The sequence below is a fragment of the Dipodomys merriami genome, unplaced genomic scaffold (assembly GCF_024711535.1).
Source record: "Dipodomys merriami isolate MVZ:Mamm:240054 unplaced genomic scaffold, mDipMer1.0.p SCAF_547, whole genome shotgun sequence".
NCBI lineage: Eukaryota > Metazoa > Chordata > Mammalia > Rodentia > Heteromyidae > Dipodomys > Dipodomys merriami.
The window spans coordinates 389-72477 of NW_027206121.1; the positions used below are offsets into that span (position 1 = coordinate 389).

General features: G+C 37.2%; 1 protein-coding gene across 1 annotated transcript; it reads right to left on the bottom strand.

The window, feature by feature from the left end:
• Positions 1–22054: 22054 nt before the first annotated feature.
• Positions 22055–52622, bottom strand: LOC138811675 (zinc finger protein 33B-like). The gene is made up of 3 exons (XM_069999376.1): positions 52455–52622; positions 51135–51231; positions 22055–23160 (listed from the first exon to the last, which is right to left on the bottom strand). Exons 1-3 carry the CDS (start codon positions 52620–52622, stop codon positions 22055–22057), a joined length of 1371 nt encoding a protein of 456 aa, XP_069855477.1.
• Positions 52623–72089: the final 19467 nt, after the last annotated feature.

Sequence of the window (72089 nt, forward strand, 5' to 3'; positions counted from 1 at the left end):
TTCTAGTACAGGGTGATATATAAAGACTAGCTTTAGTTTTCTACAAGTAGTTAACCAATTTTGCCAGCACCATTTACTGAAGAGGCTGTCTTTCTTCCAATATATATTTTTTACCTCCCGTATCGAAGATTAGATGGCTATAGGTCTGTAGGTTCATTTCTGGGTTTTCAAGCCTATTCCATTGTCCTGAGGTCTGTTCTTGTGCCAGTACCAAGCTCTTTTGATTATTATGGCATAAAATTTGGTATTGATATTTCTCCAGCACTGTTCTTTCTGTTGAGGATCGTTTTCGCTATTCGAGGTCTTTTATTGTTCCATATGAATTTTTGGATTGCCTCTTCTATTTCCTTGAAGAATGAGTTTGGAATATTGATAGGTATTGCATTGAATTTGTAGATAGCCTTGGGGAGTGTTGCCATTTTTATGATGTTGATCTTTCCAATCCAGGAGCATGGGAGTTTTTGCCACTTTCTATGTTCTGTTTTGATTTCCTTTTTCAGGTTGTTAAAGTTGTCATTATATAGGTCCTTCACTTCTTTGGTTAAGTTAATTCCTAGGTAGTTTATTTTTTGTGGGGCTATTATGAATGGAGTAGCTTTCCTAATTTCATCCACACTTTCTCATTGTTGGCATATAGAAAAGCCATTGATATTTTTAAATTTTAATTTTAATTTTTTGTGAACATACTGTGCAGAGGGGTTACAATTACATGGGCAAGATAATGAATACATATCTTATCTAGCATTGCAGCCTCCTCCTTTGTTTACCCTTCACATCCCTTCCCAGCCTACCCCCCTCCCCGCCACCCAATCCTCCCCCTCCCCCCGCACCAAATTTGTAAAGTTTATTTTCGACAAGACAAGTTGTACTTCTCATTGTTGCAACAGGTCCACCTGTATCCTTAAACGACTTGTTTTTCCCCATCTCCTCCACAAATTATACCGACATCAAATATAGTGAAAGCAGGGCTTATACTGTGGGGGAGAGACATACAAAGCAACAAAGAAATAATCTTATAAATGTGTTAGAAACAAATGCATGAAAGAAAAAAACATTAACATACATATCTAAGTGTTCATTTTCCTGACATCACATTATCTGACCTTTTCCGCTTTACTCATACATATACTAGATATTGCAAATAAGGGAAACCATGGGACATATGTTTCTTTGGGATTGGCTTACTTCGCTTAATAGAATTTTTTCCAAGCCTTTCCATTTCCTAACAAATGGGGCAATGTCATTCTTTCTGATGGAGGCATAGAATTCCATTGTGCATATATACCACATTTTCTTGATCCATTCATCTACTGAGGGGCATCTGGGTTGGTTTCATATCTTAGCTATGGTAAATAATGCTGCAATAAACTTAGTTGTGCTGGTAGCTTTAGTGTGGTCTTGTTTGTAAACATTGGGTAAATGCCCAAAAGTGGGATTGCTGGGTCATAGGGGAGCTCTATGTGAAGACTTTTGAGGAACCTCCATATTGCTTTCCAAAGTGGTTGAACAAGTTTACACTCCCACCAACAATGAAGTAAGGTTCCCTGCTGTCCACATCCCCTCCAGCATCTGTTGTTGTTAGAGTTCTTGATTTTTGCCATTCTAACTGTTGTGAGGTGGTATCTCAATGTTGTTCTGATTTGCATTTCTTTTATGGCTAGGGAGGTTGAGCATTTCTTCATGTGTCTATTGGCCATCCTTCTTTCTTCTTCAGAGAAGTTTCTCTTTAAGTCTTTAGCCCACTTATTTAATCGGCAGTTGTTTCTTTGAGCATTTGTTGTTGAGGGATTTAATTTTTTGAGTTCCAAGTATATTTTAGATATGAGATCCTTGTCTGTTATATGGCTAGTGAAGATCTTCTCCCAATCTGTGGGCTTTCTATTGAGCTTGCTAGCTATGTCCTTTGCCATGAAGAAGCTCTGCAACTTCATGCAATCCCATTTGTCCAACTTTTCTTTGATTTGTTGTGCTTCTGGGTCTCTGTTAAGAAAATTTCGGCCTATGCCAAGGAGACCTAGGGTTTCTCCTATTACATTCTGTAATGTTTTCAGAGTGTCTGCTTTGACTCCGAGGTCTTTGATCCATTTGGAGTTGATTCTGGTGCAGGGTGATATATAAGGTTCTAGCTTTAGTTTTCTACAAGTAGTTAACCAATTTTGCCAGCACCATTTACTGAAGAGGCTGTCTTTCTTCCAATATATATTTTTTACCTCCCGTATCAAAGATTAGATGGCTATAGGTCTGTAGGTTCATTTCTGGGTTTTCAAGTCTATTCCACTGGTCCTGAGGTTTGTTCTTATGCCAGTACCAAGCTCTTTTGATTACTGTGAAAACCATTGATTTTTGAGGGTTAATTTTATACCTTGTTACTTTGCCAAAGTTTTCATCACCTTCAGTAATTTGGGAGCAGAGTCCATGTGATTCTTTAAATACGAGATTATGTCCTCTGCAAATAGGTAGAGTTTTACTTCTTCTTTCCCTATTTGGATCCCCTTTTTGTTTGCATCTTGTCTTATTCCTGTAGCTAGGCATTCTCATACTAGATTGAAGAGCAGTGGAGAGAGTGGGCATCCTTGTCTCATTACCGAGTTTAGAGGAAATGGCTTTAGTTTTTCACCATTGAGTATAATAATGGCTGCAGGTTTGTCATATACAGCCTTTATAGTATTGAGGAAGGTTCCATGGATTCCTAGTTTTTCCAAAACCTTCATCATAAAGGGGTGTTGGATCTTGTCAAATGCTTTTTCTGCATCTATTGAGATAACCATGTGGTTCTTATCCTTGCTCTTATTGATGTGATGAATTATGTTAATTGATTTGTGTATATTGACCCAGCTTTGCATCACTGAAATGAATCCTGTTACATCGTGGTGTATGATTTTTTGGATGAATTGTTGAAGTCGATTGGCCAAAATTTTGAGAAGTTTTGCATTAATGTTCATCAAAGATATGGGTCTATAATTCTCTTTCTTTGATGAGTCCCTGCCTGGTTTTGGGATGAGGGTTATTATAGCTTCATAGAATGAATTTGGTAGTGAACTTTCTCTTTCAGTTCCATTAAGGGTTGAAGGACTATTAGTGTGAGTTCTGCTTTGAAGGCCTTGTAGGATTCCGCTGTAAAACCATCTGGTCCTGGGCTTTTCTTAGATGGGAGGTCTCTTATTGCTGTTTCTATTTCAATGCTTGGTATGGGCCTGTTAAGATGGTTTAACTCATCTTGGTTTACTTTCGGCGTGTCCATATTTGCTAGGAAAACATCCATTTCTGCCAAGTTCTCAAACTTATTAGCATAAAGGTTTGAGAAGTATTTCCTCATAATTTTCTGAATCTTTTTTGTTTCTGTGGTGATATTTCCATTCTCATCTCTGAATTTATTTATTTGGGTGTATTCTCTTCTTTTTCTGATAAGATTTGTTAAAGTTCTGTCTATTTTGTGTTTTGTTTTGAAGAACCTATTCTTTGCTTTGTTGATTCTTTCTATAGTTTTTTGGATTTAATTCATTTAATTCTGATTTAATTTTAATTATTTCTTTCTGCCTACTGGATTGGGGTTTATCTTGCTGCTCTTTTTCAAAGTGGCTCAGCTGTCTCATTAAATTGTTGGTTTCAGATCTGTCCAATTTGTTGATGTAGGAACTCAGAGCTATAAACTTGCCTCTGAGTACTACCTCTGCTGTTTCCCAGAGGAGCTGGTAGTTTGTTGCTCATTTTTGTTGAATATCGTGAACAATTGAATTTCATTTCTAATCTCTTCCATGACCCACTGGTGGTTCAAAAGTGTGTTGTTCAGCCTCCATGTGTTACAGGACTTTCTTTGGTTGCTTTTGGTGTTGAGTTCTAATTTTATTTCCTTGTGGTCTGAGAGAATGCAAGGTATAACATCAATGTTTCTGAATTTGGACATATTTGCTTTGTGACCAAACATGTGGTCTATTTTAAAAAATGTTCCATGTGCGGATGAAAAAAACATGTATTCAGATGCTGCTGGGTGAAGTATTTGGTAGATGTCTGTTAAATCTAGTTGATCTATGCAGGTGTTTAGGTCTGCGGTTTCTCTGTTGAGTTTTTGCCGAGTTGATCTATCTAGTGGCGAAAGTGGTGTGCTAAAGTCCCTGACAATTAATGTCTTTGGAGATATATGATATTTGAGAGAAAATAGTGTTTCTTGGATAAATTTGTGTGCTCTGTTTGGTGAATAGAGATTTAGAATTGTAATATCCTCCTGAAGGAGAGATCCCTTAATTAGTATGTAGCGACCATCTTTATCTCTTCTCATGAATTTTAATTTGAAGTCTATTTTATCTGATATTAGTATTGCAACGCCTGCCTGTTTATGGAGCTGTTTGCTTGGTAGATTTTGTTCCACCCTTTCACATTCAAAATGTGTTTGTTTTTATGGGCAAGTTGTGACTCTTGAAGGCAACATATAGAAGGATCCTACTTTTTAATCCATCTAGACAGTCTATGTCCCTTAATTAGACAGTTAAGCCTGTTAATGTTAAGAGATAAGACTGAGAGGTATTTGGGGGTTCCTGCCATTTTATCCACCTTCTTGAGGCTGCCTCAACTGGGGTCTTCCTATGGTTCTTGGATTCTCAATTTGGGTGCGTTTTCTTGGCCTTTATTGTGGTCTTGTTGGTTTTCTAAGTGTATGACATTGTGAAGTATCTTTTGTAGGGCTGGTTTGGTGGAGATATATTGTTTCAATTTTTCTTTGCTATGGAAGGTTTTCATTTGACCTTCGGTTATGAAGGAGAGTTTAGCTGTGTACAGTATTCTTGGTTGATAGTTGTTTGTCTTTAGGGAGTGTCATACATCATTCCTGGCTCTTGCTTTATTGTCTTTGCTGAGAAATCTGAGGTGATTCTAATTGGTTTCCCTTTATATGTGATTGATCGTTTCTCCTTGACAGCTTTAAGGATGTTTTCCTTGGTCTGAATTGATCCTGTGGGGATTATAATGTGACAGTAGGATGTCCTGTTCTGGTCTGGTCTTTTTGGAGTTCTAAAAGCTTCTTGTATCTGAATAAGCCTATCTTTTTGCATGTTTGGGAAGTTCTCTGCTAGGATCCTGTTAAACAAATTTCCTAGACCATTAACTTCTGTTTCTCTGTGCTCCTCTACACCCATTATCCTCAGATTAGGCCTTCTGATGGTGTCTTCCAGGTGTTGGATAGATGTATCATATTTCTTGGAGTTGTCTTGGATGGTTGTATGTTCTTTCTCTATAATATCCAGGCTGTCTTCAATCCCCGAGATTTGATCTTCCTCATGGTCTAACCTACTATCAAGACTTTCTACTTTGTTTTTATTTCTTTTCCTTCTAGTTGGTCAGCTTTGATGGCTTCAAATTCTTTGTTGGAGCTTTGTTTTAGATCTTGTATGAACTTCTTTACTTCCTTAATTTGGTGTTCAATGTTTATTCTCAAATCACTTACTTGATTGGACTCCCATTCCTTCTGTTGGTCTCCACTGAGCATTTTCTTTGCGATCTCCCTGATTTCTTTCAGCTCTCAGTTTATGTATTCCATGAATGCCTCCATTGATCTTTGTCTGTTCTCATCCCAATCTCTCAGTTCCTGTATTTCTCTTTGATTAGCATCCTCACATTCACGCATTTCCTGTATTTTTCTTTGAGTGTTCTCAGCCTGTTCACGCCATTCCTGACTTTTTCTTTGTCTGTTCAGCCAGCTCACGCAATCCCTGTCTATCTCTCTGACTGATCTCAACCTACTCACACAATTCCTTTATTTCTCTTTGAGTGTGCTCAATCTGCTCATGAAATTCCTGCATCAATCTTTGAGTAGCTTCCTCATGCTCATGAGACTCCTGTATTGATCTTTGGTTTGCCTCCTCCCTCTCCCTATCATGTTCACACTGAGACCTTTGCAGGTTTTCACTCTTTTCATTTACCTTGTTTACCTGTATTGTTTGTAGAGATTTTTGGGAACTCTCCTCTGGATTATTCATTATCTGTTCTGTCTTCTGATTGTCATAAGTGGGAGTTGAGATCCCCAGGCTTGCCATTTTTCTTGTGTTTTTCTGGCTTATTCTGCCCATTTGGGATGAGAATAACACCAGTTTTGCAGAACACTATTTTAAGGTAAGCATCAACCAAAGTCGGTAGTTGCACAGTCAAAACTCTGCAGATACAGTCTGGTTCAAGAGATAAAATCTATTGAACATCAAACAACTATGTCTTAATGGCCTAAGAACAGCAAAGGAGAATTTGGCAACCAGAAATTATTAGGTTTAGGGAAAATGTGGGGAAAAATAGGATTAGATGGATGTGGGAAGGTGAAGGAGAATGGAATTAACCATGTCCTAATCCCAAAGAGGGAAATGGATTGGACAAAATGATAGCAGAAAGAGAAAAAAAGAAAAAAGAAAAAAAGAGACAAGAAAAAATGGAAAACAAAAATTAAAATTAAAAAGTGAAACCCTTAAAAACTGCAAGTTTGAAAGTGTTGTATTCAGAGAAGAATGGGTATGGAATGAGAAGAGAGGAGGGATAGAAAGGAGACATGAAAAACAAGAAAAATAAAAATGTTTTAAAATATTATATGAATATAAAGAGGTAATACTGCTATTAAGGAATTTAAGTCTAAGAGGTTTTGAATTGAGTAATAAATTTCTGGATTAGGTGTGTACAAAATGGAGGATAAGATCTAGTAATCAACGATGGGTATATTTGAGGGTGAGCAGAACAGCAATGAAGTCACACAGAAAAGAATGAAAAAGAAGAAGTGAAAAGAATGAGAAAAGAAAGAAAGAAAAGAAAAAAGGATCAAAAGTTCAGTAGATATAAACACACACACACACACACACACACACACACACACACCTAAAATAAAAATAATACGAGGAAGAAAAGAAAAAATAATAGAAAAAAATTAAAAATTAAAAAAATAGAAATAAGGTACCTAAAAAGAAAGTTCTTTGATTTATTTTGGGGGGGGGGGGATGGGAGGATTCTGTATCTCCCTTGTGTCTGAAACCAGTGTTTTGGTGGAGTCTCTGGTCTGCTTGTGGTGTTTGGTTTTCCTGTGGCTTGATTGGTTAATTAAGTCAGTTTGTTTGGGCAAGCAGAAAAATGCTCTGTTTTACCCAGGATTTTGTGATCCTCTCCCAGGCTAGTTCAGTGGGAGAGGGATCTGTTTTGAGTATTACAAAAGAGGGAGATGGCTGTTTTCTCTAGTTTGGAGATGATGAGATGAGGCTGGGTTCTGAGTAGAGTTGAGACCTTTCAGCAAACAGTAGCTTTTCCCTGAGGGGCTAGCTTCTGAGACACTAACAGAGCTCAGCCAAGAGCCTTTCTGAGGGTTTATGTTTACTGAATTTCAATTGATTGACTAGGCTGCTGTAGGGAGGGGCAGACTCTGGCTCTGTTTACCCAGTGAAGAAAGCCACTCCGGGGGCAGATTTTCCTCTGCCTGGGGTGCTTGACTTCTTCCTGGCTGGAATTGAGCCTGGCAGTTCTGGGCAGGTTCCTGTGACCTGCTAAATGACTGTCTGGTTTTCTCCCATGGCCGGAGTAGGAGCTGGCAGCTCACCTGGGCCTTTGTCAGTATCAACGATGGAGATCTCCAGTAGTGGGGTGGGGGATGGGTGCCTCCCCTCCTCTGCTCCCTGAGAAGGAGTGAGGATGTCAGGCTTCTACTCACACAGCTGCAGTCTTGGTTCCTGGGTCGTCTCTGGTCTGCAATCTGCAGGGTGAAGATATCTGCTCCTTGTCAGTTCTTGCTGGTGATGAGTAGAATATGCTCTCCTGCTGCAGCTGGTGCCTTTGTCCCAGACTCTCTCTGTTGCAAGTATGGCAGCTATGGTCTCCACCGCCGCTGCCACCACTGCTGCTGCCACTAACGCTACCAGCAAGTGCTCAGATCTGACTCTTTGCCTGGATTTTCCCTCTCTAGCCATACTCTCTGTACTGTGATGGCACACTTGGTGTAACTCTCTGGCCTAGGACTGTTCATTGGAACACTAAAACTGCTTTCTGTGGGAGAGGTTGTCTGTCCTCCAGCTTCTCCTCCACCATCTTCCTCCTCCAGATACTCCCTGTTATTTGTTTTTATCTTTTTTAAATAAGAATTCATCATTGAGGTGATGTATGGAGGGGTCACAGTTACACATGTCAGGTATTGAGTACATATCTTTTGAACAGTGATGCTTTCTGTTTTTTGTTCATTTTAGTTTTGCAGATTGGTTTCACTATGGTATTTCATAATGTATATATTTACTTTAAACAGATGATCCAACTCAGATGTCCTCTCTTCCCTTATCTATACCTTTCCCCACTTCTATTTCTCAACACCTTTCCATTAGTTTTTTTAATGCACTCTTTATACATATACACAATAGACATCATTATTATTCAATATTTGTCTTTCCCATTCCCTGTACTACTTCCCCTTGGTATCTCCATACAGACATACTATTAAAAAGTTGGTTTAAGAATAATATTAAACATATTGCATATGTAGGTATGCATTTGAATTTTTTGTGAAAATACTGTACAAAGGGGTTACAATTACATGAGCATGGTAATGAGTCCATTTCTTATCAAGCATTGTTGCTTCTTCCTTTATTTCCCGTTCCTATCCCTTCCCAATCCACCCACTCTCCCCTAACCCCCTCTCCCACAGCACCGAAGTTGTAAAGTTCATTTTTCGTCATAATGGCTTATACCTCTCATTGTTTCAGTGGGTCCACCGGTATCCCTATTTAAACAAACTCATTCACAAACTCCTCCAAAAACTACAAAAACAAACTCCTCCACAAACGACACCAACATCAAATACAGTGAAAACAAGAGTTATACTGTGAGGGAGGGACACACAAAGCAATAAAAACTTATAAATATGTTAGAAACAATAGCAATAAAGCAAAACCCTTTGAATCCTTATTGGAGTTCATTTTGCCTAACATCAATTATCTGACTGTTTCTGCTTGTCTCAGACATGCTAGTTATTGCAAATAAGGGAAACAATGGGATCTATGTTTCTTTGGGCCTGCCTTACTTCACTTAATATAAATTTTTCCAAGTCTTTCCATTTCCTAACAAATGGGACAATGTCATTCTTTCTGATGGAGGCATAGATTCCATTGTTTATATATATATATATATATATATATATATATATATATATATATATATATATATATATATATATATATATATACCACATTTTCTTGACCCATTCATCTTCTGAGGGGCATCTGGATTGGTTCCATATCTTAGTTATGGTAAATAATGCTGCAATAAACATAGTTTTGCTGGTACCATTAGTATAGTATTCTTTGTGATCATTTAGGTGAATGCCCCAAAGTGGGATTGCCGAATCATAGGGGAGTCCTATATGAAGTCTTTTGAGGAGCCTCCATACTACTTTTCAAAGTGTTTGAACAAGTTCCCACTCTCACCAACAATGCAGTCGGGTTCCCTTCAGTCCACATCCCCACCAGCATCTGCTCTTATTAGAGTTCTTCATTATAGCCATTGTAATTGGGGTGAGGTGATATCTCAATGTTGTTTTGGTTTGCATTTCTTTTATGGCTAGGGAAGTTGAGCATTTCTTCATGTGTCTATTGGCCATGACCAATAAGCATGTGAATATTTTTAAGATTCAATTACTTAGAAGAGCAAAAACACATAACTGTTGCACATATAAACCTAATTTATTTGAATTAAGAAGTTGATAGCCATTTGTAGACTTTTGACAATAAATGAAAAGTGTCTTTCTTATTTATAGCTGAATAAGGGTACACTAGGTATGTATGCCACGTTTTCTTTTTTTTTGTTTAATTTTCCTTAAGCAGTTGAATAAAAGAGTTGCTATTTAACAAATCAGTTAATGAATACAATGTAGTCAATATTCTCATAATCTTTCCTTTATGACCCTTCTCTTACTCTTCTTCACCTTGCAAGTTATACATTGGATTCCTGACTGTATTCACCGCCCTTTATTTCTCTTCATTTCTCCACCAATTTCCCCAGAACCCTACTTAACCCCTCTCAAGTATCCACTTCTTGGTGTTTTGAAAATATAATTTCCAATCTCCTGTGAATGTAGTCTCTAGTTTTTTCATTTCATCCTCCTGCCAACCAGGATGAGAATGACCACAAAACCATAATACCAACAAGGAAGTTGAGTTGTGATTCTTTCCATTCAAGTGACCAAGACAAGCAGAGATAGCCTAATCAGGAAATGTGCAACTCCTCAAGTTGTGTCAGAGGTAATTTCTCCAGGAGATATACCTTACATTCAGTAATAAAAATCTGCTCATTCATGGAACAAGCATACATGGATTGCCTGGAATTTTGTGAAATATTCTAGAGTTCTCAACCATTTCCACTTTTTAAAAATCTTCACATTCATCTCTGCTAATTGTATAGATTGCAGACATGTTGACTGTTTTTGTAACTCACTAACACTAGGCTCAGACATATTTCAAAACCCTTGGGCTCTGGTTTCTTCTATTTGATGGGAGACACACCGCATGCCTCTGTAACCTGGATATTGATACTAGTTCTGAAATCATATTATTGTTAGCAGAAGGAAAAAGATACAAGATATAAATTACCAGAATATGTTAGGTCTAAGCCCCATTTTCATTATTTACTCATCTATTGTTTCTAGACTCCTTCCAGATTGGCTATTAGGAGTAGTGCAGCAATACAAATAGTTACCTCTATTCTATCATTACATAAATTTTTTCACATGCATGGATAGTATTGCTGGATCCTCTGGGACTTCTATTTTTTTGATGTATGAGGGACTTCAATACCAGTTTTTTTCCCTAGTGGTTACACTAAATTATACTCACACAAACAGGAACCTTATGGTTCCTTTTCCTGCCATCCTCACTAGCAGTTGTTCTTGTTTACTTGCTGATTGTCACTCTGACTGGAATGAGATGAAATGTCAATGCCCTTTCGATTTCCATTTTCTTATGGCCAGGCATGCTGAGCATTGCTTCATCTACAGATGCTCTCATTTGTACTTCTTTTGGAGCTCAGTTCACTCTTGTCTCTTCCGTTCTTTAGCTGGTTCATTAATTGGATGATTGGTTCTTTGAGAGTTTAGCCATTTGAGCTCTCTTTGTATCTAGGTTATTAGTCTATTTTCAGATATACAACAGGCAAAGGTGTTGTCCCATCCTGCAGTCTGTTAGACCATATTTTAATCCTACATTTAGTGGAATCTGTATAATAACATTCAAATAATTAAAGTCCTTATACTGTTACTGAACACATAAATGCTGGAGAATTTTCATGATACAAAAATCTGTACAAACTTTCCGTTGCAGATATCTTTTTTTTATTTACTTGGCTTTAATGGTAGGTTCTTTCCTCTTTTTTTTTTTTTTTTAAACCAGTTTTGTGCTTGGTGAATTTCCTTGCTCATAACTAGCTCTCCAAGTCTTAACCCATGCCTCCTACTCATATTTTTGCTGGATAATTAGAACTAAAGTGGTGTAGGCTTTTCTATCTCAGCTTTCTCTATTCCTTGATCCTCACATGTCAGTTTCATGAGTATCTAGACTTAGAGGCAAAAGGCACTGTTAGCTATCTGTTTCTTTCTTTCATGTTTGTTGCAGTACAAAATAAGTTTAATTTTCAAATGCTACTTCTATTTGGACCAATATGTACTGAGAGAGAAAGAAGAAGATACTAAGCACAATCCTGGTTCACCGTGGCTGTGAACATTCTTTTCACGTACCTAGCAGTATATTATTTGTGTATATATGTAAGTGTGTATGCTTATATATGTGGATATATATATCTATATAAACATAAATATATACACACATCCATACACAAACTCAGAAACACACACATATAAAGAGAGAGACAAAATATTGATAGACAGTAGCTATAGATAGATAGATAGATAGATAGATAGATAGATAGATAGATAGATAGATAGATAGATAGATAGATAGATAGATAATAGATAGATAGATGAAGAATTTCGAGGCAAAGCCTTAGTGTGTACCCTGAGTTGCTGTCAAACTAGGGAAATTCTTGTCTTCACCTCGTAAGTTATAATTTATAAGCCTTCTCAAACAAACTTGGCTTATTAAAGTTATTTAAAATGAGTTATCTGTTGTCCTCAAATCAAATGAAGTGGAATATTTAGCAAAAGATTTAAAGTGAGAAATATCTACATAGCCCCATCACAAAAATTTCATTTTTTGCATCTAAGAGCATTTATTAAAAGTGTACCTTTTGCACAACTATACACACTTACTACATCTGGTATACATGTGCATACATCACAGTTAAATATCTAATATGAGGGATTGAACTCATTCCCTGGGTGCTATTCCTGAGCTTCTTTTCCCATGTTTACTGCTCTATGACTTGAGCCACATCACAAATTCCATTTCCCACATTTTAATGATTAATTGTTGATAAGTTCACCTGGAATATTTTGTCCTGGCTGCCTTTAAAGCTCAATGCTCAGATATCAGGTTACAGGCATGAACCACCTGTGATCAACAGCTTTAGATATTTTTATTTACATGTATTGTTTTTTCTGGTACTTAGTAAGCATTTTTTTATGTTGATGCTGGTCCTGAGGCTTGAACTAAAGGCCTATGTGCTAGTCTGAGCTTTTTTGCTCAAGATGAGCACTCTAGCACTTGAGCCTCATTTCCTCCTCAGGCGTTTTCATGATGAATTAAAAAATTTATCTCAATGACCTCCCTATCTCAGGCTCACTTCTAACCATCAAACTCAGAACTCAGCTTCCAGAATAGATAGGAGGACAGGTTTGAACCATAGGTGTCTGGCCAAATACTATGTCCTGAGGCCTCCTTGAATACTTCACAATGACCAGCATTTTTTTCCATTTTGTGGGTTACATATTTGGAGTTTATAAGGGGGGAAGAAGAAGAGTAAGAGAACCAGGAGTCCTTGCTGAGGGTTCTGATATGTCAGAGAAACTATTCACATCAAGGTGAACTGTGTTTTTAGTTTTTGAATGAACTATATTCCTGTCTTTTTACTCCCCTTCTTTGTAGAGATCTTCATTTCTTCGTTTTTCAATCCCAAATAATTTAATAATCTTACTGATATCCTGTTTTTGGAAATGGATCTCACCACTTTTGTGTTTATGTTTAAGGCCCTGATATGGGCCTTGTGATCTGTTCCCTCATGGCTTCTTCTGAGATGAGCTTAGTCAGAAGGGCCAAAACTTGTGCAAAAGATCTGATAAGTTTACAGGTGTTATGACGGAGCCTGGGTGAATTCAATTAACTGGATGAGTTTGTATTGATTTGTACATAGCATTGATTTTTATATTTCAAATTATGTAAATGTAATCTTACAGTTAACCCCAAAGCAATATATGTGTGTGTTTATATACATATATGTGTGTGTCTATATATCTGTCTGTCTTTGAAATAACTGCAAACTTTTTATTTTAAAACTATATCAAACTCAAGAATAGTAATTGGTATGGCTGATAATTCAAATAAAGAAAGTAGATTTTTTGCCTCAGATCATCACTATTTATTGTGCATTTATAGTGTACTAGACACAATATAACATACAAAAAATATTGTCCCTGCTCTGGAAGAACTTACATTTTGTAAGAATAAAAACAGCTTTTTAAAATGGTCTTTTTCTTTGGTATTTCCTGTAAAGAACTTAGGAAATATTCTATAAGGTGAGATTTAGGTATAACAGCCTCATCATTAATGAAAGAAGAAAGATTTAAAGGCAAAAATGACAGACAGCCCATTCAGGATAGAATTTATAGGAGATACAAAATCGCATCAACTAAGGAGACCTGTGCCACAGTAGAGGATGTTAGAAATAGTTTGTGGGAGGCAAGCAAAGGAAGCAAGTGTAGAATGTGAGTAGAGCCAGAAAGTTCATGTGGCCTTTTCCCAAGTACATGGCCACCAAAGAGGAATGGTTGGTGACAAGACAGAAGGCTACAAAAAGGAAGGTAATCCTATGCACCTGACAAACAGAATTACCAAAATTGAAGGCAAACTGTATCAAGAAATTCTCAAAAACCAAAACTGACTTGGAAGCACAGAATTTACAGTTAATGCTATGCACTGTCATAATGGTCCAAGAACTTTGTGGGTTCTTAATTTAGAAAATGCCAGATACTTAAATTTTAACTTGAATATATCACTTTTCCAATCAGTTTTCCCCGCCCTAAAGGAAAAAAAAATGTTTTTTAGTTGGGGGAAGAGTTGGAATATGGGAAGTTGCCAGTAGTTAGATTTTTCTTTTAATGTTTTTCTGTTATGTTTATGTTATGTTTTGTAGTTATGATAAACTTTGCACTTTAACTTGGTAAAAGTCCAATGTCTCCCAAAAGGGACTAAGGAACAAATTTTTAATAATGTACAATTTCTTTAGAGGAGATTCAAAACCAAAAGATTGTTTATATGAAAAGTTGTAGAGAAAGTAGTTGAAAAAAGTCCATTCAAAAAAATTTTATTCCACTTACATGAACTTAATACATATGTTCTTAACAATTATGCTTGGATTGTTCATAAAAATTTCAAAAAATATTGAACAAAGCTAGCCATCATCTCAAGTTATTTCCCTGTTCACTACTTTTTTTTTTAACAGTACGTGTATTTGAGGCACGTATCAGAAAAGAAAAAAATTATAAAAGCAAAAAAATTCGAAAAACCAATTTAATACATATAGGGTTTTTGTTTAATGCTCTGCTGGATATACATGAATAACGAATACCAAGGAGTTCATTTTTACTACACCTTTATTTCTACATTTGTTTTTAGGTTGGTTAAAACATTTATATACAAATAAAATGTGTAACAAAAATAATGAGAGCAAACAGCAGTTCACTTTACAAATGGAATGTGAGACATTTTTGCCCTTACCTGGAATTAATTGGGTCACAACTTTGTCTCAAAGAGCAGATCTGGTGCTGAAATCAAAGGTGTGAACACTGAGATAGACTCTTCCACAGAAATACATGATTCCAACATATAATATCCATGGAATATCTGTGAAGTGAGGCTAAGACTCTGTCCGTGGATCTCCCAGCTCACAGGCTCCTGCGGCTCTGCAGACATGGGGTTTCCTCCAATAAAATTTTATTGTTTTTACATGTCACCTATATCCTTAATTTACATTGAAATTTTCATAATCAGTGAAAGTATATTTTGATTGCTGCTCATTTTTTGTCATTTTAAAATGATTGTATAATTAGACATTCTAGTACCATGAGATTGTGGGATTCACTTTTTGAAAAAATACTGTCTATGGAAGTGTGTATGGTATCAGGAGCTCAATGTCAACATTCTATGATGACCTTGTACCATGATGATGAGATGATGAATGAAGTTTTGCCTTCTACTCAAACTGTCACTCAGCGCCAAGAGGTTCATATTTGTGAACAGTTGGGATATGCTCAGCTGCAGGTCCAAAGTCCTGAGAATGGGAAATCTGAGCTTTGGTATGAAAATATGTTCATACAGATTTTTTTGAATGCTGCTTTTATACATGAGACTGCTCATTGTTACTTAATCTATATTCCTCATCTTTTAAAAAATTCTGCAATGTTTCACTTATTTTTAAATGTGCAACAAAATTCCATTAAATTACTAAGTTTTTATTTAAGGTTCTGCGATGAAACCATTTTTAAAACATTTTTATAGGGCTGGGAAGGTAGCTCAATGGTAGAGTGCTTGCCTCACATACATGAGGCCCTGGGTTTGATTCCTCAATGCTACATAAATACAAAAATCCAGAAGTGGTGCTGTGGCTCAGGTGTTAATGCACTAACCTTGAGATGAACAGCTGAGGGACAGAGCAGGCCCAGAGTTCATGCCCCACAATTGACAAAAATATATACATATATTTTTTTCTATATAAAATATCATAGTTATTCCAATGTAGTTTTTGTAAACATCTTGGAAGAATAAATATAACAGGGGGCACACTTCACTGCCTTTATTAGACAAGGGGACTCATGATACAATATAGAACAATGTCAGAATCTGATGTGTGGCATGAGTAGAGTGTCAAGCTTGAACATAAAAGCCAAGAATTAAAGCACCATGAGTTTAAAGTTAACTACCAACATAAACAAAAGGAAAGGTAAATATAGTGATAGAATTTCATGAAACCGAAATTATGCATCATCTTTTTATTTATGTAGATGTCCAAATAGAGAATATTAGCCATGGAAATCCAGAAATTATAGATGGGTTTTCAGAGTACAGTGAGAGAGAAAGAGCATACTGATAATTTTTTCCCTTTGATTTGGAGGATCCTGGGGAAGTGGTCATAAGGAGTGGTGTCATCAAGACAATGAAGTGGACAAAGTGTGATGAAGGAAAAATATCTTGTGTGGTTCTCAGTGAGTTAGGGACTGTGGCAGGGACTGGGTTTCTATAAGGTGAAATGATCCTTCACATTCATCCCAGGGGACCACACATATGAAGGCAGGCACTGGATAAAGATTATTATAAGGTTTATTAAAGAAGCCATATTGTCCTGGGAGATGGAGCACATGGCATCTGTCCCTATCCAGGTAGAAGGTGGTTCTGTGGCAGGAAGTGAGGTAGGTGCTTAGATAGGTCTGGGGAGAGAGGGAAGGGACAGCTGTATGGTGGGAACTTCAGGGTTGGGAGGAACTCAGGTCTGGGTGGAGCTGAGGACCATAGGAAGGCATAATGCTTACATTCCCCAATTTGTTGTTTAATAAAAATAGGGGTACCAGACCAAGGGATATGGGTGGAGGTCGTTTCTTCTAGAGTGTCTTCCTCCTGTAAATGGGTAAAGTAGTAAGGGGTTCCTGCTTTATTGCTCGGCCAAATGATGTCTCGGATTGCTGTTATCCTGTTATCCTGTTAAAAGAGACTTTTGGAAAGATCAGGCAAACATTGACAAGGTAACAAGTTAACAAGGTAACAAGTTAAACGTTAACACAAATGGCATAGGAGAACACATATTGGCCATGGGCTGGAAAAGTTCCATTTGGAACATAAGCCCAGTTGTGGCCCATTACAGAGGAGGAGTAATACTCGGGGCAGAAATGCAGAAAGAGGGTGTCTAAGGTCTTTTGGGCAACCAGGTACCAGAGAACATAATGGACTGCTTGGAAGTACCAGTTAGAGGCTACTATAAATACAAATAGCAGGGAACAAAGTAAGACTGGAACTTCTGTCCACGAACAAGTTAGACAGGTATGGACATTAGGTGGGCAAGCAACTATTTCTCTTGATCTCCCTGCTCTGATTAATTTTGAAAGGGCAAGCATAAAGTAACTCCATTTAGGAAGTAATCTCCTCTTACTCCTCTCCATAGTTTTCCATTGTCTGGACTAAATTTGTCTTTGGGGGTCTCAATGTCTGTTGCTGGGATAGGTTGTCCTAGTTGACATTGACTGGGTTTGAACTCAAGGTCTGGGCACTTTTCCTGAGCACTTCTGCTCAAGGCTAATGCTCTACTACCTAAGAGTTCCTTGGAGGTGAGAGTCTCTTGAGCCATGTCTCCAGCCTGGCTCTTGGCTGATTAGCTGGGAAATGGAGTTTTAGACAGATCCTTTGTGCCCAGGATGGCTTTGAACTGTGGCAAAAAGAATCTTTGTCATAAAAGCCATTTATATTTCCAATTCAAGAAACAAGGAGATCAATGAGATAGAAGTTACCTATAACTTGTTAATAATTGACTAACAATTGCTTTACAGAATTTTGTAGTAAAACCCAGTAGATATTTTAAAGTACAACTGATTGACATTCTAAGTACTGCCCCTTGCCTCTGGGCAGCCTGTTTAAAGTCATACAACATTTAACCTTTAACAAATGTCAGACCCTTTCTTAGGCTATAGCAGTATATCTTGTTTAACAGTTTGGTTTGTAAATGCATTTTTCTGGTTAACTGAGAAGCCTGATCTGTAGTGGTTCTAAAAATGCCTGCCCTTGTAGGCCTTTAGACAAATCTCACTAGGGACCTAATCTCAGGTCACAACCACTTTTCCTTAACGGATAAGTTAATGTGGCTGGGCCAGCTCAAAAGTCATTGCCATTTAAGACTTTGAGCAGATACAGAGCGTTTGGGATTTCAATTATCCCTCACATTTTACAACTTTAGCTTTTATAACCCAGTACCATAGATGACTGGCAAGTCCCTGCCAAGTCAGAGAGACATGGGTATTAGTCATGCCTACAAATTATCTTCCCATGACTTCTGGACTCTGATCAAGCTTTGAAGGGCCAAGCAGAAGTGACTCCAGGATCGGGTACCATCTCTGCCATCCAAAAAGCAGTGGCTTACTGCCTCTGCATGTTCCAACATTCCTGGGGTTCCAGGAATGCCTTTCTCCATGGTGGGATAAATACTTTTTTAGTAGTTTCCTTCATTGCATGCTGGACTTGAACTCAGGGTTTGAGTATTGTCCCTCAACTCTCCAGATCAAGACAGCCCTCTGCCACTTGGAACTCCAAACCAACTATGCTTTTGAGCACTCTGCTGGCACATTAGAGATGACAATCTCACAGGACCTTTGTCTGCCCAACCTGTCTTCACACTACTTTTCAGCTTAATGAGTCTTTACTTATAGCCACATTTACTCCAAGTAAAAGCAACAACGATGGGCACTGGAAGGAGATTTAAAAGCATGGTTTTACCTTGAAATTATTCAGGGCCAACATTCCATCTAACAAACTTGTCATCTGTCCTTAATTGTGGGCCTTTAGGAAACTGTTATAAAGACCCTATAATGGCAAAGTAGGTTAAACAATCATTTTGGTAATCCTAATTTTTATTTTCCACGTTGAAATCAACCTTTAGGACAATTTTTCCTTTTAAACTTTCCTTTTTCTGGAAGGCCTGCCACTCCTAGAAACTTTACAAATTTCTGACATTGGAGAGGCCATTTTTAAATCTTTTTGAAAAGTCATTTTACTTTGCATTTAAATTCCTCATTGAAACACTGGGCAATACCCTTTACCTCTTGTCTGAAGGTTTAAACTGGCTATTTTTTCCTACAGTATGAGTTACATTTAGCAAATTAGCAGTTTATTTTAATGCAGTAGCTCTGTACCAAGAATCTAGACTTAGTATCTCTTTCCCTTTAGAGATAAGTCAACTTAGATTTTTTGCTCATACACCCCTTATGGTCTAACATGGTGGTGATTAACATTACAGAAACAAATATCTTTTTTTTCAACAGAAACAAATATCTTAATTGGCTTGTTTTTTATTCTCTTTTTACCGCAAATTCGCAGGCTTTTCATCATGTGTGATTTAGCAAGGCTGGAGTCTAGGCAAGGATGTGGCATCTCCCAGTGTGTATGGACTGTCGCATCTCTTGCTGGTTACCTGCAAAATTCTATATGCACTAGTTAAAGACCACTGGTGAAAGACCACACTGGCTTTTGCAGGCTGGTGTCACTGGTTTAGGCAGCTGTGACAACTTTGTTCTGTTACATGGGTATTTCCCATGCCTAGGAGCAAACTGCATCTTGACACACTGTGGTCCCTTGACTATAAAGGGAGTTGATCAGTGCACAACAGAGGAAACAGAATTAAAACCTTAGGCTTAGTTTACCAGTCATGGTCAGAGGTACAATATTTAATCTTAGCATAGATAGACATCAGAAATAACATAAATCACAGCCAACTTAATTACCAATTTCATTGACTTTGGAAAGGAAACCATCTTTTCTAAGTCCTTTCCCATGGCCTTTTAAAACTGCCTGTTTTTTTATTTGGCTTATAGTCAGGTCACAAAGCAATTCAGATTAAACGACAGCTTCCATTGACAAAGATTTTTAGCAAGCAGAATACTTGGTAACTTTGGAACCATTACTGTTTACATATATTACATATAGACAGACAGAGATGTTGGTGCACAGATTAGAGAGCACACTTGAATTCTAAAATTGGCCATTTAAAGTTTTGGAATTTTAGCAGTAATACTTTGCCTAATCATGGTAGAACCACATAGTCAGTTCAAAACAAAAAACTGCCAACAACAAGAAACTTTTTATTAAACAGGAGTCAAGACATGAACAGACATATAGCGTGACATAATGGCCCCTATCCTGGTCAGGTAAGGGGGGATGTTTATAGGACCCAAAAACATCCAAGGAAATTTATTGTGAAAGCCACCTTCACGCCCTCCCCCTCTTCACTGGGCTTCCCTCAGAGCACCTGGACCAGTTCCCTCCACCCAGGCACCCCTGTCATGTGACACCAGGCAGCCCACAAGGATCATTTTCGCCTGTATTTTACCCTACCAAATATCTAGCACAGTCTTACCTCTTTCTGCTTATCTCTATAAACCCATGGCTATCTATAAGTATTCTAGCTAGCTTTTGTCCATAATTTTTTCCATGAGTCTAGATTTTTAAATTGCTACAGAATTAAATTTAGCAAAACAATAACTTATAATTTGTTATAGAACTAGAAATTTGGAACTGGAAAAAGCAATATTGTCCTCTTGAGAAATTCACTTTCACCCTCCATAACAGTGAGAAAACACAGACTCTCCACAATATCCACACTAGTGTTTTATTACTCTGAAGAACAATAGCATGGTCTACAAGTTAAAAATTCATAACAGACTCATGAGTAGTAAATAGAAAACAGCATGTAGTAAAATCATTTTGGCATTACTCATCCAAACCCAAATGCTTAAGAATCATGTCTTAATTTTTTCACCAAAGAAACTAGAAATGGAACTGTGATTCTAGTGCTAGAATTTAGCCTTGAGAAAAAGTAGTTAAGGAATGTGGCTAGGCTTTGAGTTCAATCTACAAGACTTGTACCCACACACAAAGAAAATGTATTCCCAAATATGTATTCTTTCAGGTTTTCTGAATGTTTCATGAACTTGGGGATGAAAGATGATGAGACAGATTTTATTCTTGTGTACATTTTGTAATAAACAAGGAGTATTATCTTCCAACAGACCTTCCATTAAAGAAATGAATTGGAATAGTAATAGTGTTATAATGTATACATAGACCACACATATAGTGGAAGACTTTTGGGGAGCAGTGGAGAAATTGATGCTTTCATGTCCTTGGATTAAATCATGATAGTCCTTCCCCATCTATCACTACCAAACCAGCCTGGATGATTTGAGTTCAATCTCAAAGGTCCAGAGCTCCTATTCTGAGAAGTGTTTATTAAATTTCCTTGAACATCCATTCCTCAATATAAAAGACACAAATCAACGATTTCACTATCTTAATACTTTGTCAAGCCTGGAGGTAATTGATACCCATCCCTTTGGTCCAACCCTGAATAATATGAAGGGGCATCATCCCTACTCTACACAATGAGAGGATGAGAAATGTTGACTCAGTGAGTGGTTTCCCCTTACACCTAGCTTAATTCTACCATGCAGGATTTCTCTATAATTTATAGAGGTTTCTGCCAAAGGTTTCCGTATATTGGGTTTCTTTTTTGTGTGAGTGCTCTAATGCTGGCTGAAGGTTCATTTCTGCTTGAAAGACGTCCTCTAATGTTCACTTCACATTTTGTCTTGTCTCTAGGTCTCTGAAATATGTAGAGAAACCTCTGAAACTTCTGGCTAAATATTGGTCTACATTTATTATACTCACATTTTCTCTCCTTTTTATGTTCTTGGATGTAATGAGGACTGACTTCTATTAAAAATTGCATATTTTTTAGACCTGTTAGTTTTCTTTTCTCCTATGTGATTCAGTTCTCTGATGAACACTGGGCTATGCTGTCGAAGTGGGATTTTCTACATTGGTATTATTCATACCTTGTCTTTCTTGTCTGTGCTCTATAAACATCCCTGCATGATTACTAAGTGAAGGACTTTTTTGATACTTGTTTCGTTTTCTCCTGAGTGTTTTCTGATGAAAATTTAACTATGACTTCTCGAAAACTTTCCACATTTTTTTCATTCATAAGATTTTTCTCCTGTGTGCATTCAATTTGGAACCATGAGGTATGCCTTCTGGCTAAAAGGCTCCACATTTGCGACATTCACAAGGCTTCTATCCAGTTTTGGTTCTATCATGCAAACTTATTTTTCTTCCAGGTGAAACTTTCCATAGTTATCACATTCCTAAGGTTTCTCATGTGTGTGGATTTTCTTATGCTTCCTGAGGTATGAACTCCGGATGTAGGACTTTCCACATTTGTTACATTCATAAGGTTTCTCTCCTGTGTGTGTTCTCTGATGAATAGTAAGTTTTGACTTATGGTTGAAAGACTTTTCACACACATTACATTCATAAGGTTTCTCTCCTGTGTGTGTTCTCTGATGGCGAATAAGGTGAAACTGCTGTCTGAAATACTTTCCACATTTGTTACATTCATAAGGTTTCTCCCCTGTATGTGTTCTCTGATGGACAGTAAGGTGTGGTTTTAATCTGAAATACTTTCCACATTTGTTACATTCATAAGGTTTCTCTCCTGTGTGTGTTCTCTGATGAACAGTAAGGTATGACTTACGGGTGAAAGACTTTTCACACACATTACATTCATAAGGTTTCTCTCCTGTGTGTGTTCTCTGATGAACAGTAAGTTCTGACTTACGGATGAAAGACTTTTCACACACATTACATTCATAAGGTTTCTCTCCTGTGTGTGTTCTCTGATGAACAGTAAGTTCTGACTTACGGGTGAAAGACTTTTCACACACATTACATTCATAAGGTTTCTCTCCTGTGTGTGTTCTCTGATGAACAGTAAGTTCTGACTTACGGGTGAAAGACTTTTCACACACATTACATTCATAAGGTTTCTCTCCTGTGTGTGTTCTCTGATGAACAGTAAGTTCTGACTTACGGGTGAAAGACTTTTCACACACATTACATTCATAAGGTTTCTCCCCTGTGTGTGTTCTCTGATGGCGAATAAGGTGAAACTGCTGTCTGAAATACTTTCCACATTTGTTACATTCATAAGGTTTCTCCCCTGTATGTGTTCTCTGATGGACAGTAAGGTATGATTTTAATCTGAAATACTTTCCACATTTGTTACATTCATAAAGTTTCTCTCCTGTGTGTGTTCTCTGATGAACAGTAAGGTGTGACTTACAGGTGAAAGACTTTTCACACACATTACATTCATAAGGTTTTTCTCCTGTATGAGTTCTCTGATGAACAGTAAGGTCTGACTTCTGTCTGAAATAATTTCCACATTTGTCACATTCATAAGATTTCTCTTGTGTGTGTATTCTCTGAAACATATTGATGTATGACTTCATTCTACATGAATTTCCACATTTGTTACATTCATCAAACTTCTGTTCTTTGTCAGTTCTGTGATGCCTTCTGAGACCTGACTTTTGAGTGGAAATTTTCCTACATGCTTCATATTCATAGGGTTTCTCTTCTGGTGTTGTTTTAGGTTTGTCAGAACTTAGTTCTGACTTCTTAGAGATAGATTTTCCACATTGCTTAAACTCATCAGGCTTCTCTGGATATTTCCTCTCAGGTTTTGTAAGGTGTAAATCCTTACTGAATGATTTCTTACATTCACTACTTGTATAAGGATTCTCTCCTGTGTCTCTTTTCTGAGGCATAGTGACTGGAAACCTCCTTCCCTGACAAAGTTCTTGGGCAAGAAGAGCAGACTTATCATATTCTTCTCTATATTCATTATGGTTAGAGGTGGAATCTCTGACGCAAACCCAATTATGTGGAAAGAATATCATCTTTGAATTTAATATCTTCTCTCCTCCATATTCAAAATATGGACCATCATAATTTTGACTAAAAGCCTCTGAATATCTAAGCGATTGTTTAACTACAGGAGAAACACCAGGCATATATGCAGCCGGCATCTTATCAGGCTCACCGTAGGGGAGCATGTTCTGACACTGAATGAACTCATCCGTCATCATCCTTAAGGAGTTCTCATCAGTCCTATTCAGATCTGGCTTCTGTTTTGAGGTCAAGTTAGAAGTTGTCACTAATCTCACTCTTTGCTCTATTGTGTTAATATTTCTGACAGCTACGTCACACAGACATTCATCTGGACCTTCCTGGTAAGTCTTAATCACATGCTTCATTTTTTGAACATCTAAAATGAGTTATATAAAGAAGAAAAAATAAATAAATAAGATCCAAATACTCCTTAATATAAAGGTAAAGACATTTTTCCCATCTTAACTGTTACAAATTTTAAAATATTAAAGTAGGAATTGATTTATGAGAAATAAATTTCTTTCACCACAATGTATTGATTAAGAAAGTAATACTCTTCCTTACACCCTTTTTTGTCATGGGGCATGAACTCCAGGCCTGGTGTTGTCCTTCAGCTCTTCAGCTCAAAGCTAGCTCTCTCCCATTTCAGCCACGGCAAGACTCCCAGGTTTTTCTGCTTATGTGGTGCTGAAGAATCGAACCCAGAGCCTTATGCATGCAAGGCAAGCACACTACCACTGAGCTACTATAATCAAGAACTCTGATAACAACAGATGCTGGAGGGGAAATGGACAGAAGGGAACGGTACTGCATTTTTGTTGGCAGTGTAAACCTGTTCAACCACTTTGGAAAACAGAATGGAGACTCCTCAAAAGACTCCACATAGAGCTCCCTTATGAATCAGCAATCCCACTTATGGGCATTTACCCAAATGATCACAAACAAGACCATACTAAGGGTACCAGCACAACTATGCTTATTGCAGCATTGTTTACCATAGCTAAGATAAGGAACAAACACAAATGCCCCTCAGTAGATGAATGGTTCAAGAAAATGTGGTATATATGCATAATGGAATTCCATGCATTCATCGGAAAGAATGATATGGCTCCATTCGTTAGGAAATGGAAAGACTTGGAAAAATTATATTGAGTGAAGTATGCCAGGCCCAAAGAAACAGGTCCCATGGTTCCCCTTATTTCAATAACTAGTATATGTCTGAGACAAGCAGAAACGGTCAATAAGTTGATGTTAGGCCAAACGAACCCCAAGATAAGGACTCATATTTTTTTCTTTCTTGCTATTGTTTCTAACATATATATATATATATATATATATATGATATTTCTTTGTTGCTTTATATGTCCCTCCCCCATAGTATAACCCCTGTTTTTACTGTGTTTGATGTAGGTATAATTTGTGGAGGGGAAGGTGGACCCATTCCAACAATGAGATGTACAAGACGTTATGTCAAAAAATGAACTTTACAACTTTGGCTGGGGCGGGGGGCTGGAGGGGAATGATGGGAAGGGATGGTAACGGAAATCAAAGGAGGGGGCAACAATGCTTGATAAGAAATGTACTCATTACCTTTCCCATGTACTTGTAACCCCTCTGTAAATGATTTTCACAATAAAAAAAGAGTAACACTGACAGTTTATGATGGAAAATGTTTTTCTGTGTTTCAGGTATTTCTTTTGTTTATGTCAGAGGAATTATTTATACAAATTACTAAACTATTTACTGCTAGCTTTTTAACCTGTATAATTTAATATGTATCATTCTTCATTTTTTCCCAAAAATTGATTTGTTTGATCTTAGGGGAATAGATGCTTTGTATTGTTTTATTTTCTTAAAATAATTTATATATTGTGCTACTTTACTTCTCAAACATTAGGAGAACAGTATTTTCTAACTTTGGAGATTGTACCATTTTTATACAAACCTTTGCTTTCACCTGAGAATAAAGTTTTATAACCACATTTCTTCAGTTATAAGTTCTCACTGTGAATTAAGTATCTTTAGAAATTTTAAATTTGTTTCCCTCCATCTTAGACAGAATCTCATCAGACTTTTAAACCCTCAGACTCATGAACTAAAGCCACATCAGCTCACCACCTAGTTAATCATTCTCTCTAGACTGAAAGCTTTGGTTCTGTATCCTGGCCTCTACCCTCCATATCCTTATCAGAGGATAGCAGCCTTGGCATAGTCATTTGCTATACCTGCCTAGTCCTAGTTTCAAAGAAAACTAAATCTCATTTTTCACATTTCTAATTTTCTTTTTTCAAAATAATTTCCACAAGAGAAAGAGTTGCTAACTTTACCATTACTGCCCTACACAGTTCAGTGTGCATCTACATGCATTTTTGATTCACAAGTCTAACACAAAGATCACCTAGTTCTCTGCTACACGTGGGACTCAAGGGAATTTGGAATATTATTGGTCAGTACATAGCAAGACAAATTTACCAATTTGGTTCTGGATCCAAGATCATACGCAAGATGCTTTAACTCACCTGAGAAATTCTTGTCTGAGGCTTCTCTCATATATGACTCTTCATCTTGCTCCAGCTTGACAATCAATTGAGGTTTAGGACCAGTGTGCCCTGTTAATAAGAGTGAAGACCTATTGCTCATGCTGTGTCAAAATTGTTCTAAGTTTTCAGATATCCTGTTAACAAGGTTGCTCCCAAATCTTCTTTCATTTCTCACTGGCTCCATGGTTGAATCTCCCTTAGGTTTGAATTAATTTTGCAGGTTGTGTGACTTGAATGCAATTCGTTTTCTCAAGGTTAGCATTCTATTAGTTTGAGTTCTAGCTCCACTTCCAGTTTAAAAGTGGTTATCTTGAGATAAGAGTCTCATGGAGACTTCACTGGCATTTTTTCTTCCAACTGAAAGCCTCAGATTTCAGACTCCTAAGAATTACAGGCATGAACCACTGCATCTAGTACTAGGTTTGGATTATAAATACTCCCTCTAATCTAGTGATTTCCAGTTCATGCTTCCAATAATGTTAAATAGGTATGTATGTATGTATGTATGTATGTATGTATGTATGTATGTAAGTATGTATGTATGTATGTGTTTTCTAGATTGTATATCTACCCACAATAATCACCTCAAGTTTGGGAAGACAGTCTTCTCTTTACGGAAGACAGTTTGGAACTTTTGTCATAGTGCTGATTTGGATTCTTGAACAATGAAAATAAAATTGCCTCTGAATGTATATAATTTACCTGTATATAATCTACCTTCATTCGAAACAAGTGACACTTCCCACAGACTGGAAACTTACATCCAAATAGCATTGAAAGTTCTATAAATATTCACATATCTACTAAAAACAAATCATTTTCCAGGCACCAGTGGTTCACACCTGTAATCCTAGTTACTCAGTAGGCTGAGATCTGAGGATTGCCATACAAAGCCAGCCCTAATAGGAAAGCTGTGAGATACTTATCTCCAATTTAACCATCACAAAGCTTGAAGAGGCGCTGTTGCTCAAGTGATAGAGTGCTCACCTTGAACTGAAGAGCTGAGGCACTGTACCAATGCCCAGAGGTCAAGCCCCACTTAACTTTTCAAGTTAATGTGATATTTTTGGCTTACCTAAGGACACCAGCATGCTATAGGTTTCCAGCATCACATCTCTATACAGGGTCCTCTGAGAAATATCCAATTCCTGCCACTCCTCCCAGCTGAATTCCACAGCCACATCATCAAATGACACCAGCTTCTGTAAGGGCAGATTCCATCAATCCCTGAGTCATGAGAACACCAAAGCTAGAATTTCATTCTGCTACATGTCTGCTTTTGTATTTCAGAATGTGGTTGGAACTTTCTGTTATTTATAAAATGAGAGAAAATATAATCAAAGTAGAAATATTTGCCTCTATAGTAACTTGGTAATTATGCATACAAAATTTTTCTAATACATCAGAACCCATTTCTGGTTCCAGCAATAAAGACAAGAAAACAGTTCTACGAAGCTAATAACCTAGCAAAACAACAATAAGTATAAGTAGGAGTCTGAAAGTGTGTGTTTAGCTTATTTTGGTAATATTTACTACATATCTGGGTAACAATGAAGTAAACAAATATTTTCTGCATTTTCATATTCTGCCTCACTGACAATACTATTTAGATTTTCTATTAAATAGTGCACTCATAAACAGTCACAACATAGTCATTACATCATATGGAATACATAACACATTAGTAGATCTAAGAAAAGCACAGCATCCAGTGAATGTTAAAAGGAGTAAAATTACTCAAAAAATAGTAAATGAATGATTTGGCTCTCATAAGATTTGACTTAGTTTTCACAATAAAACATACGATGTTAATCATTTTTGTTATTAAATTTCTAGATATAAAAGAATGGTCATAGATAGCCATATGTTTCCTTCATATGTAAAAACGAATTGCCAGCATGAATCTTTGTGAACATTGACTACTTCCTACCACACCAAATACTTACTTATTACCAGAAAATGTTTCTTAATCAGCTTTGCATTTTAATAGGCTAAGGATGGATGTAAATGGATAGAGGTTTAAGGAATGCTCAAGATGATCTCCAAAAATGTGAAATATGACCACCACAAGAAGGATAGAGAATAAAAACTATGAATTGGGACATGATCTAAAAAATATAGTAGTTTTAAGAATTAGAATAAAATACAGCACTAATTTGTTGTACAGCATCTAAAAGGAATACAGTAATTCGTGACAATATCAGAGGTGAATGATAACTAACACACAAAAAGAAAATATATCTATAAAATGTTGAAAGAAAATAGACTTTAATACACAATCCATTGGGCAAAGGGCCTCTTCTAACAATATAGATTGAAGGTATTCCTAGGGAAAGATAATGCATTATTAACACATCTTCATTTTAAGTGCTATAAAAATTATTCTGTGGGGCTTGGAAGGTGGCTGGCTCAGTGGTAGAGCACTTGCTTTGCATGCCTGAGGCCCAGGGTTCGATTCCTCAGCACCACATAAGCAAAAAAGAAAAAAAGCCAGAAGTGGCGCTGTGGCTCAAGTGGTAGAACCCTAGCCTTGAGCTGAAGAGCTGAGAGACAGGGCCTAGAGCCAGAGATCAGGCCTAACAACCAGACCAAAAAAAAATTATTCTGTATCAAGAGAAAAATAAAAATAGCTAACATAGATCTACACAAAGGACAAAATTATTAAAAAGGTAAATGTGTAGGTAAAGGAATGGTACATGTGTAGGTAAAAGAATGTATAGAAAACATTGCATGCAATTTCTCTTGTGAAAAGAAAACTTATAGTACCATATTCATAATTCATAAGGAATTGAAATTCTATATACAAACACATAAGTGTTTTAAAAACAAAGATTGTGAAACCTGCACATGGATCAATTAATTTTGTACTTGCCTTGGAAATATGGGGGTCTGAGTTCAAAGAATTATTTCTACAAAAATGTAAAAGGAGAATAGAAAGGTTATAAATTCCATTCAATTCCATTGAAAAGTAACTATATTATGCTATATGCTACTACTATGATAATATTGTAAAGTTTAATGTTCCTAGTAAAAATGCATCCAGCAAGTTAATTTCCTTTGTGTTCCTACCAAAGAATCCCACAGGGTAGAAAGTTAATTTTCTTGCAGTACTATAGTATAACAATTTTCCTGCACATTTTACCTCTGCTGAAGCTCTATGCTTCAGCCTGAGAATGGCCTTTGTTCTTTACATGAAATGTCTGCTTATTTCTGTATGAAGAATATTAATAAGACCATTTTAAAAAAATCTTGCAGTCCTTGCATATTTTGAGTTGCACAAATTCAATGGAACATAGAAACAAATCTTTGAAAAAGTAGGGCACCTGTATTAAGCATACAGTCTTATTTTTATCCTATGAACAATGCAGTATAACAAGTATTTACATCAGATTTAATTTGTAATTGGTATCAGAGGTAATTCACAGTGTACAGGAGAATGCCTGCAGCTTATATGAGAGGTGATTTACAGTTAATTTGAGGTGTGTGCAGGTTACATAGAAGCAAAATAAGAAATAAATATGAGACAAACAAATATTAAATAGCAAAATGTTCATCGAAATAAGACCATATTTATATTGTAAAATATAGTAAATATATAAGGCACTGTCTGAAATGAACAGAAGAAAGAAAACGTAATGAGCAATCCAAAGTCATGGACTAGAGAGAAATAAAAATTTAAAAAAATATACAAAGATACCATGAGCAAAAGTTAATGATGAAAAATACAAATTGGGATAATATGTAGGAAATAAGCATCAGCCCCAAATGTATGACCACAGATACAGATAATTGCTAATAACAGACAGATTATACATTATGATAATAAAAATTTATGCTGAAAAGCAAAGTGTACAAAGACATGTTTAAAAGACCATGCAGTTTTAATACTTTAATGTACCATTACTATTGCAGAACTCATACTCCTCTTACTAACTGATATAACAACCAGACAAAAAATCAGCACTAACATACACATGGATGCCATTTTCTTAAACTTAAAAAAAAACACTATGGTGTTACATTTATCAAGACACATATTCCAAGATTAAAAGTAAATCAGAAGACAAATGATGTAGAAACCAATATGAAAAATTAAAGTTATGTTATAAATACATGAAAATTAAAAAATATATTTGCAGTATACTATGAATGAAATAAACACAGGGAAATTACAATGGATCTCAAAGAAATGTATTCCTTCATTGTGATTTATAGAATATTAAATGTAGCCTCTTTCTTACTTCACCTTTGAAATAAAAACAAATAGTTTGGGGCTGGGAAGATGGCTAAGTATTAGAGTACTTGCCTGCCATGCATGAAGCTCTAGGTTCCATTCCTCAGCACTACATAAACAGAAAAATTAAGAAATGGCACTGTGGCTCAGGTGGTAGAGTTGTAGACTTGAGCAAATCAAGATCAGGAATGGTGCCCAGGAAGGCTCCAAATTCAAGCTCTAAGTTTGGCAAAAAAAAAAAAAAGGTTAAATATATATGGTGTATTCACATGGATATCTTCTGGAGAGTGGGGGAAAGCCAGAGAACTAGAAGGAAATGGGGTAAAAAGTGCATCTATGGAGGTCATTAGGCACTGATGAAAGTAAGCTATATAAATCATGAGTCAAGATGGAAGGGAAACATTGGGAGAGAGTGAGGGTATGGAAGACACAGCATGACAGGAAATGTACTCAATACCTGGCCCAAGAACTGGTAGTCTCTCCATACATCACCACTATAACAATAAATTCAATTTAAATTTGAAACAATTTCTTCATGGAGTTGTGTGAGCATAAAGTTAGTGAAGAAAATGTACCACAGTTAGAAGAACAGCTAAAATTATTAGAAATAAAATACATCACTTAATTGATACATGAAATACTGGAGCTTAGGTTGAATTTTAAATATGCTGTTAACAATAATCTAACTTCATTGTAGTATCCAATTAACTGTTAATGATAAATATTCAGGTAAGTAAAAACAAAACAAAACAAGTGCTTCTGGCTCAAGATGCTTATCCTACCCTAGCTACTAAGGATTCTGGAAGCCAGACAACTGGGTAGACAACTCAAATGAAGCAGCTAATCAACAGATTGGAGGAGGTGTGGCTCAAGAGATAGTACCAAAAAAGAAATTAAAGCACAACTTAGGAAGTGGAAAAACCTACCATGCTCCCGGACTGGGAGAATCAACATTGTGAAAATGACAATACTTCCAAAGGCTATCCACAAATTCAATGCAATACGTATCAATAGTCCAACCTCATTCTTCAATGAAATAGAAAAAGCAAGCCATAAATTTATATGGAAAAATAAAAGACCCTAGATAGCAAAAACCATCCATACCAGAAAGAACAATGCTGGTAGAATATCACTACCAAATTTCAAACTGTACTACAAAGCCATAGTAATCAAAACAGCTTGGTAATTGCACAAGAACAAACTTGAGGATCAATGGAATACTGAAGTCCCAGAAATGAACACACAGACCTATATCCACCTAAACTTTAAGAAGGGAGCTAAAAAAATAGAATGGAGGAACGACAACTTCGTCAGTAAAAGGTGGTGGCAAAGTTGGTTCATTACAAGAAGAAAACTAAAGCTACATCTCTATATATCACCCTGCACCAGAATCAACTCCAAAAGTAACAAAAACCTCACATTCAAAGAAAACACCCTGAAAAACATTACAGAAAAGAATAGGAGAAACTCTAGTGGTACTTGGCACCAGCCAAAATTTTCTTAATAGAGACCCAGAAACACAACAAATCAAAGAAAGATTGGACAAATGGGATTGCATGAAACCACAGAGCTTCTGCATGCAAAGGACATTGCTAACAAGATCAATACAAAGCCCACAGATTGGGAAAAGATCTTCACTAGGCATAAAGTGAACATGGGTCTCATAACTAAAATATACTTAGAACTCAAGAAATTAAATCCCCAACAACAAATCCTCAGAGAAACAACTGCCCAATAAATAAGTGGGCTAAAGACATAACAAGAATCTAATCTGAAGAGGAAAGAATGGCCAAAAGGTATCTTTAAAAAAAATGCTCAACTTATAAATATGTTAGAAACAATTACAAGAAAGAAAATACATTTGAATCCTTAACGGGGTTCATTTCGCCTAAAATCAACTTATCTGATCGTTTCTGCTTGTCTCAGACATATACTAGTTATTTCAAGTAAGGGAAATCATGAAACCTATGTTTGTTTGGGCCTTGCTTATTTCACGTAGTATAATTTTTTCCAAGTCTTTCCATTTCCTAACAAATGGAGCTATTTCATTCTTAAAAAAATACAAAAACAAAACAAGGCTCAATTCTCTAGTCAAAAAGAAATGCAAATTAAGACAACCTTGAAATTCCACCTCACCCCAGATAGATTGGCTATAATCAAGAACACTAATAACAACAGATGCTGGAGGGGATGCAGACAGAAAAGGGAACCCTACTGCATTGTTGGTGGGAGTGTAAACTTGTTCAATCACTTTGGAAAGTAGAATGGAGGTTCCTCAAAAGACTCTACATAGTGCTCCCCTATAACCCAGCAATCACCCTTTAGGGTATTTACCCAAAGATCACAAAGAAGGGTATACTAAAGCTACCAGCACACCTATGTTTATTGCAGCTTTATTTACCATAGCTAAGATATGGAACCAACCTCGATGCCCCTTAGTAGATGAGTGAATCAAGAAAATATGGTATATATATATATATATATATATATATATATATATATATATCTCCATATATACATAATATGCATTTATACATATATACGTGTGTGTATACACACACACACACACACACACACACACACACACAATGCTTTTCTATGCCTCCATTAGAAAAATGGTATCACACCATTTATTAGGAAATGGAAAGACTTGGAAAAACTTGTATTAAGTGATGTAAGCCAGGCCCAAAGTAACATAGGTCCCATGGTCTCCCTTATTTGAAATAACTAGTACATGTCTAGGACAAGCAGAAACGGTCAAAAGCTATGTACATATGACCATATAAGATGATATGAAGCGAAATGAGCCCTAAGACAGGAACCCAAGTGGTTTTTCTCTTTCTTGCCATTGTTTTTAATGCACTTTTATAATGTACTATGTGATTTTTTTTGTTCCTTTGGTATGTTCTTCCCCCAAGGTATAACCCCTGTTTTCACTGTATTTGTTTGCGGTACCCTGCATCTTGTATATACATTTTTCTAATTTGGGGATAGGAAAGGAAAAACCAAAAGGCTTAAACAGGGATACAAGCTGACCCATTGTAACAATGAGATGTACAAGGCACTAGGTTGAAAACCAACTTTGCCATTTGTGTGAGGGAGGGTGAGAGGGGTTGCAGATGTTAGGAGGAAAGAAATGGTAGGGAAAAAACAAAGGAGCAGGTAACAATGCTCCATAGGAAATATAATCACATAACTGTAACCCCTCTCTAAACTATTTTACAATGCAAAAAGATTTAAAAAAAAACAAGTAGTGCCAACACTGAAGGAGGAAGCTGACAGAATGTGAGGACTGTGAGTTCCTGTTCCAACACTAGCACAAGAAAGGCACAGTGGAGAATGAGGTAGGTGTATCCCATCAGTTTTGAATTTAGACACCAAGCATGCAACACAACAAACCTTCATCTCAGACATAAAGATAAAAGGGGTAAGAATAATTTCAATTCAAAGAACCATGTCAGCAAAGGAAAATTGATCAGTAAAACAAACAAGTTCCCAGATACAGCATTTGAAAAATGGTGAGAGACAGATGGAGAGAGGGGGACTGAAAGAAAAGAAGACACAAGGAGGAAAATATATAAAAAGTGAGAGAAAGAGAGAAATGATGAAAGCTTATGAGTAGGAAACAGAATGAAGAGAGTAAATAGAGAAAAAAAATCTTGTGAGGACACCTTAGAAAAAATACAGAGGGCTTTCTAGGAAATATTATCAGGTTTTATGTAATCAAAGACCAGGAAGACCAGAAGTATGTATGGAGAGTAATTTAATTACATATATCTTACTAAATAATCTCTAACATTTGAAGTTGTGTGTATGACCACACTATTTCAGAAACTCCAGTAAAACCTCTTTAACATAATTCAACATTACTAATAAGGAGGTGATCTCTGACAAGTTGTCAGCAAATGTCCACTTTACATGACAAGTGACCCCCTCAATGGCATTGAATCACAAAACAAGTGTGACTACTTTATCTCATATCAGAAAACTCCAAGCAAGTCTGCCCTCAATAAGACAGATTGTAACATTTTATAATCTACTCATTCTAAAAACCATCTTTACCTGATTTAGGAGCAAGTTCTTGAAGCTGAATCTTTTTTGTTGTTGTTGTTTTTAAATCTTGGATAAACTTAGCTTCCTAAAATGGAATGTAAAAAATGAGATATAAAAAGCAACTCACCAGAGATCCTCTCATTCTTTCTTGCTGTTGACAATGAAGAGAAGATTCTGGAAGCATGGCTTGGAGAAAAGGCAATTGACATAGTCAGGAAAGAACCTGTGTGATTATGCCCAGATTTTCCTGCTCAAAACATTATACATGGAGTGAAAAAGCACAAAGCCTTCTTATGGGCGAAGAATATTGGATGTCTCAAGTAGAGTATTAAATGCTCCACTGAAGATGACTCCACAGTCCATTAGTAGGTAGACAAACAGTATTCTAGGTTAATATACATACAGAATTCATAAAAACTCAGGTTCCTAAAAATAATTGAATAATTAAAACAAAAATCCACACCTTTAATACTACTAGTTATTAAGGAAATATATTTAGGGTTGTATGAATTATTTTTCTATTCATTAAAATGGATCCTAGGACTCCATTGAACTTTTTTAAAAAAATTATTGTGAACATACTGTACAGAGGAGTTACAATTACATGGGCAAAATAATGACTACACTTCTTATCCAGCATTGTAGCCTCCTCCTTTGTTTCCCCTTCCCAACACCTCCTCCCCCGACCCCCTCCCACATCCTTTCCCCCCCACCAAAGTTGTAAAGTTCATTTTCGACATTACAATTGTACGTCTCATTGTTGCCATGGGCCCAACTGTATCCCTCTTTAAAGGATTTGTTTTTTCCCTTCCCCTCCACAAATTATGGCAACATCAAATACAATGAAAGCAGGTGTTATACCGTGGGGGAGGGACATACAAAACAACAAGGAAATAATCTCATAAATGTGTTAGAAACAATTGCATGAAAGAAAAAAAAAAACATTTGAATACATATCTTAGGATTCATTTCCCTAACATCAACTTTACTGACCTTTTCTGCTTGACTCAGTCACATACTAGTTATTTCAAATGAGGGAAACCATGGGACCTATGTTTCTTTGGGCCTGGCTTACTTCACTTAATATAATTTTTTCCAAGCCTTTCCATTTTGTAACAAATGGAGCAATGTCATTCTTTCTGATGGAGGCATAGAATTCCATTGTGTATATATACCACATTTTCTTGATCCATTCATCTACTGAGGTGCATCTGGGTTGGTTCCATATCTTCGCTATGGTAAATAATGCTGCAATAATCATAGTCATGCAGGTAGCTTTAGTGTGGTCTTGTTTGTGAACATTTGGGTAAATGCCCAAAAGTAGGATTGCTGAGTCATAGGGGAGCTCTATGTGGAGTCTTTTGAAGAGCCTCCATACTACTTTTCAATGTGGTTGAACAAGTTTACACTCCCACCAACAATGCAGTAGGGTTCCCTTCTGTCCGTATCCCCTCCAGCATCTGTTATTAGACTTCTTGATTATAGCCATTCTAACTGGAGTGAGGTGGTATCTTTTGCACTCTGTCTTATTAATTTATATATTTAAACTCCATGGAGAGAATATACATTATAACTCAATATTAACTCACGCAAAATTGTACAAGAAAATGTATAATACATATTACTTGTATTATAATATTTCAATAATGGTTTTCAAATGGCATAGTTCTCTGCATCCAAATTCTTGGAGCACCCTTGAGCAATAACTTGAAATTTGTCATTTAGCCTACTTTATGTAATCAATAAAGGTTATGTAAATGCAGGTTTGAGAAGTCCCTAATGGTCACTTTCCTAAACAATTCTGTGAAGAATTGTGGCCATTCTCTGGGAGATAAAGGGCTTAATAAAGATGAAACATGAAATATTAGTCATAGGAGTGACAGAACACCAACCACCCAATCACAGAAAGAACCAGAAGATTAAAATCTTATGTTGCACAAATAATACTAACACAAAATTCTAAGCTGAGGACACCCCAAAATACAGATTTATAAAACTAAAAAATGATTTAAATACCTATATGCTTTTTCTTATATTTATTGTTTGGCTTTTACACAGGAAATGCTACTATCCAGAGGATTTTTTTTACACAACTATATGGAAGAGAAACTCTTTATATAAAATAACAAACTTTACAGTGACATATGAAATCTGAAAATCTACTCTGTAAACTTCAGTTAGGTCGTTTGTGCTAAGAAACAGTATGAATCACTAAAAAACAACATTTGTACATTCATTTTGGATTGTTCCACGTCACAAGAATGGTTTCTTACTTTTAAAAAGTTACAAGAATTTTCTGTAGGCTAATTATCCATATTCCATTACTCAAAACCACAAGTGTTGTAGATTTCAGGGTGGGATATTTTCTTTTTGTTTTGGGATTTAGAGTATCCTCCTTAAATTTAAAGTCTGCTATTTCATATTATTTCATTACAAACATAATCTATGTTTAAAAGAGTTTATTTTGTAACTGGGCTCTGGTGGCTCATGGTTGTAATCCTAGCTACTCAGAAGTTTGAGATCTGAGCACCACAGATTGAAGCCAGCTGGGGCAGGAAAGTCTAAGAGACTCTGATCTCCAATAAACTACTAAAATACCTAGAAGTGGAAATGTGGCTTAAGTGGTAGAACATTATGCTGGAACAAAAGGAGCTCAGGGTCAATGTCCAGTGCTTGAGTCCAAGAACCAGGTCTAGCACACAAAAAGAGCATTTTATTGTATTGTATTTAAATTCTATTGAACAATTGTTTTGGAATACATATTTAGGCAGTCTCTCATTTTAAATGATGTAAATTAGGCTTAATAATCTAGTGGAGAAATTGTAACTTGTCAAGGACAGATAAAGTGGAGAATATCCATGCCAGTAATATTTTAAGCTAGGAAAATCCATAGGAAGTGCAAAGCATAAAAGGGATCAACATGTTTCACTAACATATTTTAAAGGAATGTTCAAGCTTCATTGACTTCAATTTCCATGAAGAATTTCTTAAGTGAAATAATACTTCTTCGAGCAGATTGAGACAAAATAGAGAACACTACCTAAAACCTCATTATACGTTACATCTAAAAAACACACCACTTTGAGCAAGAAACAGTACTTTAATTTCCTTCTGTAACACTTCATGACAAACACATTCTCAACTGCAGGTAAAAACCAACGCTATAATGCTACTATCATTATATCCACAGGTGAGACATTTGAGAGATCATATACAAGAATTGATAGTGTGAACAGGCTGAATAAATTAGTAAGAACAGAGATAGATAGTTTCACTTGTGACAATAATTCCTCCACCACAAACCACAGCCCCATGTCCCTTCTGAGCACTAGGTTCTGACTGATTCCTCAGGCAAGTTCATTCCCCCTCCTACTAGTTAGTGTAAACCTTCCAACAGCATCAAGTGATTGGGAGAGTTAGAGGAAAGAGTACCACCTGAGTCTTGTGTTCTAGGAAGTAGAACCAATCTTTGCTAAGGCAAGGAACCTGAAAACATGTTGTCCTTCCTTTGCCTTTCTGCCTCTGCTCTGTAGGGCTTGTCAGAGTTGACAAGGTATCCTCCTTCAAACATTGCTAGGATTCATTGCTTAACTAAAAGAAAAAAAAACAGGACCATCACACACTACTGTAATATCTCATGTAGACCTGTTGCTTGAAAGGTCGTGTACAAACACGTGTGAACTAAAGCCAGCAGTACTAAGAGAGCTAACAATGCAGGAGAAGAGTGGAGACACCTCTAGGAGAAACAACACAGAAACCCAAAATACAACTGCAGTATAAATGGAGTCAAATCAGGCACACCCCTCACAATTTTACTGCAATTGTTACCATGCTCATCTTACACCTGGGCAAAGATAATAAAGTCACGTGTTAACAGCAGAATTTCACCGTCATGGAAATCTAAATGCACACTTTCTCCTATTCTGAAGAACCTCCCAACTAGCTGTCAGAACGTTGCAAGCCAGTTTCTGACACCTGGAGTCACAAGAGTTGTGGCAGCACAAACTCTTGAACCCTGAAGAAATCATTAGCCCCATGCTGGATGAACACATGGAGGATCAATTTCACCTTGTGTTTTGTATCCAGCTCGCAGTTCCTACCTGATATTGGTTCTGCAGCCTGAGATCCCTTCAAGTTACACCTCCCAAGCTCCACTGAAGAGAAACCTTCTCCACTGAAGAGAAACCTTCTAGCAGCAAGCCAACTGGAAAGGAACTGGAATTTGCAGGCTGGAAACACCCACAGTGGGTGGGGAGGCACATGCGCAGAAGGATCTTTGTCCTGCTTTAAAAAAAAATAGAGAATACAAACCCTGCACTTTCAAAGGATCTGTGCTGCAACATAGACTACAATTCCCACAATGCATGGTGCCACTCTGAGAGGAAGTATTTTCCATCAATGCTAGGCCCTTTGTCTTAGGACTGCAGGGATGCATAGGAAGGTTTTCTCCTGCTTGCACGAGCATAGGTGAGTTTTTTTTTTGTTTTTAAATGAAAATCACTATGTGTCTCCTGAAACATTGTTAGAATATCCGAGAAATGGACAAGTATTGGAAGCATGAAATAAGTTGGCTTTTTAATTCTTAGATCTACTAATGTAATTGAGGTTATGAGAGGTTAGCTTTTGAGTTCTGTTGAATGTAAATTACACCTGATTTCTTTACATTTTGGAATAGCTCCCTGTTCAATATAAATAGGTATTCGCAGGCACTAAACTGATTCTTGGTCATTTTTCATGCTCTAATGTATACACTGCAATAAACTAGCAGAATTGCTAGATTTACAGCATAATCCTTGCACCATGTAAATTTTTTTTAAAAATCTAATAATTTCCCAGAAATGCCCAAATTTCATTTTTGAAATCTTAAGTCGTTTCTGGCTCTTTCCAAATTTTTCCGTTATTTTAAGATTCTTTTCTTTTAATTTCTTTTCTTTTCTTTTCTTTGATGTTCATTGTTGCTCTTGTGGCTTGAACTCATGGTGTTCCCATTACCATTTCTTAAACAATTTGTTCAGCTAAATAGTGAAACGCATCCTGTGGGTGGGAGGAATGCTCTTAGAGCATGCACCTCACCACCATTGCTGTTCAAACAGATGGTGGTTTGGGGAGATCGGTGGAATGTGGGTGAGGTGCAAGTGTGAAGTGAAGGGTAGGTCTCTGTGATGCTTGATTGCTTGCCCCAAACCAGTGTGTTTTTGTCTTTGTTTGCATGCCCTATTTCAGTGTGAATTTCTCCCTCTTCTATGATCCTGAAAGTTCCTCTCAGTCACTCTAAGCTATCTCATATTGTCTTCCCAGGTGTTACCCATTAGACTTTGGAATAAATCTTTGTTATCCCAGGTCCTGAGTGTGGGAAGAGACAGGGGCCACTTCTAGAAACCAGGCTTGTGTCCTGACCTCTGACATTTGCCACACAGTCAGGAATAGTCAGGCATTATTTGGGACAACACAGTTCCTTTACTGATAATGCAGCATCACCAGAGAATTCCTAACTTCCTGGTGAAAGCTCCCTAGGAACTTGTCTCAAAATAAATGTGTAGGCCTAATCGTTCCAGGCCCAGTGATACACATATAGTCCAAGAACTTCTAAGGCTGAACAGGGAGAATCATTCAAGTTCAGGAGAAGAAGGCCATTCTAGGTAACATAGGAAGACTGAATCTCAAAGAAACACAAGTATAGCAGTTCTTTCCCAGAGACTCTGGTTTGATTCCCAGTACTAGAAAAACAAAACTAGCCTAATGCACACCATTTTAAACTAATAATACATCTCTTTTATTGCTGAGTGCACAATTTCCAATTTTTCTTTCTAATCACCAAGCATGAAACTGCAATTTTATAAAACTGCTAGATGACTGTCGAGGAAGAACATACTTAGTTTCCTAGCTCTGTGAAGATCCATGAGAGTAGAAAGCAATATTAGGGCATTTCTTACCTCATTCCAATGACATCAAAGACATGTTGCTAGTGCTCATTGATTTGCTAAGCTGGTCATCCATCTTGACAGTGGTCATATTGCTGTTGGCCTTAGCAATTGCTACCCCATTTTCTTCAAGTGCAACTTGATTGCACTGAGCAGGATTCTTTCCTTCATGCAGTCCTGCATGAGGAATTAAAAACAGAAAGCTCCATTATTACCCCAATTCCTTTTAATTATTTTTTCAATTCCAGTCCCGCAAATGCATTTTGTCTTTACCAATGAATAGGTCCATGCCTTTTAATGATTTTTGTAATTAAAAAATTTTCATTGTCCTATGACAACACAATTTTCTAGGGAAAGGCTAAAAATTGAAGAAAGACCCTATAAGCATATTTACAATGTGTTAATTGTTACTTTCTTAATGCAACAGCCTCTCTAATTTCTTTCCATCCTAACTTACTTGAGAACCTACAAATGGATGGAACTCAGTTTAATTAACTATAAGAACATGAGTCTTGTTATTTATATTACATCTGGGGCCTAGTGACCACAAAAGGTCCTTTGGTAAACTATTAACACTCATTGCATAAATAGTGAAGCAAAAGAGATTTTTTTTGTTACATGAAAAACCTCCCCAAGTTTTTCAGAGAGAAGCAAAAGTACCAAATGTAGAACCAGGAATAATTACTGATGGTGCTGATATGTCAGAGAAACTATTCACATCAAGGTGAACTGTGTTTTTGGTTTATGACTGAACTAAATTCCTTTCGTTTTGGTCCCCTTCTTTGTAGAGATCTTGATTTCTTTGGTTTTCAATCCCAAATAATTTAATAATTTTACTGATATCCCATCTTTGAAAATGGATCTCACCTCTTTTGTGTGCCTGTTAAAGGCCCAGATATTGGTCTTGGGTTCTTTTCCATCATGGCTTCTTTTGAGATGAGATTAGTCAGAAGGGCTAACACTTGTGCAAAAGAGCTGAAAAGTTTACAGGTTTTATGAAGGAATCTGGGTGGATTCAATTGACTGGGTGAGTTTGTACTGATTTATATATAGCATTGATTTTATATTTTATGTTAGGCAAATGTAATCTTACTGCTTACACCAAAGCAATATATGTGTGTTTATATACATAAATGTATGTCTATATGTCTGACTGTCTTCGACATAACTGCAAACTTTTATTTTAAAACTATATCGAACTCAAGTAATTGGTATAGCTGGTATTTCAAATAAAGAAGGCAGATATTTTTTGCCTCAGACCATCAGTATTTATTGAGCATTTACAGTGTACTAGGCACAATAGAACATACAGAAAATATTGCCTGCTCTAGAGGATCTTACATTCTGTAAGAAAAAACAAATGCACCTTTTCAAATGGCATTTTTGTTTGCTGTTTTCTGTTATGTACCAAGGAAATATTCTGTAGGATGAGATTTAGGTATAACAGCCTCATCATTATTGCGAGAAGAAAGATTTAATGGCAAAAATGACAGACAGACCATTTGGGATAGAGTTTATAAGAGATACACAATCTAATCAACTAAGGTAAGATGTGCTGCAGTAGAGGATGTTGGAAATAGAGTATGGGATGCAAGCAAAGGAACAAGGGATCTTACAGAGTATGTAGAGCCAGAAAGATCATGTGGCCATTTCCCAAGTACACAGCCACTAAGACAAGTGACAAGGTAGAAGGCTTAAGAAAAGAAGGAAGTCCTATGCACCTGATAAACAGAATGACCAAAATCGAAGGCAAACTGTACCAAGAAATTCTGAAAAACCAAAACGGATTAGGAAGCATAGAATTTACAGTTAATGCTATCCAATGTCATATGGGCCAATTTTTCACTCCTCAAGGGAGAAAAAAACACTTTTGCTTTTGAGGTGAGGGGAGAATGGGGAATATGGGAGGTATTTGGTAGTTACATTAGTATTTTTGTTGTTATGATAAACTTTGCACTTTAACTCAGTAAAAGCCTATTACTTGCCAAAAGGGACTAAGAAACAATTTTCTAATAATGTACAATTTCCTTAGAGGAGATTCAAACTCAAAAGAAAGATTTACATGACAAATAATAGAGAAAGTAGTTGAAAAGTCCATTCAAAAATGTTTTATTCCACTTAAATGAACTTAATACATGTGTTCTTAACAATTATGCTTGATTGTTCATGAAAATTTCAAGACATTCAACAAAGCAGGCCATCATCTTATTTCCCCGTTAATTAGTTTTATTTTACAACACATGTGTTTGAGGCACACAGCAAAAATGAAAAAAAATCACAGAAGGAAAATTAATCTAAAAATAAGTTAAATACATAGGGTTTTTTTATTGTGAAAATACTGTACAAAGGGGTTCAATAACATGGACAAGATAATGAGTACATTTCTTATCAAGCATTGTAGCCTCCTCCTTTGTTTCCCCTTCCAATCCCTTCCCATCCTCCCCCCATCCCCCAACCCAATCCTGCTCCCCCCCCCACCAAAGTTGTAAAGTTCATTTTTCCACATAACATCTTCCACATATCATCTCATTGTTGCGATGGATCCACCTGTATCCCTATTTAGGCAATTTTTTTCCCTTCCCCTCCACAAATTATACCAACCTCAAATACAGTGAAAGCAGATGGTATACCATGGGGGAGGGACATACAAAGCAACAAAGAAATAATCTTATAAATTTGTTAGAAACAATCACCTGAAAGAAAAAAGCATTTGAATACATATCTTAGGGTTCATTTCCCTAACATCAACTTATCTGACCTTTTCTGCTTGACTCAGTCATATACTAGTTATTGCAAATAAGGGAAACCATGGGACCTAAGTTTATTTGGGCCTGGCTTACTTCACTTAATATAATTTTTTCCAAGTCTTTCAATTTCCTAAACATAGGGTTTTTTGTTTATAGCTTTGCTGAATATACATGAATAGTCAATACCAAGCAGTTCATTTTTACTACACCTTTACTTTTACATCAGTTCTTAGGTTGTCTAAAACAATGAAATACAAATAAAATGTGTAGCAAAAATAATTTTTGAGCAAACAGCAGGTAACTTCACAAATATTGGAATGTGAACTGTTTCTGCCCTTATCCAGTTAATTGGGTCACAACTTTGTCTGAAAGAACACTTCTGGTACTGTAGTCAAAGGTGTGCTCACTGAAATAGACTCTTCCACAGAAATACATGATTCCAACTTGGAATAGCCATGGAATATTGTTTGAGCCACAGCCATACAAGGGCTCCAAAACTTCATAATACCCACAATAACTACAACTGTGACTGGAAACAATTTCCCTCTTATTTCCCACCAGTACAAACCAATATGTAGGAAGATTTCTTTGCTTAGACATGGAATCAGTTTCAACACTGGCCCTTGTGAAGTCACCATGAACCAAAGCACATGCCAAACATTTATAATATTTAAAAATTCCACATCATCATACTGGCCATCTCATGATGAAAACCGATAACTCACTAAATGTTAACAGGCTCTACTCTCCTAATATGAAACAAACAAACAAAAAACACATGGTAATACAGAAATTAAAATAGAAGTAACATAACCCACATAAAGTATAAAGTTCAGCAATGACTTCATCAAAAGCTGTGTTTTCAAGAAAGGAAACTTCCTCTCGGGAGTTCAGAATCTCATAATAGAACACTGAGAAGTTAAGGGCCAGACACAATCTGATAGGATGCACTGGTTGAATTTCCTTTTTGCTGATCTCAAAAACTTCTTGGTATGCTTGGTGTGACTGATTCACAATTCCTTTCTTGTCATCACCAGCAGCAAACCTCAGTCTTGGTAGCAGTCTTTCTTCATTCTCAAATAGGAGACTTTGCTCTCTGCTTGTGGAGCATTAGGGATCAAAAACTTTCCCAAAAGAGACAGTATATCATTGCAGATCTCTTAGCTTGTTCTCAATTCTTTCTGTGTTCTCAAACAATCTGCTGATTTTTTCAGCATCTTTTGCCTTTTGCTCAATACTTGAAACTACCCTCCAAGAGGACCTATGGGCTCCAATAAGCAGCTGAGAGAAGATTCCTTTCCTCATTAGGTAATTCAGCTTCTTGCTCACTTACAGACTTGATGCAGGCTGCCATGTCAGCATTTCGCTCAGCCTGCTTGGCCATTTCGGCCTTCTGCACCATGTCATTTCTTTCCATGACTGGATGTTCTGTGTCCTGAAGGTGGAGGAAAGACAAGGGGTCATTGGTCTCTGGACGGTGGCATAAGCAGAGGTGAGGCTGAGACTCTGTCCCTAGATCTCACAGCTCACAGGCTCCAGCAACTCTGCAGACATGGGGCTTCTTCAAATCCAATTTTATTGTTTTTCCATGTCACCAATATCCTTAATTCGCCCTGAAAATTTCACAACAGTTAAAGTCCATTTTGCTTGCTGCTCATTTTTTGTCATTTTAAAATGGTTTCATATCCAGGCCTAGTAGTAGCGTGTGAATGTGGGATTTATTTTTTGAAACAATAAGGCCTATGGCAGTGTGTATGGTGCCAGGTGTTCATTCGAGGATGACCTCACACCATGATGATAATGATATGATGAATGAAATCCTCCCTTCTACACCAAGTGTCACTCAGAGCCAAGAAGTTCACAATTGTGAAGAGTTGGGACATGCTCAAGTTCCTGTCTAAAGTCCCAAGAAATGGGAAATCTGAACTATTTATATGGATCTAACTTCATACAGAGTTTCTGAACACTACTTTTACACATGAGATGCTCAATGTTAGTTAATCTATATTCCTCATCTTTTAAAAACATTCTGCAATATTTTTCTGTTGTTTAAATGTGCAAGAAAATTCCATTAAATTACTAAGTTTTTATTTAATGTTCTGTGATGAATCCACTTTTTAAAACATTTTTCTAGGGCTTGGAATGTGGTTCAGTGGTAGAGTGCTTGTCTCGCATGCATGAGGCCATGGGTTTGATTCCTCAACATCACATGAACAGAAAAAGCCAGAAGCAGTGCTGTGGATCAAATAGTAGAGCCCTAGCCTTGAGCTGAACAGCTGAAGGACAGCACCCAGGCCCAGAGTTCATGCCCCACGATCTACAAAAATATATATACATATTTTTATTTAAAATGTCATAGTTTTCCAATGTAGTTTTTATAAATATCTTGGAAGAGAAAATATAACAGGGGGCACCACTTTATTACCATTATCAGATGAGAGGACTCATGATACAAAATAAAACAATGTCAGAATCTGAAGTGTGGCATAAGGAGTAGATCATGAACATAAAAGCCAAGAATTAAAGCATCATGAGTTTAAAGCTAATTACCAACATAAACAAAAGCAAAGGTAAATATAGTAATAGAATTTCATGACACAGAAATAATGCATCATATTTTTGTGTTGAGGTCCACATAGAGAATGTTAGACATGGAAATCCAGAAATTTTAGGTGGGTTTTCAGAGTACAATGAGAGAGAAAGAAAGTACTGATAACTTTGTCCCTGTGATTTGGAGGATCCTGGGGAAGTGATCACAAGCAGTGTCATCAGGAGAGTGCAGTGGATAGTCGATGATGAAGGGAAAATAGCTTGTGTGGTTCTCAGTGAGTTAGGGACTATGGCAGAGACTGGGTATCTACAAGGTGAAAGGATCCTTCACATTCATCCCAGGGGACCACACATAGGAAGGCAGGCACAGGAGAAAGATTATTATAAGGTTTATTAAAGAGGCCATAATGTCCTGGTAGCGGGAGCACATGGTGTTTTTCCCTATGCAGATAGCAGGAGGGTCTGTGGCAGGAAGTGAGATAGGTGGGTATTCAGGTGGGTCTGGGAAGAGAGAAGAAGGGAGCAGCTGTATGGCTGGAAGCTCAGAGCTGGAAGGAGCCCAGGTCTGGGTGGAGCTGAAGACCAACGGCGGGCATAATGCTTACATTCCCCAATTTGCTGATTAATATACATAGGGGAACCAGGCCGGGGGATATGGAGGTTATTTCTTCTTGAGCAACTTCTTCTGTAAAGGGGCAAAGTAGTCAGGGGCTCCTTCTTTATTGCCCACCCAGTTACCATCCAAGAAGCGTCTGCTTGACTGGTTGGTAAAGGTCTTTTTTTCCATGAAAATAGTTATCTAAAATTCAAGACACATTGAATAAAAAGCAAAGTTGCTGTTCAGGCAAAAATTGCTCTTAGCAGCCCAAGAAAGAAACAAGCCAGGAAGGCTTGATTACCCGAAGACACAAAGCATGGTACCTGACTCCTGGGATCCTGGAGGGGGGAGATAAGACTTTTTCCACTTTAGGATTATAGTAGCCTGAGGAGGGAGGTAGCAGAGATATTTAAAGGTACCAGAGTCACCAGATGTCATGGGCTCTTTCGGCTACTTCCTGCTGGAGAAGTGAAGGAGTCACTGGAGCTGGGGTCATTAGAGTCCAGCAGGGCAATGTAAATGATGTCTCCAGTTGCCTGTAGTAACAGGATAGCCATGACTTGCTCCTAGGTGTTGCCCTGGGTGGGGGCTGTTATCCTGTTAAAGGAGACTTTTGGATACATCAGGCAAAAAGATGACAAGGTAACAAGGTCAATTAACATGAATGGCATAGAAGAACACATATTTGCCATGAAAAGTTATATTTGAAGCATTAGCCCATACTCAGGGCAGTAGGGAGAAAGGGGATGTCTAGTGTCTTTTGCACAACTAGGTAGGGGAGAAGATAATGGACTAGTTGGGAATACCAGTCAGAGGCTACTATAAATACAAATAGCAAGTAGCAAAAACAAGACTGGAACTTTCTGTCCAGTTAGAAGATAGACAGGTATGGACATTAGGTGGGCAAGCAACTATTTCTCTTGTTCATCCAGCTCTGATTAATTTTGAAATGGCAAGCCTAAAGTGACTTCATTTAGGATGTTATCTCCTCTTACTGCTCTCCATGGTTTTCCATTTTCAGGGCTAATTTTGTCCTAGATGGTGTGGGGTTGAGGGGAGGGAGGGGAAGAGAGGGGAGTGCGGTGTCTCAGTGTCTGTTGCTGGGAGAGCTTGTCCTAGTTGGCATTGACTGGGTTTGAACTCAAGGTCTGGGTAGTCTCTCTGAGCACTTCTGCAAGGCTAGTGCTCTACCACCTAAGAGAGTTCCTTGGAGGTGAGATTCCTTGAGCCATGCCTCCAGATGTGCTTGGCTGATTAGCTGGGATACTGAGTTTTAGAGAGATTCTTTGTGCTCAGGATGGCTTTGAACTGTGGCAAAAGGAGTCTTTGTCACAAAAGCCCTTTTTATGTCCAATTAAAGCAACAAGGAAATCAATGAGATTGAGGTTACCTATAACTTGTAAACAATTAAGTAACAATTACTTGCCAGAGTTTTGTAGTAAATCTCAGTAGATGTTTTTAAACTGCATCTGATTGGCATTCTAAGTACCTCCACTTGCCTCTGGAAAGCATGTTTAAAGTCACTTATATACAACATTTAACCTTTAACAGATGTACAGACCCTTTCTTGCCTACAGCAGCACAGCTTGTTTAACATTTTGGGTTATAAAATCATTTTTCTGGCTGGCTCAGTAGCCTGATCTGTAGTGGTTGCAACAATGCCTGCCTCTGTAGGCAGTCAGATCTCAATAGGGACCTAATCTCAGGTCCACAACTCTCTTTTCTTAACAGATGAGATAATATGGCTGGGCCAGCTCAAAACTCACTGCCAATTGGAACTTTGAACAGATACAGGGGGATTGGGATTTAAATTATCCCTCATATTTTACAACTTTACCTTTTACTACACACTATCTTAGATGACTGGGAAGTCCATGCTGTGTTAGACAGACATGGGCATTAAGCATGCCTACAAACTATCTTCCCATGACCTCCAGGCTCTGATCAAGCTTTGAAGAGACAAGCACAAGTGACTCCAGGATCTGATACCATCTCTGCCATCCAAGGAGCAGTGTCTTACTGCCTCTGCATGTACCAACATTTTCAGGGTTCCAGGAATGCCTTTGTCTATGCTGGGATAAGTGCATCCTTGGCATGGTTGGTGGACTTGAACTCAGGGTTAGAGCATTGTCCCTCAGCTCTCCACATCAAGGCTAGTACTTTGCCACTTTGAACTCCAAACCAACTCTGCTTTTGAACACTCTGCTGGCAGATTAGAGATGACAATCTCACAGGGACCTTTCTTTGCCAAGCCTGGCTTGACACCAGTTTTCAGATCAATGAATCTTTACTTGTGGGCATATTTACTCCAACTAAAGGCAAATGATGGTCATTGGAAGTGGATTTATAACCATGGTCTTACCTGGAACTTATTAAGGGGCAAAATTACGTGTGTCAAACTTGTCCTCTGTTCTTTATTGTGGGCCTTTTGGAAACTGTTACAAAAAAACCTATAATGGCAAACTAGGTTAAGCAATCATTTTGGTGATCCTAATTTATCTTTTCTACTTTGAAATAAACTTTAGGATAATTTTCCCTTTTAAACTTTTCTTTGTCTGGGAGGCCTGCAACTATCCACAACTTCCCAAATTTTTACAAAGTGTAGGCCATTTTTAATCCCTTTTTAAAAGTTAGTTTAATTTGCATTTAAATGATTCATTGAAACACTGGGCAACACCCTTTACCTCTTGGCTGAAAGTTTAAACTCTATGTATTTACCTATGCATTAGAAAGCCACAAGGATCATTTTTACCTGTATTTTACCCTGCAAAATATCTAGCAGAGTCCTATTTTTTCTTATCTCTATAATCCCATGGATATCTGTAAGTATTCTGCTAGCTCTTGTTCCTCATTTTTTTGAAAGTCTAGCTTTTTTAAATTGCTACAGAATTAAATTTAGCAAAACCATAACATAATTGTGATTTGTTACAGCCATCTTCATGGAACTGGAAAAAGCAATATTAATGAGGGTAGAGAGATATTCATACTCTTGAGAAATTCACTTTCAGCCTCCATAACAGTGAGAAAACACAGGCACTCCACATTATCTACACTAGTGTTTTATTATAACTCACTCAGAACAACATCATAATGAACTAAAAGTGAATTAGTCACAATTGACGTGTCCGCAGTAATTAATTAAATATAAAAAACAGTACTAAAGTCATTTTGGGGTTACTCATCCAAAGCCAAATGTTTCTGAATCATGTTTTCATTTACCCACCAAAGAAACTAGAAATAGAGATGTGATTCAAGTAGTACAATTTAGCCTTGAGCAAAAGTACTTAAGGAAAGTGCCTAGGCTTTGAGTTCACACTACAAGACTTCTACCCACCCACAAAGAAAATGTATTCCCAAATATGTGTTCTTTCATGTTTTCTTTCTTTTTTGGGGGCGGGGTCCGGTCGCGGGGCCTGAACTCTGGGCCTGGGCGCTGTCCCTCAGCTCTTCAGCTCAAGGTTAGTGCTCTACCACTTGAGCCACAGCACCACTTCTGTTTTTTTTTCTTTTTGCTTATGTGGTGCTGAGGAATCAAACCCAGGGCCTCATGCATGCAAGGCAAGCACTCTACCACTGAGCCACCTTCCCAGCCCTTCTTTCATGTTCTCTGAATGTTTCATAAACTTGTGGATGAAAGATGATGAGACAGATTTTACTCCTGTACACATTTTGTAATAAACAAGGAGTGTTATCTTTCAACATATATTCCATTCAGAAACTCAACTGGAATAGTAATAGTGTTATAATGCATGGACCACACATATAGTGGAAGAGCAGTAGAGAAGTCAGTGCTCTCATGTCCTTGGCTTCAAGCATGATAGCCTTTCCCCATCTATCACTACCAAACCACTTTGGATGATCTCAGTCAAATCTCAAAGGTCCAGAGCTCTTATTTCTGAGAAGAGTTTGTTCAATTTCCTCCAACAACCATTCCTTAATGTAAATGATACAAGTCAACAACTTCAGTATCTTAATTATTTCTCAAGCCTGGAAGTAATTGATACCTATCACTTTTGTCCAACCTTTCAATATGAAGGTACATCATCCCTACTCAATACAATGAGAGGATGAGAAATGCTGGCTCAGTGGGTGGTTTTCCATTACACCTAGTTTAATTCTGTCATAAAGGGTTGCTCTATAAATCACAGAAGTTTCTGCCAAAAGTTTTCCTACATTGGGTTTCATTTTGTGTGAGTGCTCCAATGCTGACTGAAGGGTGATTTCTACTTGAAAGACCTCCTCTAATGTTCACTAGACATTCTGTCATGTCTCCAGGTCTCTGAAACCTGTAGAGACATGACTTCTGGCTAAATATTTGTCTACATTTATTATATTTACTTTTTCTTTCCTGTTTATATTCTTGGATGCACTGAGGACTGACTTCACAGTAAAAGTCATTGCATATTTGTTATATTTGTTAGTTTTCTTTTCTCTTATGGGACTCATTTCTCTGATGAACACTGAGGTATGACTTCGAAGTAAGATTTTCTACATTGGTATTATCCATAAGTTTTCATTCTTGTTTGTGCTCTATAAACACTCATCCATTCATGTCTTCTTAGTGAAGGACTTTTTGAATACTTGTTACATTCATAAGGTTTCTCTCCTGTGTATTTGCTGATGAAAATTTAAGTATGATTTCTTCTCAAAAAAATTCCACATATTTTATTCATAAGATTTTTCTCTGTGTGCATTCAATGTTGAACACTGAGGTATGCCTTCTGTGAGAAAGACTGCACATTTGCTATAATCACAAGTCATATATCCTGTTTGGGTTCTCTGATAAAAAGCTGATTTTTCTTCCAGGTGAAATATTTTCCATATTTATCAAATTCCTAAGGTTTCTCATCTGTGTGGATTCTTTTATGCCTGATGATCTGTGAACTCCATGTGAAGGACTTGCCACATTTCTTACATTCATATGTTTTCTCTCCTGTGTGTGTTCTCTGATGGACAGAAAGGTGTGTCTTACATAGGAAATACTTTCCACATTTGGTACATTCATAAGATTTCTCTCCTGTGTATATTCCCTGATGGACATTAAGATGTGCTTTCTGGGTGAAAGACTTTCCACATGCATTATATCCATAAGGTTTCTCCCCTGTGTGTGTACTCTGATGAACAGTAAGGTCTGATTTCTGGGTGAAAGTCTTTGCACACACATTTCATTTTTAACATTTCTCTCCTGTGTGTGTTCTCTGATGATAACAAAGGTGTGTCCTCTGAGTAAAACACTTTCCACATTTGTTACATTCATTAGGATTTTCTCCTGTGTGTATTCTTTGATGGGCAGTAAGTTATACGTTATGTCTGAAATACTTTCCACATTTTTTACATTCATATAGTTTCTCTCCTGTGTGTGTTCTCTGATGAACTGTAAGGTCTGAATTTTGGGTGAAAGACTTTGAACACGCATTACATTCATAAGTTTTCTCTTCTGTATGTGTTCTCTGATGGAGAGTTAGGTGTGACTTACATATGAAATACTTTCCACATTCATTACATTCGTAAGGTTTCTGTTCTGTGTCAGTTATCTGATGCTTTTTGGGACCTAACTTCAGAGTGGAAATTTTCCTACATTCTTCATATTCATAGAGTTTCTCTTCTCATGGTGTTTTAGGTTGACAAGTCAGTTCTGACTTCTTAGAGATAGATTTTGCACATTGCCCACACTCATCAGGCTTCTCTGGATATTTCCTCTGAGGTTTTGTAAGGTGTAAATCCTTACTGATTGAATTCTTAATTCACTACCTGTATAAGAATTCTCTCCTGTGTGTCTTTTCTGATTCATAGTGTCTGTACACCTTAAGTGGAATGTTTTTCCACATATAGTGCTTTCAGGTCTTTTGCTCCCTCCCTGACAAATTTCTTGGGCAAGAAGAGCAGACTTATCATATTCTTCTCTATATTCATTATGGTTATAAGCAGGATCTCTGACACAAACCCAATTATGTGGAAAGAATATGGTCTCTGAGTTTAAAATCTTCCCTCCTCCATATTCAAAATACTGAAGCTCATTTGTACTCTCATAATTTTGACTAAAAGGCTCCAAATGTGTAACGAATTGTTTATCTATAGGAGACAGACCAGGCATATATGTAGCAGGCATCTCACCAGGCTCGCAATAAGGGAACATGTTCTGATGCTGAATGAACTCTACCTTCCTCACCCTTAAGGAGTTCTCGTCATTCCTATTCAGCTCTGGCTTCTGTTTTGAGGCCAAGTTAGAAGTTGTTAGTAATCTCACTCTTTGCTCCACTCTGTTACTATTCATGACAGCCACTTCACACAGACATTCATCTGAACCTTCCTGGTACATTGTAATCACATCCTCCATTACTTGAATATTTAAAATGAGTCATGAAACAAAAAAAACAAAAACATAAATGAGATCCTTATTGTAAAGGTAAAGATATTTTCCCATACTGTTAGTGATTTTAAAGTACTAAAATAGCTATTGATTTATGAGAGATATATTTCTTTCTCCATAATGTATTGATTAAGAAACTAATACTAATATTTTATGATGGAATTTTTTTTCTGCTTCAGTTCTCTTGTCTTTTTTATATCAGAGGAATTATTTACACAAATTACTAAAGTATTTACTGCTAGCATTTTAGGCTGCATATGGTCATATGTAGTATTCTTGGTTTTTTTCTGAAGTATTGCTTTGCTTGATCTTAGGGGACTAGCTGCTTTATGTTTTTTTCCTTAAAATAATATATATTATGCTACTCTACATCTTAAATATTAGGAGAAGAGTATTTTCTAATTTTGGAGATCATACCTTTTTTTTATACAAGCTTTTTGCCTGTCACCTGAGGGTAAGGTTTTATACACACATCTCTTCGGTTCTAACTTCCCACAATGAATTATTTTAAGTATCTTAGTAATTTTAAAATTTGTTTCTCTACTTTTTAGACCAAGTTTCATCAAAATTTACTCCTGCCCCTCAAACCCATGGAAGCTCAAAGATTCTCCAGCTCACCACCTAGTTAATCATTCTCTCTAGACTAAAACTTTGATTCTGTATCCTGGCGACTCCCCACCTTATCATTATCAGCCTTGTCCTAGTTTCAAAGAAAATGAAATCTCATTTTCGACATTTCTAATTTTCTTTTTTGTCAGAACAATTTCCACACCGAGAAAGAATTGCTAACTTTAACTTTATTGCCATTCACAGTTCAGTATGTATCTACATGCATTTTTGATTCACAAATCTAACACAAAGAATCACCTAGTTCTCTGCAACACATGGGACTCAGGGGAATTAGGAATATTATTGGTCAGTACAGAGCATGATGAACTTACCAACTCAGTTCTGGATCCAAGATCGCTATGGAACTTGCCTTGACTCACCTGTGAAATTCTTTTTTTTTATTGTGAAAATACTGTACAGAGGGATTACCATTACATGGGCAAGATAATGAGTACATTTCTTATCAAGCATTGTTGCCTCCTCCATTGTTTCCCATTCCCGTCCCTTCCCATCCTCACCACCGGCCATCCTACCCAACCCTCTCCCCTCCCAGTCTCCCCAAACAGAGTTGTAAAGTTCATTTTTAGACATAACGACTTGTACATCTCATTGTTGCAATGGGTACAACTGTATCCTTATTTAAATGAGTTGTTTTCTCCCTTCCCCTCCACAAATTATACCAACATCAAATACAGTGTAGGCAGGGTTTATACCATGGGGAAGGGACATACAAAGGAACAAAGAAATAATCTTATAAATATGTTAGGAAACAATCACATGAAAGAAAAAATATTGAATACTTATCTTGGGTTTCATTTCCCTAACATCAACTTATCTGACTTTTTCTGCTTGACTCACACATAGTTATTGCAAATAAGGGAAACCATTGGGCCTATGTTTCTTTGGGCCTGGCTTACTTCACTTAATATAATTTTTTCTCAGTCTTTCCATTTCCTAAGAAATGGGGCAATGTCATTCTTTCTGATAAAGGCATAGAATTCCATTGTGCATATATACCACATTTTCTTGAGCCATTCGTCTACTGAGGGGCATGTGGGTTGGTTCCATATCTTAGCTATGGTAAATAATGCAGCAATAAGGGAGGGGGGTATAATTGGGTGGGGGGAGGGGGGAGGCTGGGAAGGGAGGTGAAGGGTAAACAAAGGAGGAGGCTGCAATGCTTGGTAAGAAATGTATGCATTATCCTGCCCATGTAATTGTAGCCCCTCTGTACAGTATGTTCTCAAATAAAATAAAATAAAATTTAAAAAAAATAATGCAGCAATAAATATACTGGTGCTGGGAACTTTAGTGTGTTCTTTTTTTTTTTTTTTTTTTTTTTTTTTAATTGTATTTTATTTTATTTGAGAACATACTGTACAGAGGGGCAACAATTACATGGGCAGGATAATGCATACATTTCTTACCAAGCATTGCAGCCTCCTCCTTTGTTTACCCTTCACTTCCCTTCCCCGCCTCCCCCCTCCCCCCACCCAATTTTACCCCCCTCCCCCCACCCAATTATACCCCCCTCCCCCCCCACACCGAAATTGTAAAGCTGGTTTTGACATGACATTTTGTACTTCTCATTGTTGCAACAGGTCCACCTGAATCCTTAAACGACTTGTTTGTCCCCATCTCCTCCACATGTTATACTAACATCAAATATAGTGAAAGCGGGGGTTACACTGTGGGGGAGGGACATACAAAGCAACAAAGAAATAATCTTATAAATGCATTAGAAACACATGCATGAAAGAAACGAAAACATTAAAATACATATTTAAGGTTTCATTTTCCTAACATCACATTATCTGGCCTTTTCCGCTTGACTCATACCTATACTAGATATTGCAAATAAGGGAAACCATGGGACCTATGCTTCTTTGGGCCTGGCTTACTTCACTTAATATAATTTTTTCCAAACCTTTCCATTTCCTAACAAATGGGGAAATGTCATTCTTTCTGATGGAGGCATAGAATTCCATTGTGTATATATACCACATTTTCTTGATCCATTCATCTACTGAGGGGCATCTGGGTTGGTTCCATATCTTAGCTATGGTAAATAATGCTGCAATAAACATAGTTGTGCTGGTAGCTTTAGTGTGTTCTTGTTTGTGATCATTTGGGTAAATGCCCAAAAGTGGGTTTGCTCGGTCATAGGCGAACACTATGTGGAATCTTTTGAGGAACCTCCATACTGCTTTCCAAAGTGGTTGAACAAGTTTACACTCCCACTAACAATGCAGTAAGGTTCCCTACTGTCCACACCCCTCCAGTATCTGTTATTATTAGACCTGTGAAATTCTAGTCTGAGGCTTCTCCCATATATGGCTTTTCATCTTGCTCCAGCTTGACAATTAAATGAAGTTTAGAAACACAGTGCCCTGTTAATAAGAAAGAGTGGGGACCTATTGCTCATGCTGTGTCAAACTATTTAATGCTAGCATTTTAGGCTGCGTATTGTCATATTTAGTATTCTTGGTTTTTTTCTGAAATATTGTTTTGCTTAATCTTAGGGGAATAGCTGCTTTGTGTTGTTTTTTTCCCCTTAAAATAATACATATTATGCTACTCTACTTCTCAAACATTACGAGAAGAGTATTTTCTAATTTTGGAGATCGTACCTTTTTTTAATACAAGCCTTTGCCTGTCACCTTAGGATAAGGTTTTATACCCACATCTCTTCAGTTCTAACATCCCACTATATATATATACCCACTATATATATATATATATATATATATATATGTGTGTGTGTGTGTGTGTGTGTGTGTAGTGTGTGTATGTATATGTATATATATATGTATGTATATGTGTGTGTGTGTGTGTGTGTGTGTGTGTGTGTGTGTGCGTGCGTGCAGTGGTTCATGCCTGTAATACAGGCTGCTTCAAAGTCTGATGCCTGAGGCTTTCATTTTGAAGCCAGTAATGCCAGTAAAGTCTCCATGAGACACTTATTCAAATTAAGCACTCATAAACTGGAAGTGCAGCTAGGCTCAAACTAATAGAATGTTAGCCTGGAGAAAAAGAACTGAGTTCAAGCCACACAACCTTCAATGTTTAAACCAATGCTGAGGGAAAGTCAACCATCAAGCCAGTGAGAAATGAGAAAGATTTGGAGCAACCTGGTAAACAGAATATCTGAGATCTTACAGCTATTTTGACCTAGTTCTCATAAGATAACATCCTATGTTAATCATTTTTGTTTTTAAATTTCTAGATATAAAAGTGTGGTCATAGATAGCCAGATGCTTCCTTCATAAGTAAAAAAGAACTGCTAGCATGAACTTTCATGAACATCGCCTACTTCCTATAATACCAATTATATATTTATTAGTATAAAATATTTCTTAACCAGCTTTGCATTTTAATAGGCCTTAAGGTTAGGATGAATGTAAATAGATAGAGGCTTGAGGAACTTTCAAGAAAAACCCCCAAAAATGTGAAACATGACCACCACAAGAAGGATAGAGTAAAAAATATGAAGAGGGACATGATCTAAAAAAAAATAGAAGAAAAGTTTTAACAATTGCAATAAAATATGGCACTAATTTCTTGTTCAGTGCTTAAAAGGAAAGATTTTTTATTCCCAAAATGAAATCCATTACAAATGAACAATGGCCAACAATCCCTCCAATACAGTCATGCTTGAAAATATCAGAGGTGAATGATGCATAACACACAAAAATGAAAATATATCTGTAAAGTGTTGAAAGAAAATAGACTTCAATATACAATCCAGTGGGGAAAGGGCCTCTTCTAACAAAATACATTGAAGGTATTTCTAGGGAAAGAGAATGCTTCATTAATACATCTTCTTTTTAAGTGTTACAATAAATTATCCTGCTTCAAGTGAAAAAAATTGACAACTTATATCTACATAGAGGACAAGATTATTAAAATGGTAAATGTGTAGGTAAAAGAATATATAGAATACATATTGTATATAATTCTTCTTGTGGAAGGAAAACATAGCACTATATTCATGATTCATAAGCATGAAACTTCAATATGCAAACATATAAGTGTATTAAAAACAAAATACATTAACTGGGCATATAGATCAATTAATATTGTACTTGCCTGGCAAATATGAAGGCTTGAGTTCAAAGAATTAATTCTACAAAAACACTTAAAAGGGGAATAGATTTAGGTTATAAATATGATTATTCTATTGAAAAGTAACTATATTATGCCAGATAGAGCTACTGTGAGAATACTGTAAAATTTTAATGTTCTTAGTAAAAGTACAGTGAAGTACCTCCAGCAAGTTAATTTACTATGTGTACCTAGCAAAGAATGTGAAAGGGTAGGAAATTTGTGTGCTTGAAGTTCAATAGTATAACAATTTTCCTGCACATGGTACTTCTTCTGAAGCTCTATGCTTCAGCCTGAGAATGGCCTTTGTTTTTTACATAAAAATCTCTGGTTATTTCTTTATAAAGTAAATTTTCAATCTAATTACCAACTAGATTATAACGACTTTATAATATCCTTTCCAAAAAAATCTTGTAGGCCTTCCATATTTTGAGTTGCACAAATTCAATGGAACATAGAAACAAATCTTTGAAAAAGTATAGCACCTGTATTGAGCATGCAGTCTTATTTTTATCCTATGAACAATCCAGTATAACAACTATATACATCAGATTTAATTTGTAATAGAGGTGGTTCACATTGTATAGGAGAATACCTGCATGTTATATGAGAGGTGATTTACAGTGAAATGGAGGTTTGCAGATTACATAGAAGCAAAATAAGAAATAAATATGAGACGAGGAAGCAGATAATAAATTATACTAACATCAAATACAGTGAAAAGAGAGGTTATAATATGGGGGAGGGACATACAAAGCAACAAAAAAGTCACATGATACCTTGTAAATACATTAGAAACAATAGCAATGAAGAAAAACCACTTGTGTCCCTATTTTGGGGTTCATTTTGCTTAACATCATCTTATCTATGTCCTCTTTAGAGAAGTTTCTCTTTAAGTCTTTAGCCCACTTATTTATTGGGCAGTTGTTTCTTTGAGGATTTGCTGTTGAGGGATTTAACTTTTTTGAGTTCTAAGTATATTTTAGATATGAGAACCTTGTCTACTGTATGACTAGTGAAGATCTTATCCCAATCCATGGGCTTTCTATTCATCTTGCTGCATGTAGAAGCTCCGTAGTCTCATGTAATCCCATTTGTCCAACCTTTCTTTGATTTATTGTTTTTCTGGGTCTCTATTAAGAAAATTTCAGCGTGTGCTTAGAAGCCCTAGATTTTCTCCTGTTCCTTCCTGTAATGTTTTCAGGGTGTGTGCTTTCATTTCCAGGTCTTTTATTCCTATAGAGTTGATTCTGTTGCAGGGTGATATATACAGTTCTATCTTAAGTTTTCTACAGGTGATTATTCAATTTTGTTAGCACCATTTACTGAAATGGCTGTCTTTCTTCCATTGTAGTTCTTTAGCTCCCTCCTCAAAGATCAGATGGCTATAGATCTGTGGGTTCATTTCTGGTCCTCAGGTCTATTCTTGTGCCAGTACCAAGCAGATTTGATCACTATGGTTTGTAGTAAAGTTCGAAAGTTGGAATTGATATTCCTCCAGTGCTCTCCTTTCTGCTAAGGATTCTGTTTGTTTTTTGGGGTCTTTTATTATTTCATATGAATTTTTGGATTGCTTCTTCTATTTGATTGAAGAATGAGATTAGGTATTGAGAGCTATATCACTTTGAATTTGTAGATAGCCTTTGGCAGTATTGCCATTTTCAAGATGATAGTTCTCCCAATCCAAGAACAGGGGAGTTTTTCCACTTGCTTAGTTCTGCTTTAATTTACTTCTTCATGTTTTTAAAGTTTTTTTCATAGAGGTCCTTCACCTCTTTTGTTATGTTAACTCCTAAGTATTGCATTTGGGGGGGGCGGCTATTACAAAACAGGTTGCTTTCCTAATTTCAGCCGCATCTTCTCTTTATTGGCATACAGGAAAGCCATTGATTTCTAAGGGTTAATTTTATACCCTATTACTTTGGCAAGGTTTCTGGTGAGCTCAAGTAACTTGGGAGTGGAGTCCATGGGGTACTTTAAATGCAACATAATGTCATTTGCAAAGAGGGAGAGTATTACTTCATCTTTCCCAATTTGGATCCTTTTATTATTACATCTTGTCTTACTGCCCTAGCTAGGCATTCTAATACTACGTTGAAGAAGGGTAAGAGTGAGTAAACACCCTTGCCTCCTTCCTGAATTTAGAGGAAATGGCTTTAACTTTCTCCCAGTAAGTATATTGCTGATTGTAGTTTTGTCATAAACTGTCTTTATTATATTGAGGAATGTTCCATGGATTCCAAGTTTTTCAAGAGCTTTCATCATAAAGGGAGAAGCATATGCAGTAAGAGGAGAATAGAGACCTTGTTTCCAAGTGTAAGAGAGAGAAAATAATTCAAAGAAAGGTTATGTAGGGAATAGCTTAGAGACCTAGATGAAGATAAGAAAAGAAGTTTGTATACAAGTGTATTGGAGAGACTTGCTGAGATTTGAAAAAGTTTTATTCAAATAGTATTGGAAAAAACACTTCATCTATCACTGGTAATTATTGTTTACACACTTAGGATGAGATCTTACTTTGTGTATATAAGTAGAAATGGTATCCCTAATGCAGTAGTATAATGTGGAGAGAAATGAAAAGGAGAGAGGAAAAAAATTATAAATTAGAAGATGAAAAGTCAGAGAAAATACTAAATAATAATGAAAAATAGAAGATTTAAGTGAAATAGCAAATCCTAAAACACAATACACAAATAAAAACAAACAACAAACAATCATACATAGATACAAACAAAACAAAACAAATACAAAAACAGACCTAAAGACAGGTTTTTTCAGGCTGTTTGTAGGAGCTTGAGTCTTTACGAAATCCTCAAAGTCAATTTTGATTGAACTTGTATGCTTTACAGTAGTCCACTTTCCTTGTGGCTTGGTTGGGAACAGATGGCCTTTTGACAAGGGAGGATGCCTGCTGTCTAGAGTCCCACTCTCAGTCCTGGTGGCAGGGAGTTTTGGAGTTTCAGGCTTGTAGACTGCTATCACAGGCCTGGAGCTGTGTTCCCAGGATGTCCCAGGTAGCCAGAGGAGCCTTAAAAACAGAGTATGTCTATGTTCTGCTCTCATGTGATCCCTCCCTTTATAAAGGGCACTTGGATCAGAGGGCTTTGGGGTCCCACAGAAATTTGCCACACCAAGGGAGTGGACCCAGTTGGGTTACTCATAACGTCTATAGCTGGTGGTGCACTGGAGCACAGAGTCTGGGTCTGTGCTCTGGTTTCCAGAACAGAGTTGGCAGATTCTCAGTTGGAGGGTCTGGGTGTTGGCAAGTCTAGGTGGGGGTGGCATCTGCTGCAGCTGAAGGGTCTCATGTGTGGCGTGCAGAGTCCTGGTGGTGTGAGGACTTGGTGGAGCTTGGTTTGGTGGCCTGGTGTGGGCAACATGGGCCATGCTGGTCTGCAACAGAGGCTGTGTTATGTGGGGGTGCAGCCTTGGGGGTGGCTGCCTGTTGCCGCGATCCATGTCAGCAGCAGTACCCACAGCAGCATGATGCTGCAGTGGCAGTCAGAGCCAGGATTCAGCACCTTTTGGTGGCAGGGAGGAAGCAGGACCCAGCAGAGTGTCCAGTTGGCAGGTCGGTCCACCCAAGGAGCAAGGGATTTATGGGGCTTTGGTTTCCTGGGGGCCATGTGAGGGGTTAGTGGGTGTCCACAGGGATGCTGCAGGTGCTGCAAGTATGGGCTGAATTTAGGGGCTTACCCGGTGGTGCCAATTTCTGGCAATTGTATTGGTGGGATTACTGAATTCCCTCCTTCCCTGTAGTAGTCCTGAGAGGGCATGTTGGAGTGGGGGCCAATTGCCTACCTGGAAGTCTTCACCAGATTCCTTCTTACTTTCTGCAGGTCTGGTGTTGAGGGCTTTCAGTGTTTGGGTGCTCTTCTTCAAGTGCATAGACAGTTCCAGATTAGCTTGAGGAGCTCCATGGTGCAGATGCTCCACAGGGGTCCCATTCATTCTTTCTCTTTTTGCTTTCCTTATTTTCCTGCTGGGATAGTCCTCTTGTAGTAGGAAAAGTGTCCACATATTTAGAGTTTGATTGGAGTAGATCTCTTGAAGTGAAGTGTGGCTGGCCCCTAGATCTTCTTTTAGTCAGACACACATAGTTGGACTACATGTGCGAGCGCTGCCATCTTCTTCAACTCTTCTTCCTAAACCCCCGTTCTTGTGTTCAAGGAAATACAGAAGTTATTGTTTCACTGGACTCTGAATTTGAAAGAACTTCCAACTGTGAAGAACAACCTGAGCAGCACATTCTAGAGGAATAGTGGCAAAGGAACAGATAGCACATTTGAACAGAACATGGGAGGGCCTCTCCTGTGAGGAAATCAGTCACCTGCCCACAGGAGGCTGCAATGTCCCAAATGCCAGTGTTGGAAAGGAGTTTAATTTTCTTGAGGCACTTTTCAGTGGAATCCTTGCGCTTCCATTGTTCCTTTACATTCTGAAGTTTGGTAAGCAGCAACATGCTTAACAGAAACAAGCCTTGTTTCCCACAACACTGGCTGCTGCAACTTTGCACACTCTTAAGGAACTTATTGAAAATCACCTTTAGCAGGTACAGTAATTACAGGGATGGGCTGTTGTAGAGCTCAGCGTTTGCTACATTGATGGTGACAAGTGTTATCTGTCAGTTGTAGGAAGCTTCTGGACTTGCTTGACCAACAGCCAATGTGAGTCTAACAGCAGGAATCTTACTGGGCAACTCTAAGTGGGGGAGCTCTTACATTAGTATATATGTTCAAATACAATGAGATTTTTACTTAGAAGAGCTGGAGATTTTTAACTTTTTTAGAGTGATCCAATCAGCTCCTTGAACACAGATGGCAGGAGTATTCAGCTGCTAACTGCTACCAAGGATAGAATCCTGATTAGAATGATAGGCAGTTTAAGTCAGTGATGAGATGAAGACAAATTGAAGGCTTCAAGTAGTCTTAAAGATTTTAAAGAACACACCATTCAATGGAAGTGGCACTGTGGTTGAAAATGCTAGAGCTCTAGCCTGAGAAGAAAATGCTCATGGACATCTCCCAGGCACTGATTCCAAGGCCTAAAGCCAATCTTAACCTAAAAAAAAAATCCTACAATTCAAATGACAATGTACTTCATCATCTTATTATGAAAAGTCCTCTGAAGTTCTTTATTCAAGTTTTATACAAAAGAAAATGTTTGGAATACTTGGAACATTCTGTAAAAGTTTAGGTAAAGGAGTCTGTAAGGCATTGTGAGGTTAACTGGGAAACTGGGTCCTGAAAGGCCATAGTGGTCAAGGCTAAAATGTGTGTTAGAGGAATGGAAACAAAAAGCTTGATTTTCTATGGATAGACATTCTACCAAACCTTTTAAACAGGTTTGGCTGTGTTGCTGGTGCTACATTTGGTACTTTTGCTTCTCTCTGTAAAACTTGGAGACGTTTTTATGTAATAAAAAAATCGCTTTTGCTTCACTATCTATGCAGTGTTAATAGTTTACCAAAGGATCTTCTGTGGTCACTAGGCCCCAGATGTAGTATAAATAATAAGACTCATGTTCTTATAGTTAATTAAACTGGGTTCCATCCATTTGTAGGTTCTCAAGTAAGTTAGGATGGAGAGAAATTAGAGAGGCTGTTGCATTAAGAAAGTAACAACTAACACACATTGCAAATATGTTTAAAGGGTCTTTCTTCAGTTTTTAGCCTTTCCCTATAAAATTGTGTTAAGTCATAGGACGATGAGAATTTTTCAATTACAAAAATCATTAAGAGGCATGGACCCATTTGTTGGTAAAGAAAAAATGCATTTGTGGGGCTGGAATTGAAAAATTGAAAAAAAGAATTGAGGAAATAATGCATCTTCCTGTTTTTAATTCCTCTTGCAGGACTGCATGAAGGAAACAATCCTGCTCAGTGCAATCAAATCCCAGTTGAAGAAAATGGGATATCAATTGCTAAGGCCAGTAGCAATATTACCACTGTCAAGGTGAATGACCAGCTTAGCAAATCAATGAACACTAGCGACATGTCTTTGATGTCATTGGAATGAGGTAAGAAATACCCTAAAATTGCTTTCTACACTCACAAATCTTCACAGAGCTCGGAAACTAAGCATACTCTTCCTCTACAGTAATTTAGCAGTTTTATAAAATTGCAGATTCATATTTGGTGATTAGAAAGAAAAATTGGAAATTGGGTTCTCTGCATTAAAAGAGATGTATCATTAGTTTAAAAATGGTATGCATTAGATTAGTTTTGATTTTTTAGTACTGGGAATCACATCCAGAGCCTCTGGTAAAGAACTGCTACATTGCTACTTGTGTTTCTTTGAGACGCAGTCTTCCTATGTTACCTAGAATGGCCTTTATCTCCTGAGCTTGAATGATCCTTCCTGCTCAGCCTGAGAAGTTGCTGGACTATAGTTGAACCAATGAGCCTGGAAAGATTAGGCCTAGACATTTAATTTGAGAAGAGTTCCTACGGAGCTTTTTGTCAATGTCTAGTGCATTGGGGTCCCTGGGTAAGGGTCACAAAATCACCAGGACACAGGGGATGCAGCATGTAAACAGCAATTGCCACTGCATGCTGTGCTTTATTGTTAGTGGGTATTTAAAGACAAGCAAGCATAATCTTTGTCAAGATTTGGTCAGAAGACATTCACACAAAAATTTCAACAGATACATTTTTACTTGACCTATGAGACAATGTCTAGGTATATTATTATCTAAACTATTTTAGAGCAAGCTCAAACCACTTCTCCAATCTCAGGAAAATGCTTGACCAGCTGTTCATCTATGCTTAAGCAAGCAGAAGAGCCACTTCCTCAGCTCTCAGGAGTCTGTGAGGTGTCTGCAGATAGGGAGAGAGAAGGTTTTCCCTCTCTTGCTTTCCTAATCCCAAACACAGTCCTCAGATAATCCCGAGGCTGGAGCCTGCATCATTCTGCCCCCTCAACACAGACCCTGAGTCTTCACAATTTCCTTCTTTTTTCTTTTGTTTTTAAAGTAAAGCTTTCCACAGGGTTATCATAGAAGCTTGCATTGGTTTCATAAAAATCAAATATAACAGCACAAGCGCAAGCAGAATAATAACATAATTCCCATACCATTAGCAGTATGTGAAATGCTTTGTAGTATTCCTTTTGGATCCAACCCTTCCAACTGTTTAATGAATGTATCAGCAATATTAGAAGCATCATCATTTGCAAATTGTTTACCAAAAATATCATGTACATTAAATTGTAACTGAGCGATCAATTGAGCAGCAGTAGAATTTCCAGATAAATACTGCTGTATTACATTCCAATCATGTATAGATTCATTATATTTTACATTAGTAATGCAAAATGTAGTCCAATTTCAATCACATTTTAACAATAACTGTTTTTTCACAACCAATAATTTTTTTCCTAACCATCCCACTGTCTGTTTAAGAATATTAATCTGTGTTTGTCATCGAGCATCAATTTCTACCTGTGAGACCCACAATTCATGTGAATCCCGGTGCCATTCTTCCACAAAGTGTTTAGTTTGTAAGGAAGTGTGCAGGGCAATTCCAGACACCGCAGCAATAGTGGTAATAACAATTAAGCTTAAAATCACAGCCACAATGGCTCTAATCATACGTTTTGTAGAGTTTGGTAAAAATATTAAGTAACAACACTATCCAAAGGATTTTAGGACCATTCTCTTCCTAATTTAACAGGTAGCCAAATATAAGTTCTTTGTTGTAAAATCATAATACTATCACTGCATTAAAATTAAGAGAGGAATTAACACAAGAATATAGGCGACAATTGAAACAAGAAATAGTAGGAGAAAATGTAAAGTTTCCCACCAAAAATACATAAGGCAGGGGTACACAAGCAGTTACATTATAAGATTTATACAAAGTAAAATTATAAGTGGATGCAGAGTTCGCCGTCCTCGAAAACGATCAATTTGATAGCATCATGGGTCAGCGCCTCTGCGACCTTCCAAAGATGAGTCTGAGCAGCAGTGGGTGCAGCCATGAAAGTCCATCGAACATCTGCAATGCCTCCATCTCCCCAGGCCATCAATTGAGCTCCAGTAAGTGATCCATTAATGGCATCTGGCATCCTAGTAACATTTGATAAATCACATCTGGTAATATTCCATTCTGAACATGTGTTAATAAACTGTCCAAAAGGTCCCCAATCAATGAAATTATTGAACATTTTTCCAAATGTTCCTCTGCACTCTTGCCACACAAAAGGCTGATGTTTCAAATCAATATAAGTAAAATCAGGGCACATAGGTAAGGATAATTCACCATCAAAGGTGACACTTTCCCAGCTACTATTAATGGACCAAGTAGTTAATCGCTGTAGCTGTGTTCTAGAATTGGAAGTGTGTTTCCCAGGTAAAACCCAATGTTGCCAATTCATAACTAAACATGGAGGAGGCCCCAAACAAACAGGCAAGGAATAAGTATAGTAAGTAAAATTTAAAAAGCTACCATCATCCTCATTGTAAAATGTCAAATTATTCCAAGGAGAAGATAAAATAGCAGGAACAGAATACACAGTTATATCCATGTCTCCCCAAACAACAGGTTCCAATAAAGGAGGGTTAGGAACAAAGGCCCAATAACTTACATTAGCATTAGCATGGACAGAGTTTACAGTAAGCATGGCACACATGGCCAGGAACAAGTTCTCAGCCATGACAGGTTTACCAGTACATTGTAACATCTTTTGTCCTTCTCCAGTCAACTTTTTAACCTGCCCCCAGGTGGGCAGTGGGACTGCCAACTGACGCTGATGGCGACATCGTCCCACAGCCAAGTGAGCCATGGCCTGCACAGGGATTTCTTCTTCCTGAACGGGTGGCTGATTCTTTGCAGGATACGGGGCTGTCCTCACTGGGTCGCGTCTGTATCCATTGTGCAGGAAGCCAGTATTGTTTGCCATCCTGTGTAGACACAAAACCATACCCTCGCCCCTTATGTAATAATGTGCCTGGTTGCCATTCTGCATCCAATGCAATCTAAATCCATACGGGAGCATTTAAATAAGGTTTTTCAGAAATTTGTTCAAAATGGCACTCAGCTCTACTTAAAATATCTCCTTATGGTAAGTTTAAAAAATTAAGAACAAAAAGAGCTTGATGTAAAATTGTTTTAGGATTTTGCATGGAAAACCACAAAATACCCATACCTTCATCCAACCTTTTCCTCCTTTTTAATTTTTTAATTTGTTGTTTTAGTGTGCCATGAACTCGTTCAATAATGGCTTGTCCTTGGGGGTTATATTCTATTCCTGTAATATGTACCACATCATAAAGTTTACAAAATCTTTTAAATTTAATATTTTTATAGGCTGGTCCATTATTAGTCTTTATTTTGGCAGGCACTCCCATAATAGCAAAAGCTTCCAATAAGTGTTCTATTACATGGTTAACAGTTTTTCCCGTAAGGGCAGAAGCCCAAACAAATTTAGAATAAGTATCTATTGTAACATGTACAAAGGAAAAACGGCCAAAGGCTTGTACATGGGTTATATCCATTTGTCAGAGCTCATTAGGTTATAATCCTCAAGGATTTACTCCAGCAGGTACAACTCTCAAATGCATTGGTCTGCAGATAGGACACCTTTTTATAATTTGTTTAGCTTGAGAATAAGGTATTTTATCATGCATATGTAAATGGCCAGCATTTGTATGTAAATGAGCATGATCCTGTTCAGCAGAAGCAAAACTAACTAATTTATCAACCTGATTATTGCCATATACAAGGTACCCAGGTAACGAAGAGTGAGCCCTAATGTGAGTTCCAAACACTTTGGAATTACATTGTTATAGTAATGCTTGTAATTGTTCAAATAATTGGTTTAGCTGAGGTTTAGATGACTAAGTAACAGCAGTGACTATATTAGTCACAACTCCTACAGCATAGGCAGAATCAGTAACAATATTAATATCTCCCACAAAATCTTGTAACACCTTAATAATAGCAAAAAGTTCATTTTGTTGAACTGATGTTAAAGTAGTTGTTTGTACTCAATATTTATTTGTTGTCCAATAAGCATGTTTTGTTTTGGAGCCATCTGTAAAAACAGTAAGAGCAGTGGGAATAGGGGCCTTGGTAATTATATCATTAATGACAATTTGTTGTTTAAGCAAGCAATCCCACAATCTACCTTTGGGAAAATGATAGGAAAATTGCCCAGTAAAATTTACTAATGCTATTTGTAGCATTTTAGACATGTTTAACAAATATTTTACTTGGTCTTTTGGCAAAAGAAAAATAATTTTAAATAAATCATACTCCGATAGGGTAAATACCCATTGCCTGGCCTGTTGAATAATAATTGCCAACTGTTGTTCATAAGGCATAATATTTTTTGTAAATCTATGCCATGTATAAATCCATTCTAATGGTAGCTCATCTTGTCCTATAATTTTTGCTGGTTATTTTTATGTATCCAAAATATATAAGTTTATGGGTTGATTTATCGTTACTCAATATAAAAACATTTTTTTATTCTCTGTTCTAAAAATTGTAATTTTTTTTCAGCTTCCTTAGTTAAAGTTCTTTTGCTATGTAAATCAGGCTCCCCTTGTAACAAAGAAAACAAATTATGTAACTGATAAGTCGGAATTACTAAGGTGGTCACATCCAATTAATATCTCCTAATAGCTTTTGAAAATCATTTAACGCATGTAATTGATCATGTCATAAAGACATTTTTTGAGGTGCTACTGTTTGTCTAAAAACAACATATCCTAAATATTTTACCACTGTATCTTTTTGTATTTTTTCAGGTGCTATTATTAATCCAAAATTTTTAAATATAGAGGGAAAGCATCTTTTATAGGAATTTTTTATTGTTTATTTTTGATCTATACTCCCTTGCCCAGTGCTCCCCTTTTTTACATTTAGGGCAAATTTTCGGTCCTCTCATGTTAACATCAGTAGCCTTTTTACACTTTTTTTTATATGTCCCATTTGACCATATCCAAAACACTTTAGATTAGAGGGTTTTGTTTGTGAAGCATGCCAGGTAGTGGCCATAGTCTCAGCAAACACCTGCATAGCCTGGATTCAGATGTAATGTCTTTGCAGGCCCTCAAATATGTATTCACATCCCCAGATTCTTTAATAGGCAATAGGGCTCATCTACAGTCCTCATTAGCATTCTCATAAGCCAACATGCGCAGCAGTTGTTGCCTTGCAGCCTCTCCCACAACAGTAAGTTCCAAGGTCAATTTCAATTGTGATAAAAATTCAACATAGGGTTCATTAGATTTTTGAATTACTTTAGTCCAAGAGCCATAATGCTCTCCTACCGGTCGAATCCTTTCCCATGCCTCAATACCTATGTCTCTTAACTGCTTGTGGATCTCTTCAGGAGAGTTCACTTGCATATGAGCATCTGCATATAGTTCTGTTCCACTCAACATGGGAAAGGTTATGACTTGTAGGCGTGGGTTACTGCTCTGTGCATTTTGTCTAGCCCTTTCTGTACATAACTCAGTAAACCACATTTGCCATTGTAGGTATTCAGATTCTTTAAGCAAGGCTCTACAAAGCATCTTCCAATCCTCAGGAGCAAAATTATTGTAATGTCGAGCAAGTCCATTAAGCAATTCCTTAACATAATGAGACTGAGGACCGTACAACATCACTGCCTACATAAGTTTACCAATATCATCAACAGCAACACCTTCATATCTGGCTGGTTGAGCTATACCATTCATAGGGGGTGGTCGAATTACAGGATAAGAAAAAATAGGCATTTCATCATTAAACTCACTGTCTGAGCCCTCTGTTTTGTGAGGAAGTGATGCTGTAAAAATTGCATCGGCCAGAGGAGGAGCCGAAGGCTGCTTTACTTTCACTTTCTCAGGTTCTCCTTTCACTCTGTTAATTTCCAACTCCATATGTCATAATTTTGATAAAATCAATTCCATTTGCTCAGACATTTTATTTACACTTTCAGTTTGTTCCTTTTCAGCCTTTTTACCTCTTGTTTTTTCTCTGTTAATTGCAATGAATCCTTATCTATTGCGTCCTTAACCTCAGAGTCCAATTGTAAATCTACAATAGAAGGAGTGGCCTCTTTCTTTAAGTCCATTATTAATCTTTCCTCATTCAAGGCTTTAAAAAGGGTATGTGAAATAGCCCAAATGGACCAAAATCTAATAGGAATCTTTTCCCCTTCTCGAACAGCTCTTTCTACATTATTCTTTACTCGTTTCCAATTATCAACATCTACTGTTCTTTCATCGGGGAACCAAGGATTCTATTCCCTAACTACATTAATACACATTTCTATGTCAGAAGAAGAAATATTTACATCATAAGCAGCAACTAAATGTTTAAGCATATGTAAGTACGGAGTAGACCTAACTTGTCCCATCACCCTGTAATTAAAAGTACTTATCTGAATATCCCTTCCTGAATTCAACAATGCAGGGTCCCTGTTCGGGTGCCAGTTGTCAACATCTAGTGCATTGGGGTCCCTGGGTAAGGGTCACAAAATCACCAGGACACAGGGGATGCAGCATGTAAACAGCAATTGCCACTGCATGCTGTGCTTTATTGTTAGTGGGTATTTAAAGACAAGCAAGCATAATCTTTGTCAAGATTTGGTCAGAAGACATTCACACAAAAATTTCAACAGATACATTTTTACTTGACCTATGAGACAATGTCTAGGTATATTATTATCTAAACTATTTTAGAGCAAGCTCAAACCACTTCTCCAATCTCAGGAAAATGCTTGACCAGCTGTTCATCTATGCTTAAGCAAGCAGAAGAGCCACTTCCTCAGCTCTCAGGAGTCTGTGACATGTGTCTAGAGATAGGGAGAGAGAACGTTTTCCCTCTCTACCCTGGTATTCCAAGAGCTTTCCTAATCCCAAACACAGTCCTCAGATAATCCCGAGGCTGGAGTCTGCATCATTCTGCCCCTTCAACACAGACCCTGAGTCTTCACAGCTTTTCATGAGGAATTTAGGGATTCTCTGGTGATGCTGCATTATCACTAAAGGAACACTGTTGTCCTAAATGATGCCTGACTATTCCTGACTGTGTGGCAATTGCCAGAGCTCAGGGCACAAGCCTGATTTCTAGAAGTGGCCACTGACTGTTCCCACAGACAAGACCTGGGATAACAAAGATTTAATCCAAAGTATAATTGGTAACATCTGGGCAGACAAGTCTGAGGTAACCTAGAGTGACTTAGAGGGATTTTTAGGATCAGAGAAGATGCAGGAATTCACACCGAAGTAGGGCATGCAAACAGAAAGAGGAAAACACACTAGTTTGGGCCAAGCCATCAAGCATCACACCTCACCCACATTCCCCCTGACCTCCCCATACCACCATCTGTTGGAACAGCAATAGTAGTGAGGTGTCATGCTCTAAGACCACTTCTCCCACCCTCATTATGCTATCCACTATTTAAATGAAGAAATTATTAAAGAAAAGATAATGCCAACACCATGAGTTCAAGCCACAAGAGCAACAATCAACATCAAAAAAAAAAAAAGAAGAGAAAAGAAAAGAAAGAAATGGAAAAGAAAAAGACTTAAAAGAAAGGAAAAATTTGGAAATAGACAAGAACTCAGATGTAATTCATTCAACCGAACTTATCTGTTAAACAAAAACAAAAGTCTCATAACATCAATTACATTAGTAGATCTAGGAATTAAAAAGCTAACTTATCTCATGCTTCCAATACATGTCATTTCTCGGATACTCTAACAATGTTTCAGGAGACACACAGTGATTTTCAAAACAAAAAAACTCACCTATGCTCCCACAAGTAGGAAAAAAAAGTCCCCATGCATCCATGCAGTCCTAGACCAAGGGTGTAGCACTGGTGGAAACCTAGTTACTTTCAGAGTGGCACCATGCATTGTGGGAATTGTAGTCTCCGTTGCAACACAGATCCTTTGAAAGTGCAGGGTTTGTATTCTTGTTTTTTTGTTTTTTTGTTTTGTTTTTTTTTAATATTATTTTATTTTATTTGAGAACATACTGTACAGAGGGGCTACAATTACATGGGCAGGATAATGCATACATTTCTTACCAAGCATTGCAGCCTCCTCCTTTGTTTACCCTTCACCTCCCTTCCCAGCCTCCCCCCTCCCCCCACCCAATTATACCCCCAATTATACCCCCCGACATTGTAAAGTTGGTTTTGACATGACATTTTGTACTTCTCATTGTTGCAACAGGTCCACCTGAATCCTTAAACGACTTGTTTGCCCCCATCTCCTCCACATGTTATACTGACATCAAATATAGTGAAAGCGGGGGTTACACTGTGGGGGAGGGACATACAAAGCAACAAAGAAATAATCTTATAAATGCGTTAGAAACATATGCATGAAAGAAACTAAAACATTAAAATACATATTTAAGGGTTCATTTTCCTAACATCACATTATCTGACCTTTTCTGCTTGACTCATACCTATACTAGATATTGCAAATAAGGGAAACCATGGGACCTATGCTTCTTTGGGCCTGGCTTACTTCACTTAATATAATTTTTTCCAAACCTTTCCATTTCCTAACAAATGGGGAAATGTCATTCTTTCTGATGGAGGCATAGAATTCCATTGTGTATATATACCACATTTTCTTGATCCATTCATCTACTGAGGGGCATCTGGGTTGGTTCCATATCTTAGCTATGGTAAATAATGCTGCAATAAACATAGTTGTGCTGGTAGCTTTAGTGTGGTCTTGTTTGTAAACATTTGGGTAAATGCCCAAAAG

Coding starts and splice junctions, on each gene's coding strand:
- LOC138811675 (XM_069999376.1), bottom strand. CDS start 52,622: ATGGAGGATGTGATTACAATGTACCAGGAAGGTTCAGATGAATGTCTG. Junction 51,232..52,454: donor ATGACGAGAACTCCTTAAGG/GTGAGGAAGGTA, acceptor TCTGTCCATCAG/AGAACACACACAGGAGAGAA. Junction 23,161..51,134: donor GCATAAAAGAATCCACACAG/ATGAGAAACCTT, acceptor GAATACACACAC/AAGAGAAATCTTATGAATGT.